A 72,089-nucleotide genomic window follows, 5' to 3' on the forward strand; every position below is an offset into this window, starting at 1 on the left:
AAGAGAGGGAGGAAGGGAAGGAAGGGTCCATTAGACTGATGTGGCTTTAATGTCCTGGTGGCCCACATAAGCAAATCAAAATCTAAGCCTGCAAACGACTCAAGGTTGTGAAATCAAAACTCAAAGGACAACCAATCACAAACAGCCAAGTAGGCTTTGAGCTCTAGCCAATCAAATAATTTTCTTTCTTTGCTTCCCACTTTCTCTACACGAGTGCTTCCCCTGGCTCCAGAGCACTTCTAACAACTTCTGGTTTGGTGCTGCCCAATTCCAAAAAATTTTTGCTCAAATAGACACTTAAAAATTTTAACATGCTTCAGTTTATCTTTTGAAGGAAGGAAGGAAAAAAAGAAGGAAGGGAGGAAGGGGGGAGGAAAGAAAGAAAACTTCATAGTGCATTGACTATACTTTAAAGTGTTTTCCATCCATGTTTATTTCCCTGATGATTTTCCTCCCTTTCCTATTTGTCTCATGTATTCCTAAAACTCTGAAACAATCTCCTCCAAAACAGTGGACCCTGCATCTCAGCATTTATAGTCTGATTAAGACACTTAGCCATGCCTACCATCCCTACAGACATTGATCTCCAGGAAAGGCAGTTAGCCCATGCCTGATGCAGGGTAGGCACCCAAAAAACTAAACAAATTAATGAAAGGATAAACAGATGAATATAGTTATGTTCTGAAGCAAATGCTCTCCAATAATACACAATGCACACTCTAGGTTTCTCAAACTTCAGAAATCTGCACAATAGCTCACTGACTTTACTAAAAAAGATTTCTTGGAAAGAAAGTTTCATATGACTACAGTAAATGCAAAACCAGTATCAGTTGACAGAAACAGGAAGCAACTATGAAAACAATAAATGTTCAATTTCTTGAATAAATGTTCAATTTTTTTACCTGGTAGGTGGCAACATGGGAATTTTTATCTTTTTTTTGGCAACAGCTTTATTGAGATATAATTCACATACCATAAAATTCACTCATTTGATATATATAAGCCAGTGGATTTTAATATATTCACAAATTTCTCCACCTTTCTCCAAATGGCTTCTCAATCCAGAACTGGGATTGATTTGCTGTGCAAATCCAGAAACCTTGCACAGGGCCTTTTCCTTTAAGAAGATGAAATTCAGATTATATTAACTGTCTGTAAATCAAATATTCTGTAGTGTGGGCATGCATCTTAATTGATTAAAACAGATTTTCTTTGGGTACTTGCAGTACTGGGTAGAGCGGAGGAAAGAGTCCTGCATTTTCTGCCCTTACAGCTATTAAATTCACATTGTGTGCATGTCCCTTACCCCATGCAGGATCACAGGTGACAGTTCCACAACACCACAGAAGCTTCCTGAACATCAGTCCTCAGTGGGACCCTGATGAGAGGATTTCTTTCCCTTCACTGGGTAAGGTTCAGGATTCCTTAGTGCAAGTATGTGCATCAAACACTAAGCAGCTAGAGCCCACCTGCCAAGGATCACAAGTCCTCTGATTAAAAAATAAAGCCCATTCATGGAACGGGGGGTTGCCTGCCAGCAGGCTCTTTGCCACAGCTATTTTGAAAACTGGCAAAGAAGTGGGTGGAAAAATCATTCTTCACGCTAACAGATGAGTCTTCCCTCACAAAATTGATGAATTTAGAACACCTCCTTAGTCAGATTCATAAAGGCAAAGATACAGAGGATTTTATGGAAAATGCTGACCTCCTAAGAATTAGTTTTTAAACTGAATTTTCCACTCTTGAGATGTTTGATAAACTCCTTGTCTCTCCTACTAAAGGTCATGCCAGAAAGTAACATACATGATTATTCACGCTAATCACCTACCTTAGCCATGCTTTACTCATGTCAAGTTTATACCCCAAATTCAACCTAATATTAAAATGTCTACTTATTATGAAATAACTTGCAAATTAGCATCTTCTAGCTTCAAATTCTAATTTGAATTTTTTTGAAATTTCAAGTAAAATATGCCCTAATATAAAAACAAAGAAAAAAATATGAATGCTGGGGAGAGGTCAGAGGATTTTAGTAGTTATTCAAGAGGACTGGGCATAGGAGATAGGTTTTCTTCCTGCTTCAAGTCCTTTCTTGGATTTCAAATATAGTGTAAGTGCTTGACATTAAGCTTTTGATTGCCAAGACATCATTTCAAAGACATCCATCTCAAATAAACACACTGCCAGCTGTATGACACAGCTACTAGCGAACTAGCTGGATAAAGAACCAGGAACCCTCACCCATGAAGTCCCCCTTTTAGAGAGCCCTGGAGAACTTAGGTAACTGATCACTTGAGTGACTCTGCTTCTTCATTCCTGCTCCCTAATTCCCACTCTTATGTCTTAAATTCACCAGTAGTGAACCCTCAAAACCCCAGGTATCCCAACCTCAATCCTAATGAAGGCAGAGTCCCAGGTCCAAGCTCCCTCCATCTCTCTCAATCTCCACCTCATTGTGTGTCTCTTCAGACCTGAAAGTAATAAGCCTTTCCCCCCCCACCCCCAGAGTTCCCTGATGGTTGTCGTTGAGGTGTGTCCTACAGTCATTATAAGAACCACAAAGGCCAATCCAGCCACAGCATAGGCTCTGGTGCAGGAAATGTCTGTGGGGCTCGCCACAAGTAATAAGGGCCCAGGTGAGTCCCTCAGTCATTTCTAGCAGATAGTGTCACTATCAATAGGCTGAGATGGACACATCAGGTCACTCTTCAACTTCTCTGAATTAGAATTTATTCTCCTGAAGTGAGAAAAAGAATGATTGCTAATAAGGAATTTAGCCTGGGATAGGTAATGGAATTGACATCAAAGTTGGTTTCTTTCCACTAAGTGTATTAATGAGTTTTGATAATACAACACATATCCAAGGTACTTTAAGTATGTTGCATTGTTTTATTTTATTACCCAGCCCAGTTGGGGTAAGGGATGGGGGAGGGCTATGTGTAATAAGAAAAGAATTCTTGTACTGACTATATTACATGATTCACATTCTTTTCACAATTTCAAACATATCTGAAATTGACTGCATCATAAAAACACAGTTGTCCAGTTGGGATTGTGATGTGTTGCCTGTGCATATGTGACTTTAGTTGTTATTACTGGAGACCTGTCAAGTTATGCCTATATTTGTTTATAAATTATTATATAGAAATTTACAATTGTGAAATCACATTTGACATTCGGGCAACACAAGTAAATAAGAGGTGTGATATATAATTGAAATATATTCCTGAGATGCAAAAACAATATAAACATGAATTTAATGTGACAAATTAAATGTGACAGATACATGTATGCATAACTAAGAACTGCAACTTGCCTTAATAAAATGTGTTTTGGGAGCCAATACTATTTCTATACTTTAAAGTATAATGACAAACTACTGACACAACTTCAGAGATAAAATAGTGAGATTTTTACCATCAGCTCACATGCATTTTAAGAAGAAACATGATGGTCATTAATGGGCATGTCTGTGTTCCTGAATGTCTCCTTTGTCCTATTTACCATCCAAGTAACCTAGACTTCAAATTTAGCATAATTTGTAGTTCAGTTTTAACTTCGTATTTCCAACACTTTTATACCTCAGCATTGCTGTTTTCTAATCATATTATCATAAATTCATAGTATACAATCTATTCATACAAATCAAACATCAGACAAAATTCCCCAATTTTTAAACCTATTTTAAATTCCCCCTTTAAAAATTAGTTTAAACGTGCCACACAACAGTAATACCAGCTAATGTCACAATGTGGCATTTAGTAGCTGTATTAGTAGCTTTGGTCATTGAATACAAGCTTACATACGTTGTTTAAAATTGTATCTTTTCACATGTATGCTAGCTGATGACGTAGAAAGCAGACACTAGCAAACCAAAATCTTGAAAGAGACTAGAGGAAGGAGCATATCAACTGGTACATTTTCATAATGTGAGCCCCACAAGTATTTTCAAAAACCCCAAACTCTGAGGATGACTATAACTCAGATTTCATTTTCAAGAAAGTGAAATATTGGGTGTATTCTGATCAGTTGCCTGTTTGGATAAATTTTTCAAGTAGGAGTGCATTTAAATTTCCAGCCAACACAGTCATATTTTTTCCTTTCACAAAAAACAAGATCGATAAATTACATCCTGGATTTCTATTCCTTGATCCCATCCTGGTCTCCAGCTTTTTGCCTTTTATGAGATGTACCCAACAGTACCCAGCACAACTCATCCATCTGACATGCCCACTCTTTGCCACTGTGGTTCAACATCTACAGCAATCTTTTGGGCAGGATGCCAATCGTGTTTCCTTAGAAATCTTGGTTTCTGGAAGGAGTAGCCCTCTGTCTTCCTCATGTCAATGTGGGGAGGATCCCTTCAGTAGTTTTAATGTATTTATACAAGAAGATTCTTTCAAAAGAAAAGTGTTGGCCCAGGATCAAAGCAAAGTCATAACTAAATAACCCACAGTCTTGAAGTTTTACAACAAGCCATGCTTAAGAAATCAAAAAGACTACCATGAGAGAGAAGTATTCATGAGAGAACACAGTATATTAGAAAGGGTCAAGGGGTGGACAGCTAGAGGAAGTAAAAGCAAAATGCATGGAGAGGGCCAGAAAGAAGCAGGAAGAACCTCTTGGTGACCAAGAGCCAGAGCCAGTTATGCAATTCTGGAGAAAGAACATCAACTGCCCTCACTGGCCTGGCTAGATTTTTGTATACTCAGGTGGAAATGTCAAGGGTAAGTGTCCAGCACTCTGTTCAGAGGAAATGCCTCTGATCTTACCTCACCTCAGCTTCTCTCAAGCAGACCAAAAATACAAGGCAGGCAGCGTTTGTCTTGAAGAATGAAGATAAAGGAAGGTACTTGCCAAGATGCAAAGTGGTTTGAAGTACAATGTTGTCCAACTGGCAAAAGCATGAAAAAGAAAATGCATTTTTCATGACTGGCACTGGAATTGGGTCATGAAGTTCTACCTACAATCTCAGCAGTTCTACCCAAGAGGAAGTGATTCTTTGCTTCTGTGCTATATGACCATGACCTTCTCAAGCACAGTTAGTTCACATGAGATACTGTAGCCAAAGTCTAAAATTTTTAATTAACTAAAACAACCTGTGGTATTATAGAAATCTTACAAATGAATCAACAGTGCTAATTACCAGTGAATTATATATATTAGCTGTTTTAATAGATACACCTTGCTCTTTATTAGCTCCATCCTTCTCTTGAAGAGTTAAGTCAGCCTGGATGGGCAACCATCCCTTAGAAGGCATGGAATTTCCTAACTACCATCTGTTCATCCACAGTTACTGCTACCTCTTAGGGTGGCACCCACCCAGTGGATGGTATAACTAGAGGGAAAATTAGGCTCTCAGGGAGACAGACAGGTAGTTTTCAACTTTTCATGAGGCTGATTGTAGGCAGGGCTGTAATAGGAAGAGGTGGGATGACAATCCTACAAACAAGCTGGAGAGAAAGAACCAAAAGCATGATCTGTGGCCACAAGAAGCCAAAGTCCTCTGTTAACCCAGAAATCAAAGAGGCCTTTGCTCCAAGGAATCCATAAGGCATCAGAGAAAGCCTTCCAAAAGGCCAACACCTGAACAAAGTGCAACCTATATCAGCCAAAAGACTGCAATTTGAGGCAAATGGGAAATACATAACATCAGGAAAATCAGCTTCCCTGGAAAGACAAGCTGAATACAGATTTGGGCATGTCTGGAATCTGTACTGAAGAAAGGTTTGCCAGCCTAACAAGAGAGGGGAATGTCTAGGGAAGGCTCAGTCGTTGATACAGAAGAAGCTCAAGGCCTGGAATATTAAGAAAGGGGTGCCAATCAAGAATGCCAAGAGAGGACACACATGCAACTCACTGGGAACAGAGAATAGAACCAAGTGTTCTGGGGTTCTAGAGACACAGCTACTATGTACATGGGACAACAATTTGATGTCAAAGACTGAAAAGAAGGATCTAGTTCCACCCCACCTACTCCATCACCCTCCTCTTCTGTTTGTTTATTCTCCAGTCTGCTTTTCTAACCTCACATTGGCATAGAGGCTGTCCCCCCATTCTTCCACTTATTTCTTCTGGCTCTTCTCTCCTTTCCTCTCATTTTATGCTTCCTCTCTTTTATTTTCTTCTCCCTCTTTCCACTTTAAGTTCTCACTGCTACAATTTCATAAATGTTGAATTGTGACAAATTTTCCTAATAGGGAGAGTAGGAGAGATACAGAAGTGACAAATTAAGGGTATTGAAGTGAGTATAAGTTGTGCTACTCCTGTATGATTTCAAAAAGCTAATAGACTTGAAACACACTTATAAGGCTATTTACATGACTTTTCCCCAGCTTACATTCATGACATGCTCATTACCTTTATTTAGTCCACCAGCAATGTCTCTGAGAATCATACCTTTCAAAGTTATAACAGCAGCAGCTCATCCAACAACTCAGAAACTAGAGACCATTCTCCCATAATTCCAAAACAGGTCAAATATTAGGCTAGCCAAAAAGTTAGTACTTTTTGGCCAACCCAATGTTAATGTAAAATAAAGCAATTTTTCTTGCATCATTTGTTCTATTGATTTTCTTTTATTTTTAATTGAAGTAGAGTTTGTTTATAATATTATATTAGTTTCAGGTGTACAACATAGTGATTCAAAATTTTATACATTATACTACATTTAAAGTTACTATAAAGTATTGCCTATATTCCGTGCCGCACAGTATATCCTTGAAGCTTATTTATATTATACAGAGTAGTTTGGATCTCTTAATTCCCTACCCCTGTCTTGCCCCTCCTCCTTCCCTCTCCCCACAGGTAACCACTAGTTTGTTATCTATTACCTATGAATCTGTTTCTGTTTTGTTATATTCATTTGTTTTATTTTTTAGATTCCACATACAAGTGGCAATATATAGTATTTGTCTTTCCCTGTCTGACTTATTTCACTAAACATAATACCTTCCATGTCCATCCATGTTGTTGCAAATGGCAAAATTTCATTTTTATGTCTGAGTAGTTTTCCACTCTGTGTGTGTGTGTGTGTGTGTGTATACACCACATCTTCTTTATCCACTCATCTGTTGATGGATACTTAGGTTGCTTCCATATCTTGGTATCTTTTTGAAATAGTGTTCTTGTTTTCTTTGGATGAATACCCAGGAGTGGAATTGCTGGATCATATACTACTTCTATTTTTAGTTTTTTTGAGGATTCTCCATACTGTTTTCCATAGTGACTGTACCAATGGGTTCCTTCTTCTCCACATCCTCACTAGCAAATACTTGTTATTTCTATTCTTTTTGATGGTAGCTCTTCTAACAGGTATGATGTGATATTTCATTGTGGTTTTGATTTGCATTTCATTGATGATAAATGATGTAGAGCATCTTTTCATGTGCCTGTTGCTCATCTGTATGTCTTCTTTGGAAAAATGTCTATTCAGGGCTTCTGTCAGTTTTTCAACTGGGGTGTTCGTTTTTTTGTTTTTTGGTGTTTTTTGGTGTTTTTTTTTTTTTTTTTTTTTTGCTATTGAGCTGTATGAGCTGTTTATATATTTTGGAGATTAACCCCTTTTCTGTCAAATGATTTGCAAATATTTTCTCCCATTCATTAGGTTTTTTTTCATTTTATCAATCGTTTCCTTAGCTGTGCAAAAGCTTTTAAGTTTACTTGGGTCCCCTTTGTTTATTTTTGCTTTTGTTTCCTTTGCCTTAGGAGACAGATCCAAGAAAATATTGCTACAACTTATGTCAAAGACTATTCTGCCAATGTTTTCTTGTGGGAGTTTTATGGTCTCAGGTCTTACATTTAGGTCTTTAGTCCATTTTGAGTTTATTTTTGTATATGGTGTGAGAAAATCTTAAAGTAGAATTATACTTGTTACAGGCTATCCTCCCACAGTTCCAAAATATTAATCCTTCCACAGGTCAAAAATATTAATGTAAAATAAAGCAATTTTTACATCATTTGTTCTATTGATTTTCATGCTTAGAAATCTGTCCCTTTAGTTTAATAGTGCAATGGACTGAATGTTCATGTCCCCCCAAAATTCATGTGCTGAAATCCTAACAACCAATGTGATGGTATTAGGAGATGGGGCCTCTAGGAAGTGATTAGGTCATGAGGATGGAGCACTCATGAATGGGATTAGTGCCCTTATAAAGAGACTCCAGAAAGCACCCTTCCTCCTTCCACCTTGTGAGGACACAGTGAGAAGGCAGCCACCTATTAACCAGGAAGCAAGCTCTCACCAGATACAGAATCTGCCAGTGCTTTGATCTTGGAGTTCTCAGCCTCCAGAACTGTGAGAAATAAATGTTTGTTGTTTAACCCACCCAGTCTATGGTATTTTTGCTATAGCATTTCAAAAAGAATAAGATGAATAGTGACCTGTATTTTCTTCTATGGGTTTTATATGTTCATATTTTACACTAAACTCTTTAACCTTTCTGGGATTTATTTTGATATATGAAGTGGGAGGGGAGGAGGCTAACTTTCACTGATTTCCCCAATATTGTTTTTGCACTAATCTATAGCTTTCCCATTGTTTTATAATATTCCATTATCATCTTTTAAGTTTTACTGGGGTCAGGATTTTAGGGAGTCTATGACCTGTCTCTGTGACCATGATTACATAAGTATTATAATATTATTTATCACTTATGTTTAGTAAAAATGCATAAAGGATAGTATCCCATGAGAAGTTTTAGTTGGTCTCAGACCTATCTGAAGTTCTGGGTTGCCACAAATGGAATATTTGTGAAGAGAGAAATAGAGAAATAGAGAGAAATAGAGATAGAGATTAGAGAACAAATCTAACCACTATCATTAGTTTCTGGATTTTTTATCCCTATGAAAAACTCAAGGGAATTCCCTGGTGGTCCAGTGGTTAGGACTCCACATTCTCACTGCCTAGGGCCTGGGTTCAATCCCTGGTTGGGGAACTAAGATTCCACAAGTCATGCAGTGTGGCCAAAAATTTTTTTAAATAAAAGTAAACTTTAAAAAAAATAAAAGGATGCCAAAACCTCAATAATCACATAAATAATATTTAACAAAAAAAAAAAAAAAAAAAGAAAAATTCAAAACCAGGTGGCTGAGATGATGTAAAGCAACTTCAGAGAGAATCCTTCTCACTCTGTAGCAATTGTGTTCTTTACAGGAGACGTACAATTGATACTCTTTGCTTAGGTTTTATTTGCATTTTTCTATGTCTCTGCAATCTACAGGACTTAAAGGAGACAAATGAAATTCTAAGTTGGGAGAAGTTATGCTCAGCTACAACATGGTACTAATTTCATTTAGACGGACAATAGTCATCTGTCAAGATCCTCCTACTGAGACCCTTGGCTGTCTGAAGCCAGGAAAATATAGCAGGATGTCTAAAGACCTGGAATATAAAACTATCCTCCCTGTCCCAGTTTCTTTAACAATCTGAGCAATTATGTTATTAAAGACAACAAAATGAACATCAAGAAGAAGAGGGAACTTCAGAATAGATGGTGATTAAATGAGTTTGCCCACATACTTTTTTGTTTTTAAAAGAAATATTGCTGGACTCTGGCAGAAAGACCAGTTATAAAAAATAGGCTTTGACTCCCTAATAAATTCCCCTAGGTAGATGAAATACAGGTTACCAAGCACAAAGTGATGGTACCCACTGTGCTAAAAGAATCTTAAATCATTATGATTTAAAAATAAAGTTCACATATTATTAAAAATTTCAAGCTAGCTATAACTGAAAGACAAAACAGTCCCCAGAGAAAACTCCTATCAAGATCTGCAAATTGTTTTGTAATTTACAACTTATACTCTTCAAAATTAATCAAGTTTCAGTCTCCTTCAGTACTCAGAATTAAACAGTCGCTCCTTTCCTTCCACTTCAACTGCAGTGTAATTTATACATATATTTGTGTCACAAGTCTGTTTGTGTGTGTGTGTGTTTGTGAGAGAGAGAAATAGAGAGATAGAGATAGAGATTGAGATTGATTAACTTATTAATTAGTTTTGATATTTAATTCAGGTTCATACTGTGAACTATTGCATCATTATCTGAAAATAACCCCAATGGTATAATAAGAACACAATCCCAATTTCTACACAACAGAATATTAACGCATATATGTGGACTCTAGAAAAATGGTACAGATGAACTTGTTTGCAAGGCAGAAATAGAGACACAGATGTAGAGAACAAATGTATGGACACCAAGGGAGGAAAGCAGTGGGCGGGAGGGAGGATGACCTGGGAGATTGGGATTGACATATACATACTAATATGTATAAAACAGATAACTAATAAGAACCTGCTATATTAAAAAAATAAAATAAAGAAGAGAAATACCAAAACCACACACACACACACACACACACACAAAACAATTTCTACACGACAGAATATCATCTGTAAATAAAAAAGAGAGACTCTCTTTAAACTCCAAACTCAAAGAACAATTTGTATTACTTGTATCCCAAAAAGAGAGTCTTTCTGGAAGTCTCACTGCTGGGTTCCTTTAAATAAAAATTTCCCTTGGAGCACTTAAAACATATTTACTTTTCCAAAAATTCAGTTGACAAATAACTTTTCACATAAGCAGCTGTTATACTAGGTAAAGCAAACTTTCACATATGTTTACCTTCAAACCATATCATTTAGATTTAAATGTACTAAAATTCTGAGACATCATTTTCTGAAAGGGATGGTTAATTTTGGAGAGAGTGTTGCTGGGAAGGTCACAGAAACATTTACGGCAGTGATGGAAAAGAGGAGGAAGGGAAAGGGTGTCACGAGGCAGAAGTGAAAAGAAGGGCGCAGGTGGAGAGAGTGACATGAAGACTCTCACTGTTGCTTCATACAGCTGCCAAAAAGCAAAGCTTTCCTCCCTCGCCCACTGAGGTTTATGTTGACAGTCTACGAGCTGACTATGCATAGCAAATTGGCCAAGGGACCGCAGAACAAGCACAGCAACAACCCATAAGTCTTGGCCACCTGAGCCATTGGTGGCTTGAGACCACAGACCATCACAGCTAGTGGAAGCAGGCACAATGAAAACAACATACTTCGTCTTAGGCAAACATGCTATCACTTGAGGAGGTCGTGGAAGTAGCATAATAGAAGTTGTAAGGACTGAATGTTTATGTCCCCCCTCCCTGGTTCATATGTTGAAGTCTAATCCTGAATGTGATGGTATGAGGAGGTGGGGCTTTTGGGAGGTGATTAGGTCATGAGAGTGCAGCTGAAGAGACCAGAGTTGTGCCTTTCTGCCACGTGAGCACACAGCAAAAAGAGAGCCATCTGTGAACCAGAAAGTAGGTGTTCACCAGACACCGAATCTGCCGCACATAGATGTTGGCCTTCCCAGTCTCCAGAATTAAACTGTGTGAAATAACTTTCTGTTGTTCATAAGTTGCCCAATCTATGGTAATTTGTTATCACAGCCTGAATAGATTAAGATAGGAGTACATCTTCAGTGATGGAACTGTAGACCCTAGTGATGCAGCAGAGTATCTGGTAACCTCATTAGCGTTCCTCAAATTATTCCAGGTAGGTAACCAGCAAATCTGGCCTAAGTGTAAGGCCACAGGTGAATGAAAGATTCAGGCGGGCACAGGCAAACCATATCAGAAGAAATATGTCTCCCTAGACTTAGCTTAGAATTTGGGGTGGAGAAAGTTTGAGTTGGGGCAGCAGTTCACATTACAACTCTTTCAGTACATAAGCATAAGACTAATCGTGAACAAATCATAATACTGAAACGTGGCATGTGTGGATCTCAGAACAATGCATGGAAGACATAATGGCTAAAGAGTCCAGCTCACAATAAAAGAAAATAGCACCAGCTCTTAAGAAAACGCTGGGCTTCCCTGGTGGTGCAGTGGTTGAGAGTCCACCTGCCGATGCAGGGGACACGGGTTCGTGCCCTGGTCCGGGAAGATCCCACATGCCGCGGAGCGGCTAAGCCCGTGAGCCATGGCCGCTGAGCCTGCACGTCCGAAGCCTGTGCTCCGCAACGGGAGAGGCCACAGTAGTGAGAGGCCCGTGTACCGCAAAAAAAAAAAAAAAAGAAAAGAAAAGAAATTGCTGTCTTTGGGGAACATATAAAAGTGAACAACTGGAACGCAATGAAAACCAATGTGCCTGGTGCTGTGGGTGACCAGAGGAAGACCTATATTCATACATGTAGCTTTTGGAAGCCCTAAATGTAATCAGCTAGACTTTATTTTTCAAACATAGCACCTATTTTTAAAGTTAAATCCATTGTTCATAAAGTGCACTGTTAGCACTTTGGATCTTTGGATGTCAAGCCCTTCCCAAGAGACAGATACCCTCTAGGCATCTAGGTGAAGACCCAGAGTCCTGCATATTTTCCTCAGACTTGGGAGACTGAGGATTCGTGGACTTAAAATTCAGAGACATTAAAGAAGCAACCTACCAGTTTGTTTTCTGTATCTATGAGTCTGTTTCTGTTTTGTTGTGTTTGTCTGTTTTGTTTTTTAGATTCCACATATAAGTGGAATCAGGTGGTTGCCAGAGGACAGGGGTTTAGTGGAGGGAGGCAGACAAAGAGATAAAGAGGACTGGGATACAAACTTCCAGTTATAAAATAAATAATTCGTGGGGAGGTAATGTACAACATAGGGAATGTAGTCAATGATATTGTAATAACTTTGTATGGTGACAATTGGTAACGACTTATCATGGTGACCACTTCAAAATGTATATAAATATTGACTCATACAATGTACACCTGAAACTAATATGATATTGTATGTTAATTATACTTCAATTTAAAAAAAGCGATGTACAGACTCAGGGTATAGAGTGTCATTTTTTTAAAGTCAATATCCAGTTTTACAACCAGTAATTCATGAAGAGAGAACAAACCAAGGAAAAACAAACAATTAACAGTGATTGAGATAATACAAGTTCCTAGATTTTTTTTAAAAATTCAGTTTTCAAAGACAAATTAAAGCTAAATTGAGAAAAAGTATAAAAATTGATATGGGAGCACACCCAAACAGCACTTTGGTTCTTTAACAATTAAAGTAAGTGTTTCAAGTAGTGGAAGAAGATGTGCCCAAATAATGTGAGTTCCCTGAGAGCAGGTACTTTGAGTCTTTCATGTTCACATACCAAGGAGCATCTACAAACTGAAGTTCACGTTGAAATTCAAAATAAATGCCTGTTGAATGAAACAATGTTGGTAAATTCTGTACTGTTCTTATTCAAGTTGGAAAGAATTAAGACACAGCAAACTAATTTTCTGTCCCTATCAGTATATATTGCAGAACTTAATAAAGCAATATCTGACAAGACAAAAAACTTAAATTCAAATATCTTACAGAAGACCTGAATTGGGGGAATATATCTTCATATCATATAGCATTTCTATGAAAAAAATAAGCAATCCAATAAGCTTAAAACAAGCTTTTTAAAAGAATAATCTAGGCTAGTGAACGTTTACTATTCTGGTATTTTTAGTCCCACGATGAAGCAGACTTTTACTAGACCTGTACTAGCCATTTCAACAAAGGGTAACCTGACAGGAGGAAAACTGTGCACACAGATCAATCAACAGAAGTTCTTCCAACCAACAGCCTTTACGCAAGAAACATTAGGGGGCTAAGTCAAGTTTCTGTAAAAATTAATTCAAATTTTACATGATATTACTATGCCTTCCCCTTGGTGAAAATTTCTTAGCTGGCTCAAAGCCTGTATCTACGTATTTTTTTAATCTAAATAAGCAATGAAAATTTTGTAACCTGAGCATGCGGTCTTACCATTCATTGAGAAAGGAGATCTGTATTTGTAGCAGTCACTGTTAGTTCTCCAATAGTTATTTCTCCCATCCTCCTGCCATCTCAGTTGTATCCTTCCACTTGCTCTCTGCTCTCAGCAAATCTGTTCCATCGATCATCCTCTCTCTCTTTCTCTACATTTAACCTTTCCTTCATTCCATTCATAAAATAAATTGCTAAAATTACTCCTATATTTTCAGTCTTTAAAAAATGTACTTTATCAAGTCTATGCACTTCCTTTAGCTTCCATCTTTATCTCTTTCCCCCCTATGCCAAGTCCCACTGCCCTGCCTGAGATATCTAGTCTACACATATTGTGTTCACTTGTACACCTCCCACTCAACTCTCATTCCATTATAATGTGATTGCCACCCTACACCATTCTACTGAAAGCACTCTTTCAAAAATTATATGGGCAATTCAGTACCTAAATCTAATGGGCCCTGTACTAGACATGCTGATCAATTCACCTGCCAAACTTCTCCTTCTGACTTAAAGTAGCCAGTCCACAGTCCTTCTGAATGAATCTGCTGTGCCATGGACCACAGGCTCTGTCAAGTAGGCCTGGATGTTCTCTCTACCATGAGATTCACCCCAAGCAACTCCAGAACTCTCACAACTGATTAACCAGAAGATATCTAATCTAAAGGCAGCCAACACATAGGATGGGCCAGAAATTAGCGATTTGTGTGTACAGGCTCAAAAAGAAAAGCTTGGCTAGGCTCTCTCTCTCCCAAATTTGAACAAAGATCAGAGGAAATTTAGCAGTGGGTGAGGAGGGAATGTAGGCCACTGTGGCCAGATATGAGAAACCACAGAGAAGGATGTTGGCTGAGAATAGATAGCAGCAGTTGCTCAGAAGTGGCCCCTGGGAAAGGGGTGGAGGGAATAGCTTTGGTTCCTGGTGGCTTTCCAGATTCCAGTGGCTGGTGCTTTTGTGGTCCAGTTGTGTTTTGTTTTTGTTCTCAGGTCTACCTGAAATTCCATAAGTATCCTTAAAATAAATCCCAATTGCTGTAGCTTGAGTAGGTTTCTTCCGAGCAAAAGATCCTTATTTTATTTTGCCTCCTTACAACATTTTTCACTACTGACCAGTTCCACTTTTCTGAAATTTTCTCCTCCTTGCTTCTCTGACTGAAGGCTCCTCTGCTTCGTCTCCTACCTCTCATTTCTTCTCAGTCTCCTTTGAGGGCTCCCCTTCCTCTGCCAATCCTTTAAATGTTTAGGATGTTGCAGTTCTTCTGTTGGCCTCAAATCCCTCTCCCCAGGAGCCCTTACTCACTTCATGTCCTCAACTCCACTCCAGCTGGAAACTCTTGGGATGTTTTTTATTCTGTCCAACTAACATGTCTTTTTGGAGAACTACATTTGCATTTATTAAAATTATCACTAAGTTATTCATCATATGGTTTTACATTTTTCATTTCAAAAGGTAGTTTGTAACATTATGGTGAATGACCATGAAGAAGTTCTCAACAAAGTAGTACATTAATGTGTAATGACAATTCTTCAACAGATATCTGATAAAGAGACTTCAGTAGAAGAATCTAGAACAAAAATAAAATCAAATAAAACTTGGATGAATCTTCTGTTTAAATTTGTTCAAAGGGTTTTGGTTATATGCAGGAATCTTGTAATTTCAATTTTTATAAAGGTTGTACATGAATGTAATGATTAGGACTAAAGTCAGCTATGACTTGGGAAAAAATCACTAAATATATGTAAGATCATTATGATAAGAAGGGTGTCAAGAATAGATTTAGTATCATAGAAGTTTAAAGAAATTTAAGGTCACAATATCCCATTGTCTCTTTTTACAGGTGAAATCATGGGGAATCAGAGAACACATGATTTGCCTGAAGTGACACAGCTACCTCATAGCAGAGTTGGACAGTCATTAAGATCACCTGACTCCTTGCCCAGAATCCTTGCCATACCATGATCAACCAAATGCTCTCAAACTTATCAAGAGCAAATTGGCAAGAAGACATTTGCAGATTGAAGAAGACCCAGCCAGGAGAGCATTTATCCTCTCAACAGAATCACCCTCTATTACACATTTTCTTCCCAGTAGCCTACTGCATACAGGAGACAGGAAGCAGATGTTCTGAAAATAGGGGTGTGAGAAAGGCAAACTAACACCTTCCCTTTGATGAGCTTGGAAGGACTCAAACTGCTCTCTCTAGAGTAGTTATGACAGCTGCTGAGATGCAGCAAAGCTTTGATCCAAGAGCTTGAGGTCCCAGAGCCATGAAATCACCCCAGGAAGAGAAATAGGGTGAGCTTTAAATCAAATTTGGTAATTCAAGTCTGGGTGTGAAATATATTAAAATTAGAAAAAGTGGTGACAGATAAAAAGTTAGTGAAAAATGTACCAAATTATTTCATTAGAAAATTGCTCCAGAGTACCGTATTTAAACATAGTGTTTCCCATGCTCAACTGGTTTTTCTAAGGCGAATATGTATGTGTGTGTATGTAAGAGTACATATATACCTCTATGTATTTATGTGTGCATATTTACATATATATGTATTTACCATTGAGAGAGAGAGAAGGAAAATTACTGCTGGAGCTTAAAAAGAGAACCTCATGTGAATTGAGAAAAAATAAAATCCTGTGGCTCAAACACTAGGCATCTACCACTTAGTGACAGCATTTCCAAATTGTAAATCTAGCTTTTTTAAAGAGTAAAATGAATCTTTTCAAAAGCACATAAAATGTTTCAAAGTTATAAAACACTATATATTTATACATATATACTTACATATAGTTATATATAGTTACATATATAAGTATATATATAACTATATGTATTTCTTGTCACTTTGTGTTACATATGTAGAGCTATACATAACTATGCATATATGTTATATATAGTTTTATATACCATATATAGCCATAACCATATATTCACATACGTCATAGTATATAGTCATATGCTATATATAACTATACACACACACACAAAGTGACAAGAAAAAAACATCTGCAGCTTCTGGTTAAACTTTTCATATATTATGCCAAGAGAAAACATGGCCTGACTTCTCAGTGAAGGACTAAATAACTGAAAGCCAAAGGAGCCACTGAACTGCAGCTGTAGTTGAATGGCTACTTTGAATTCAAAATTCCAGAAACATCTCAACTATCTACTCCATGCAATCAGCCTATGTCAGATGATTTATATCCTGAGATAACCACATCCAGGGTAAAGTCAACATCTCTCTTTAGAACAGCAGTGCCACAGCCATAGCATGGTATATGCTTTAGCAGCTAATTTTTTACCTGTCAGGCATAGATGAAAATGCCCTTTTATGGCAGTGTGCAGAGTCAGCCTGTAAACCTTAGAATCACCTAAATATTCTTTCTTAGTCTTCAAAATGAGCTCTCAGTTCCAAGTCAAAACTCCTTTCCCCAACTCCAAGGAGAAGGTCCACATTTCTAGCCTTCCTGGCCCCACGCAGCCCTTGAATATTCTCTCTGGCCTGGCCCAGCTCAGCTCTGGACATGTTAAATAGTGGCTTCCCAGCTCTCCCCTTTCCCAGCCCTCTGTTCTATCCTCCCTTTTCCTAAATGACCAGGAACCCTTAAACCTTGCCCTACATCCTCACGCTTTTTAATGATTCTCTCCTTTCTCTTAACACCTGATTGTCTACTCCGTAGGCCCCTCCCCTCAGAGCCACCTGCTAAAACCAACACTCCAAATCCAGCATATGTTTCTCAACAGAAGCTGTCAAGCCATCCTCACTCTGTACAGACAGTGACCTGTATTAAAGCCAACACACAATATAATCACTCACGCTATCAGACGAAAGTGTTCTCAATCTACACACATTTCAAGAAGTTTGCTGTAAAAGGAAAAATTTTCAAAGGCAAGCAGAAATGAATCTCTCTCCTTGGAGACTGTCACTAACACTCCAACTTCACCACAGTCCTTAGCATTAGGAAAGCAACAAATTGATTCTTCTTTTGTATTTTTAACGTCTTTACCTCTTGTCAATGCACTGCTCTGTTTATAAGCAGCAAAATGTTTGGGATCAAACATCTGCTCCTCAAATCTGCTGCTTTTGGCAGGGTTTTCAGTGATACCCAAGACCACTATTTTGGACAATTTTAGGAATTCTCTATGATCCTTACAAAGGGCCATTCTCTTAAAATGCACTGGATTGCACTCTCTCATTGGGTATATTTCCCTAACACAGAGAGATTTGCCTCTCTCTAGGTTTAATGCAGCCAGGAAATAAAGTATGTTGTACCTCTTTACTCTGAGACTCCTACTAAATCACTCTCTAGCATACCCCATTTAGTAATTTATTGTGTTTATTGTCTGTCCACCAGATAGAAAGTAAGCTCCAAGGAGGGCAGGGATTTGTCTTTGCTCTGTGATTAATCCCAATGGCCTATAACAGTGCCTGGCACAAAGTATAAGTTCAATTTATTTGTTGAATTTATCAAGTGAATTAATCTCCTGCTATGAAACTTTAACCTAAACACTTTGGCACTTGGGATGTTGAAATAAGATACACATTTTGAATGGAGAAATACCTGTGGGCTTTGAGTGAAAAGTAAAATGAAATCATGAACATTCCATCCTACACTAATGGTACAAATTACTCCAAGAGGGGTAAGAAACATAACATTTCTTGGTGTTCTACAATGAATCAATTCTGGCTCAATACCCCCACAGAATAAGTCTTTGAGAAATCCAACAAAAGTCATCTTCTTGGATTGCCTTCCCTTCCATTCTTTCAAACAAGAAATCTAGAGCCATGGGGTCCAGAAGAATGGGACAGGGGTTGCTATTCTATTTTGGTCACTGATACTCTCAATCTATGGTGAAGGAAATGACTGTTCCCATAGTCCTCTCTCCATCCCAAGCTCAGCGGCAATAGAGAACACTCACTGAAGCACCCAAGAATATAGCATCCAGCATCCAGTCTCCATGGGCACCACATGGCTATCTCCATGTGAGAGTCCTCCATCCACAAAGGCATTGCTTTTCAGTGAGATCAGATCTCCATTACTAACTGAAACTATAAACCCCAGTGCCTTTCCCAGTCCTCAAGTACCATACAATATTCCATAATGCCGATCATTTTCCTCTTAAGTCCTTTCCCTTCCCATCTCTCAAACAAACAAAAAAATTATTCATACCTATTTTGCTATCTCTCAGCGGTTTTTGATGGCTTGTCCTTATAGATGGATTGACCTCAGGCCCTAGAAACACAAAAATATCTGGTTTGCCTTTCTGAGGAGACAAATAAAATACAGGTTTGGGCTTCCCTGGTGGCGCAGTGGTTGAGAGTCCGCCTGCCGATGCAGGGGACACGGGTTCGTGCCCCGGTCCGGGAAGATCCCACATGCCGCGGAGAGGCTGTGTCCGTCAGCCATGGCCACTGAGCCTGTGCGTCCGGAGCCTGTTGCTCCGCAACGGGAGAGGCCACAACAGTGAGAGGCCCGCGTATCGCAAAAAAAAAAAAAAAAAAAAAAAAAAAAAAAAAAAAAAAAATCCAGGTTTTAGGATATTCCTGATGGTGGTATAGTGGGGGATTCAGCTAGGATTGGGTTCAGTTGCTTGTGAAACTAGAAAATAACAGTGGCCTATAAAAGACCAATTTTTAACTTATATCCCTTAAAAGAAGTTCTGACATAGCCCCTTGAGCTTGTATGGAGTCTTCTATCTTAATGCTCCACCAATTTTATTTTATTTTATTTTTTTAACATCTTTATTGGAGTATAATTACTTTACAATGGTGTATTAGTTTCTGCTTTATAACAAAGTGAATCAGTTATACATATACATATGTCCCCATTTCACTTTGCTCTTGCGTCTCCCTCCCTCCCACCCTCCCTATCCCACCCCTCTAGGTGGTCACAAGGAACCAAGCTGATCTCCCTGTGCTATGCGGCAGCTTCCCACTAGCTATCTATTTTATGTTTGGTAGTGTATATATGTCCATGCCACTCTCTCACTTTGTCCCACCTTACCATTCCCCTTCCCCATGTCCTGAAGTCCATTCTCTAGTAGGTCTGTGTCTTTATTCCCCTCTTGCCCCTACATTCTTCATGAGCATATTTTTTCTTTTTTTTTAGATTCCATACATATGTGCTAGCATATGGTATTTGTTTTTCTCTTTCAGACTTACTTCACTCTGTATGACAGACTCTAGGTCCGTCCACCTCACTACAAATAACTCAATTTCGTTTCTTTTTATGGCTGAGTAATATTCCATTGTATATATGTGCCACATCTTCTTTATCCATTCATCTGTCGATGGACACTTAGGTTGCTTCCATCTCCTGGCTATTGTAAACAGAGCTGCAGTGAACATTGTGGTACATGACTCTTTTTGAATTATGGTTTTCTCAGGGTATATGTCCAGTAGTGGGATTGCTGGGTCGTATGGTAGCTCTATTTTTAGTTTTTTAAGGAACCTCCATACTGTTCTCCATAGGGGCTGTATCAATTTGCATTCCCACCAACAGTGTAAGAGGGTTTCCTTTCCTCCACACCCTGTCCAGCATTTATTGTTTGTAGATTTTTTTGATGATGGCCATTCTGACTGGTGTAAGATACATAACTGTAGTTTTCATTTGCATTTCTCTAATGATTAGTGATGCTAAGCATCCTTTCATGTGTTTGTTGGCAATCTGGATATCTTCTTTGGAGAAATGTTTATTTAGGTCTGCTGCCCATTTTTTGATTGGATTTTTTGTTTTTTTGATACTGAATTGCATGAGCTGCTTGTAAATTTTGGAGGTTAATCCTTGGTCAGTTGCTTGATATGCAAATATTTTCTCCCATTCTGAGGGCTGTCTTTTTATCTTGTTTATGGCTTGCTTTGCTGTGCAAAAGCTTTTAAGTTTCATTACGTCCCATTTGTTTGTTTTTGTTTTTATTTCCATTTCTCTAGGAGGTGAGCCAAAAAGGATCTTGCTGTGATTTATGTCATAGAATGTTCTGCCTATGCTTTCCTCTAAGAGTTTTATAGTGTCTGGCCTTACATTTAGGTGTTAAATCCACTTTGAGTTTATGTTTGTGTATGATGGTAGGGAGTGTTCTAATTTCATTCTTTTACCTGTAGCTGTCCAGTTTTCCTAGCATGACTTACTGAAGAGGATGTTTTTCTCCATTGTATATTCTTGCCTCCTTTATCAAAGATAAGGTGATCATATGGGCGTGGGTTTACTTCTGGGCTTTCTATCCTGTTCCATTGATCTATATTTCTGCATTTGTGTCACTACCATACTGTCTTGATTACTGTAGCTTTGTAGTATAGTCTGAAGTCCAGGAGCCTGATTCCTCCAGCTCCATTCTTTCTCAAGATTGCTTTGGCTATTCAGGGTCTCTAGTGTTTCCATACAAACTGTGAAATTTTATGTTCTAGTTCTGTGAAAAATGTCATTGGTAGTTTGATACGGATTGCATTGAATCTATAGATTGCTTTGGGTAGTATAGTCATTTTCACAATGTTGATTCTTCCAATCCAAGAACATGGTATATCTCTCAATCTGTTCATATCATCTTTAATTTCCTTCATCAGTGGCTTATAGTTTTCTGCATACAGGCTTTTTGTCTCCCTAGGTAGGTTTATTCCTAGGTATTTTATTCTTTTTGTTGCAGTGGTAAATGGGAGTGTTTGCTTAATTTCTCTTTCAGATTTTTCATCAATAGTGTACAGGAATGCAAGAGATTTCTGTGCATTAATTTTGTATCCTGCTACTTTACCAAAATCATTGATTAGCTCTAGCAGTTTTCTGGTAGCATCTTTAGGATTCTCTATGTATAGAATCATTTCATCTGTAAACAGTGACAGCTTTACTTCTTCTTTTCTGATTTGTATTCATTTTATTTCTTTTTTGTCTCTGACTGCTGTGGCTACAACTTCCAAAACTATGTTGAATAATAATGGTTAGAGTGGACAACCTGGTCTTGTTCCTGATTGTAGTGAAAATGGATTCAGCTTTTCACCGTTGAGGACGATGTTGGCTGTGGGTTTGTCATATATGGCCTTTATTATGTTGAGGTAAGTTCCCTCTTTGCCTACTTTCAGGATGGTTTTTATCATAAATCGGTTCTGAATTCTATCAAAAGCTTTTTCTGCATCTATTGAGGTTATCATATGGTTTTTATCTTTCAGTTTGTTAATATGGTGTATCAGATTGATTGATTTGAGTATATAGAACAATCCTTGCATTCCTGGGAAAAACTCCACTTCATCATGGTGTATCATCCTTTTAATGTGCTGTTGGACTCTGTTTGGTAGTATTTTGTTGAGGATTTTTGCATCTATGTTCATCAGTGACATTGGCCTGTAGTTATCTTTCTTTGTGACGTCTTTGGTTTTGGTATCAGGGTGATGGTGGCCTCGCAGAATGAGTTTGGGAGTGTTCCTCCCTCTGCTATATTTTGGAGGAGTTTGAGAAGGATAGGTGTTAGCTCTTCTCTAAATGTTTGGTAGAATTTGCCCTTGAAGCCATCTGGTTCTGGGCTTTTGTTTGTCGGAACATTTTTCATCACAGTTTCAATTTCAGTGCTTGCGATTGGTCTGTTTATGTTTTCTATTTCTTCCCGGTTCAGTCTCAGAAGGTTGTGCTTTTCTAAGACTTTGTCCATTTCTTCCAGGTTGTCCATTTTATTGGCATATACTTGCTTGTGGTAATCTCTCATGATCTTTGTATTTCTGCAGTGGCAGATGTTACTTCTCCTTTTTCATTTCTAATTCTATTGATTTGAGTCTTCTCCCTTTTTTTTGATGAGTCTGGCTAATGGTTTATGAGTTTTGTTTATCGTCTCAAGAACCAGCTTTTAGTTTTATTGATCTTTGCTATCATTTCCTTCATTTATTTTTGATCTGATCTTTATGATTTCTTTCCGTCTGCTAACTTTGGGGGTTTTTTGTTCTTTCTCTGATTGCTTTAGGTGTAAGGTTAGGTTGTTTATTTGAGATGTTTCATGTTTCTTGAGGTAGGATTGTATTGCTATAAACTTCCTTCTTAGAATTGCTTTTGCTGCATCCCATAGGGTTGGGCCATCTTGTTTTCAATGTCATTTGTTTCTAGGTATTTTTTGATTTCCTCTTTGATTTCTTCAGTGATCACTTCGTTTTTAAGTAGTGTATTATTAAGCCACCATGTGTTTGTATTTTTTAAAGATTTTTTCCTGTAATTGATATCTAGTCTCATAGCATTGTGGTCAGAAAAGTTACTTGATATGATTTCAGTTTTCTTAAATTTACCAAAGTTTGATTTGTGACCCAAGATATGATCTATCCTGGAGAATGTTCCATGAGCACTTGAGGAGAAAGTGTATTCTGTTGTTTTTGGATGGAATATCCTATAAATATCAATTAAGTCCATCATGTTTAATGTATCATTTAAAGCTTGTGCTTCCTTATTTTCATTTTGGATGATCTGTCCACTGGTGAAAGTGGGGTGTTAAAGTCCCCTACTATGATTTTGTTACTGTCGATTTCCCCTTTTATGGTTGTTAGCATTTGCCTTATGTATTGAGGTGCTCCTATATTGGTTGCATAAATAATTACAATAGTTATATCTTCTTCTTGGATTGATCCCTTGATCATTATGCAGTGTCCTTCTTTGTCTCTTGTAATAGTCTTTTTTTTAAAGTCTATTTTGTCTGACATGAGAATTGCTATTCCAGCTTTCTTTTGATTTCCATTTGCATGGAATATCTTTTTCCATCCCCTCACTTTCAGTCTGTATGTATCCCTAGGTCTGAAGTGGGTCTCTTATAGAGAGCATATATACAGGTCTTGTTTTTGTATCCATTCAGCCAGTCTATGTCTTTTGGTTGAAGGATTTAATCCATTTACATTTAAGGTAATTATCAATATGTATGTTCCTATTACCATTTTCTTAATTTTGGGGGGTTTGTTTATTGTAGGTCTTTTTCTTCTCGTGTGCTTCCTGCCTAGAGAAATTCCTTTAGCATTTGTTCTAAAGCTGGTTTGGTGGTGCTGAATTCTCTCAGCTTTTGCTTGCCTGTAAAGGTTTTAATTTCTCTATCAAATCTGAATGAGATCCTTGCTGGGTAATCTTGGTAGTAGGCTTTTCCCTTTCATAACTTTAAATATGTCCTGCCACTCCCTTGTGGCTTGCAGAGCTTCTGCTGAAAGATCAGCTCTTAACCTCATGGGGATTCCCTTGTATGTTATTTGTTGTTTTTCCCTTGCTGCTTTTAATATTTTTTCTTTGTATTTAAGTTTTGATAGTTCGATTAATGTGTGTCTTGGCATGTTTCTCCTTGGATTTATCCTGTATGGGACTCTCTGTGCTTCCTGGACTTGATTAACTATTTCCTTTCCCATATTAGGGAAGTTGTCAACTATAATCTCTTCAAATATTTTCTCAGTCCCTTTCTTTTTCTCTTCTTCTGCGGCCCTGACAATTCGAATGTTGGTGCGTTTAATGTTGTCCCAGAGGTCTCTGAGACTGTCCTCAATTCTTTTCATTCTTTTTTCTTTATTCTGCTCTGTGGTAGTTATTTCCAGTATTTTATCTTCCAGCTTACTTATCCGTTCTTCTGCCTCAGTTATTTTGCTACTGATTCCTTCTAGAGGATTTTTAATTTCATTTATTGTGTTTTTCCTCATTGTTTGTTTGCTCTTTAGTTCTTCTAGATCCTTGTTAAAACTTGTATTTTTCCATTTTATTTCCAAGAGTTTTGGATCATCTTTACACCTATTACTCCGAATTCTTTTTCAGGTAGACTGCCTATTTGCTCTTCATTTGTTTGGTCTGGTGGGTTTTTACCTTGCTCCTTCATCTGCTGTGTGTTTCTCTGTCTTCTCATTTTGCTTAAATTACTGTGTTTGGAGTCTCCTTTTTGTAGGCTGCAGGTTCATAGTTCCCATTGTTTGGGTGTCTGCCCCCAGTAGCTAAGGTTGGTTCAGTGGGTTGTGTAGGCTTCCTGTTGGAGGGGACTAGTACCTGTGGTCTGGTGGATGAAGCTGGATCTTGTCTTTCTGTTGGGCAGGACCACGTCTGGTGGTGCATTTTGGCGTGTCTGTGAACTTATTATGATTTTAGGCTGCCTCTCTGCTAACGGATGGGGTTGTGTTCCTGTCTTGCTAGTTGTTTGGCATAGGGTGTTCAGCACTCTAGCTTGCTGGTCGTTGTGTGGAGCTGGGTCTTAATATTAAGATGGAGATCTCTGGGAGATCTTTCGCCATTTGGTATTACATGGAGATGGGAGGTCTCTGGTGGACCAATATCCTGAACTTGGCTCTCCCACCTCAGAAGCACAGGCCTGACACCCGGCAAGAGCACCAAGACCCTGTCAGCCATACGGCTCAGAAGAAAAGGGAGAAAAACAGAAAGAAAAAAAAAATAAAATAAAGTTATTAAATAAAAAATTTTAAATAATTATTAAAATTTTTAAAAATTGGGCTTCCCTGCTGGCGCAGTGGTTGAGAGTCCTCCTGCTGATGCAGGGGATGCGGGTTCATGCCCCAGTCCGGGAAGATCCCACATGCCACGGAGCAGCTGGGCCTGTGAGCCATGGCCGCTGAGCCTGCACGTCCGAAGCCTGTGCTCTGCAACAGGAGAGGCCACAACAGTGAAAAGCCTGCATACCACCAAAAAAAAAAAAAAAAAAAAAAAAGTACAGACACAACCCTTGGACAAATGGTAAAAGTAAAGCTATACAGACAAAATCTCACAAAGAAGCATACACATACACATCCACAAGAAGAGAAAAAGGAAAAATATATATTAAAAAAAAAAAGGAAGAGAGCATCCAAATCAATAAACAAATCTACCAGTGATAATAAGCTGTAAATACTAAACTAAGATAAACATAAAGCCAGGAACAAATTAGATGCAGAAAGCAAACACCAAGTCTACAGTTGCTCCCAAAGTCCACCACCTCAATTTTGGGATGATTTGTTGTCTATTCAGGTATTACACAGATGCAGAGTACATCGAGTTGAATGTGGGTATTTAATCCGCTGCTCCTGAGGCTGCTGGGAGAAATTTCCCTTCCTCTTCTTTGTTTGCACAGCTCCTGGGCTTCAGCTTTGGAGTTGGCCCCGCCTCTGCGTGTAGGTTGCCTGAGGGAGTCTATTCCCGCCTAGACAGGACGGAGTTAAAGGAGCAGCTGATTTGGGGGCTCTGGCTCACTCAGGCCAGTGGAGGGAGTGGTACAAATTTGGGACAAGCCTGCAGCAGCAGAGGCCAACATGACATTGCACCATCCTGAGGCACGTCGTGTGTTCTCCCAGGGAAGTTGTCCCTGGATCACGGGACCCTGGCAGTGGCGGGCTGCACAGGCTCCTGGGAGGGGAGGTGTGGATAGTGACCTGTGCTTGCACACAGGCTCCTTGGTGGAGGCAGCAGCAGCCTTAGCGTCTCTTGCCCGTCTCTGGGGTCCATGCTGATAGCCGCGCCTCGCGCCCATCTCTGGAGCTCCTTTAAGCAGAGCTCTTAATCCCCTCTCCTCGCACACTCCAAAACAATGGTCTCTTGCCTCTTAGGCAGGTCTAGACTTTTTCCCGGACTCCCTCCCGGCTAGCTGTGGTGCACTAGCCCCCTTCAGGCTGTGATCACGCAGCCAACCCCAGTCCTCTCCCTGGGATCTAGCCTCCGAGGCCAGAGCCTCAGCTCCCAGCCTACCCCCCCTCCCCCTGCCCTCCATCCCAGTGGGTAAGCAGACAAGCCTCTCCGGCTGGTAAGTGCTGGTTGGCAGCGATCCTCTGTGCGGGAATCTCTCCTCTTTGCTCTCTGCTCCACTGTTATTGCACTCTCGCCTGTGGCTCAGAAGCTTCCCTCCACCCCGTCCCCACCAGTGAAGGGGCTTCCTAATGTGTGGAAACCTTTCCTCCTTCACAGCTCTCTCTCACTGGTGCAGTCCCTGCCCCTATTCTTTTGTCTCTGGTTTTTTTGTTTTTTTTTTTCTTTTGCCCTACCCAGGTACGTGGAGAGTTTCTTGCCTTTTGGGAGGTCTGAGGTCTTCTGCCAGCGTTCAGTAGATGTTCTGTAGGAGTTGTTCCACGTGTGGATGTATTTCTGATGTATTTGTGGGGAGGAAGGTGATCTCCACATCTTAATCCTCTGCCATCTTGAAGGTCTCCCCACTCCACCAATTTTAGCATGCCATCCCGTGACCTAAGGTGACTGCTCATGCATTGACCACATGGAAGAGGGTAAAGGATGCATGCCAGATGTCTTATAAGATTTTCCAGCACTGTCATAATCTTTCACTACATCTCATTGGCCAGCACATAGTCACAAAATCAGACTAGTTATGAGGGAAGCTGGAAAGTAGTCTTTGTCCCATATGGCCAGATTGGATATTGGGGAAGGCAACGAGCAGTTTACACTTAGAAGGTGAACATTCATCCTGTTCTTTCATTAATTGGCAGCAGTGAAAAACAAAGCCCAGAGTTTTCTCAATAGGTATTCAAGCTGTGTTAAAATATTAATAAATAATTCTTTTATTTTTCCAAGTTTAAGACCCACCTCAAGTCTCAATTGCTACTTGTCCCTACTTTGAATCAAGGTTAGGGAAAGAGATGGTCATTTGTCATCAAGAATTTCTTCCCAGAAGTTGTTCTGTCATCTGACTTGGTCTCAGATGCATAGATATTCACAGATATATAATAATGAAAGAAAGGGATGTAAGAAATAAAAAATCTAAAATAAAGCCTAATTTCCAATCTATGAAGGTTGGAAAAGAGGCAATGAAATAATAGAGTAGGTGATATTATCCTGTCCCCACCTCATCTCCCACCAAATTATAAGCTTGAAGAATTTGCATTATTGTTTTATATTCTCTAGAATCTTCTATATATTCAGCACTCAATGTATCTTTGGTACATTGAGTTGAAAATGGATAACAATGCAAACGTAAGTAAGAACTTGAGTCATCAGGAAATAAACACTTTGACTTAAGAGGATATTGCAAGCTGTTCAAACACTGGCCACACACATCCTACTTGAAGGATCCATTACATGTCTTTTAGAATGTCACAATGTGGATGGAATTAAAACTCAGATGCTATCACCTAGGTAGGTAGAGAGCTATCTTCATATCCTCTAGAAGGATATTAAACTGTATCTCTGGGCTTTCAGAATATATAACAGGGGAAACTGATCAAGTCTGGGGGTCTAGGGAAGGTTCCCTAGAAGAAGGGGCATTTGATGTGCATCTGAAGGAATAAAATTATCAAGTGAAGAGGAAGAGGAAGAGATTCTACATGGGGGATACAGTATGTGCCAAAGCTCTGTGGTAGGAGAAATAGAACTCGCTCAAGGAACTAAAAAAAGGACAGTGTGAGTGAGCATAAAGATCAAAGGGGGGAACAGTGCAAGATAAAGTTGGAGAGTTACAGTATCCACTAGCATTCTTTGGTTGTGAGTCACAGAAGTGAACTCTGCCTCTTTCATCAAAATAAGGAGGAAGTTTTTTGGAAATAACTGAAGAACTCACAAAGTTAAAGGATGTTCATAAGATTTAGTGCCATCAAGGACACTGGTGATCTTACAAGTGCCATTTGGGTGGGTCCAGAGTGAAATGGCTTGAAGGATTATTAGTAAGTAGGGTGAAGGAGGCAGTGAGCACAGACTGGCAGTTGGGAAGTTTGGCTATAAATGGGGAGGTCAGAGAAAATGCGTTGGTCTTGGATATGGATGCAGGGTCAAAGAGGGCATTTTCTAAGATTAAGGAGTCTGGAGCATACTTCAATGCCAATGAAAGAGAGGTTAAGTATACAAGAGAGAAGGGATCATGTTTAGCACAGGTTTTCAAGAAAGAAAAGAATCTATATCATAAGCGAAAGAATTGTTCTTAGCAAGAAGGAACAGTTCCACGATTGCATGCCAAGAGAAGAGGAAAGAACTGCAGATGTATAGAGATTCCTTTGTGGTGGTAAACAGACTCAATTCCCAGTTTCCCGATAGCTTCCATTTTGTTTTTGAAGTAGGTCATCTTCTGAGACAGGGAAAGGTGAGAGGTGGGTAAAGACGATTAGGAAATCTGAAGAAAGTAGAGAAGGTTTAAAAAGTCATTGGGGAGAGTGGGAGAATAAGAAACATGAAATACAGCAGAGATGCCAAGTAGGGTTGAGGACCCAGTTGAGAGGCATGTTTCATATTCCTAAATACTGGTGCAAATGTGATATCATACCCTGAAATCCTTTAAGCCAAGAACCATCTTTGCATTCTCTGTAAACACAAGTGGGTGCTCAACATATTCTCATGGTTTGTCTATTTTCAGGCCTCAGTACCAAGAATAATTATGCCTCTCTCTTAACTTATTACTTTGTTTCTTATTTTAGGAACTCAATAACATTTAAATCAATTGCTTGAAATATTGGGCTTCCCTGGTGGCGCAGTGGTTGGGAGTCCGCCTGCCGATGCAGAGGACACGGGTTCATGCCCCGGTCTGGGAAGATCCCACATGCCGCGGAGTGGCTGGGCCCGTGAGCCATGGCCGCTGAGCCTGTGCATCCGGAGCCTGTGCTCCACAGCGGGAGGGGCCACAACGGTGAGAGGCCCGCGTACCGCAAAAAAAAAAAAAAGAAAAGTAAATTTATAAAATGGTAAATTTAGGGGAAATAAAATATATTTTTCCCTCTTAAAAATGGTTTATTGTTACTATTATAAAAGCTAGGGGAAATATTTAAAATCATAGTCTCAATATACTACAACCACTTTTAGGAAAACAAGTACTTTAAACTTAAGCTTCTTAATGGCAAGAGTTACTTTCAGTGTATTTCACACTAAATATCAGTGCTTTCTTTGAGTTTAAAATATCTAAAAGATAATCAAGCTGGCATAATGGTTAAGACTGTAGATTCAAATCTCCATTTGACTTTTCTCTGCCTGTGTGACCTCATAAAAGCACCTAATCACGCTTTACCTCCAGATTGTTATGAGGGTTAAACGAGTTGATATAAGAAATGCTTAGAATAGTGTCTGGCATGTAGTAAGCATTCAGTCAGCATTTTACAAGCATTTACTGCTTCTATTGTTGTTTGTCATTGTCTCCATCATCTAAAAGATGTAGAAACTGGTATTTCTCCCAAGCACCACCAGAAGCTTAACACACCACGGGTAACTAATTTAGTTTAAGTTATAATGACTGACATTGGTGATGCTGGTCCTTTGGTTTTAAGAACATCTTATTTGCATTATCATAATGAGATAAAGCATACCTTCCTTTGTATTCAGATGGCAGAACCAAAGAACTAAAGACCCCAAGTTTATGTGAAAGAGAGTCAGACTGGCCTAGGAGCAGGGTGCCCTTAAAAGCATCCAAGCAGGGTTGAGAGAATCCCATTCCCTAACCTGTTTCACACTCTCACCACCAGTGACACAAAAAGGCAAAACTTGGCTAGGCCTTCTTCACTTACAGCTCAGGTCTCTGTACGCTTAGGTGGTTTTCAGGAATCTTCACACCAACTTCTATATGCCGAAGTGTTCCCTCCAACGAAGTTCTTTTCAGTTCCTCAGAAATCATCCATCAGTCTTTGGTCCTCCTGGGCCTACTGGCAATTAAAAAGCAAACAACAAACAAAAATTGGCATCAGACAAACTGAAGTCCTCTGCTCCTCGGTTCTGCCATTCAGTAACCAATGAATTTTGCAAGTTCCTTACACTTTCTGAGCCCTAGTTTCTTTAACTGTAAAGTGGAGGTAATAATTAGAGAAGACTTGTTTATATCTGTCCAGTGATAAAGCACCTGTGTTACCTTGTTCTGATGGTCTCAAGCAGAAACCACTCACTTCACACTGTCTTCTACTACAGGATCCCATCCTAGAAATCCTGACTCAGTCACAGGTACCCATAAACAAACTCCTTGTATATCATACAGAATCATATATATCACAGCAGTACCCATTCCCTGTGTTAACTACCAATAGTCAAATGTTTCTGTTACTAATTCTTTTGCTATTCCTTCCAGGAGCCTGAATTCCTAAAATTCAGCTTATAGCAGAGAGCTTTATATGAATATAAGCAAGAAGGAGAGACATATGGGTGATAAGACTAAATGGTTCTGGTCAATTTATTATACTAACTACAACAAAAGCATGGAGGAGAGTGGAATCCTTTACTGAAGCAAACTACAAAATTAATTTTTAAGGATTTGATCAGTGATTACTCCAGGAATAAGAGTGTATTGTGAATAGTGAGAGCAATGATAAACTCCAGGGCCTTTTCATTTGTATGATAAACTGTATTATGATTGTTTATGATTTATAAAGCTCATGAAACCTACAAACACATCAATTTGTAGACAGGTATTTTTCCAGTCTCTGTTCTTGAACATGAGTAATTTTTGAACTTGAATGTACACCAGCATCGAAACACACACTAACACATTTTACTTACATGGTTGACCCTTGAACAACACAGGTTTGAACTGCACAGGTCCACTTACATGCAGATTTCTTTCACTAAATACTTACTACAGTATTACACAATCCATGGTTGGTTGAATCCATGGAGGCAGAACCATATGGAGGCATGACTGTAAAGTTATAAGTGAATTTTCAACTGTGCATGAGGGTCAGCACCCCAGCCCCTGCATTGTTCAAAGGTCAACTGTATACAGTTAACTTCAGAAAGCTAAACTCCTCTTTAAATTTGTCAGGGTTTATTTAAGAAGTTTGGTAAATTAATAAACTATCATAGTAGTTTGGGGTTAATATTTGGAGAATGCCAGACAAATCTACATTATCCTTTATTCTATAAGTTAAAAGATCCCATCTGTGTTATCTAATGACAATTTAGACAAGAAATGAGCATGTTCTCCTTACAGTCTTCCCCCTTCCACTGGCTTCATGCAAAGGACTTTGAGACCCTAGGAGATGGAAGAGCCACAAGATGGTAGGAGTCTGGGGCCCCAAATTACCACAAGGAGGAAAGTCATCTGCCCATGGACCAGGAAAACCCACTGTGCTATCCAACTGAAATGTTACAGCTTATTTGTTGCAGCAGCTGTTACTCCAACCAACACAAAAATTAAACGCCTCTTGTAAATACTCAGATATAATTACAAATCTTTCCCTAACATAGCTACAATTTAGAACAAGATATAAGGGAATGGTACTCAAGGGCAGATGTTAAGACATTCCTGAGCAAGCATCATATATGATTATCATTATCTGATGACTCCAAACAAAGGGATTTTTATAGACAAATGGTCTCTGCTTTTCCCCCACACATCTGAGAACTAATATAAACTCCCAGATATAATTGTGCATCTCAAAAAAGTGACCAACAGGGAATAATGGCTCCTCTTATGAGGAAGAGGAGAAATACAGCCTGCTCCTCGCAACACTGCAATTAAGACTCCTTTCCTAGGCCCAGCTATATTTTCCCTCATCTTTTCTAACATCCCAAAACACTTCCAGGAAATATATATCACAGTAGTACATCAGAGCAATTGTGTTTCAGCACACTCTAGACAGCTTTGGCCTGTATCTACCTGCTTAAATTTATCAGAAAGTGGTCATTTTTTTGGATATACCCGTATTCAGCAATCACAACATTCCTCCCTTTACTTGCCTGCTTTTCATCTTTTCTCTTTTCATTTCAGACTATTTATTTTAAGCTAAAACGATTAGAACCCTTTGACCATCTTCTTCCCATCAGAAAATTTCTTCAACATCTGGTCTTGCTAATTTGCTAGACTTCCCTCCAGCATCTGAACTTTAAGGAATCATATAAAAATATTTATTGAATTCTTGAAGTGACCCCTGTAAGTAGAGGACACTGATTAGACTGAGCCCTTCCTTTCCTAAACTTGTATTTTAGATACATCTGACCAAACAGTTTTCAAACAGATAAAAAGTGGTTTCCTCACATTAAGCAATAAAAAACTTTTGGTCAAGTGGAATTCTCGTTCATTTGAAAAAGGATTGGACCCATGGAAGAATTCAGGATGAGATGCAAGTACAAGCTTGGTTGTTAATTTTTCCTTGGGTTTTTTCTTTCTTTCATGAAAAGATTTAAGACACAGCTTTATACATTTAGGGGCATATTACTCAATTTACAGGAAATTCCTGGATGTTCTATAATTAAAAGCTAGCAGGACATCACAAAGGACTTAACAACTTATATATGAGATAATCTATTCACATTATTTCCTGGGAACAGAAAGGGTGGCATCAATAAGAAAACAAATATTACTAACTGTCCATAGACTTCCTTTCATTTCCGTGGGTACAGCTACAGCAACTTCCCTCTCTGTTTCCCTCTGCTGAATGTAAATGCAGTTTAGTAAGTGTATTGAGTGTCTACTATATGAAAAGCCGTGGAAATTCAAAAATGATTAAGTCATGTTCTCAGCCTCCAAGGGGCTTTTGATCCAGGGTAATAGATGCAATAAAAGGAATGAGATTTGGGATGATGAAAAAAAATCTGGAAATGGATAGTGGTGTGTCTTCACAACAGTATGAATATATTTCATGCCACTGAACTGTGCACTTAAAAATAGTTAAGACGGTGAATTTTATGTTATGTCTATTTTACCACAAAAAGAGAAGGAATAGAGACTCCCTCCTTCTTCTTCTGTCAGAGGAAGAACGAATCAAGATAAGCCAGCTGGTAACAGCACATTCTTTGAGCAAGAGAGGAGCAGGAAAAGCCAGCATGTAGGTCCTTCCCTTTAGGCTGCTCTCAGGCCCCGGGCGATGGCAAAGACTCACATGCACTGCAGCACCATGGCAGGTCACATATTGCTCCTGGAGGGCAAAGCCAGGGTCAGGCCAGCAGGGAAACGCTCTTTTATACAGATGTATATGACCATGCTATCTCTGAGGAAAATTAATTCATGGTTTTTAAAGTTGTGCTCCCTTCAGAGATAACCCAGTAAAGGCAGTAGCTGGGCCCCTGCTCTCACAGAGGGCAGGGCCCAGTCACAGGGCCACATACTCAGGAGGGCCCCTGTGTTTGGCTTAGTGCTCTGTTGTCACCATTTTTAAATTCTTAAGATTTTTTTTTGACAAAAGGTCCCATATTTTCATTTTATACTAGGCTCAGCAAATTAGGTCGGTCACCAGTCCTACAGAGGGGGGAGGACACAACCCCTTTTCCTCCAGAGCCTGTGTGAAGGGCAGAGAAGAAGGGCAAAGCTTGAGAGGACACACAGTCTGAGACGTTTCTCGCATTGTGAGAAGCCAAAAGGAACCCAGGGAGAGAGATCTCCTATGGAAAGGAGTAGAGTTGTCCTGTGAGACCAAGAGACCCAAAGATGGGGTTGCACAAGAACATGCATGCGTGTGCGTGTGTGTGTCTGTGTGTGCACTTGTTTGTGGTGTTTGTGTGTGCGTGCACACACAGAGTATGAAGCCAGTTAGAGGTGGACACAGGATACACAGGTCGTAAGTTTGAAATGCCTTCCCTTGGGGAGTACAAGGCAACTTCTGAGTTAACTAGAACTTATACCTCTATAAAGTCTTTCTTTGAATACTCAACCCTTCAGAAAAGAGCTTTATATACTGACATTAGAGCAGGTTACGTGGGTCTGGTGGAGGCTGATAGAAGGACTGGGATAGGCAAGGTAGCTTTGTCCCTTTCCTTCTGAGGGACACTGCACAACAGCATTGGCGCCAACCTGTCAGCTCACACCCCAGGCTTGCAGGAGGCTTTCTGAAATGACAGTCTCCCATAATATGGAAGGCACCCAAGAAGCTCCAAACTTCATGACACACATCTATAGTGAAGAATGGCCTTTAAGAAGAATGAAGGACCCAAAGACCTTCAATATTGGTTGAAAAATAGATTATGTCATTATTACATAATCATTATCTGTTTCTGTACTGTTTGAATTTTTTTTTTTTTTTTTTTTTTTTTTGCGGTACGCAGGCCTCTCACTGTTGTGGCCTCTCCCGTTACGGAGCACAGGCTCAGCGGCCATGGCTCACGGGCCCAGCCGCTCTGCGGCATGTGGGATCTTCCCGGACCGGGGCACGAACCCATGTCCCCTGCATCGGCAGGCGGACTCTCAACCACTGCGCCACCAGGGAAGCCCTGAAATTTTTATCATGGATATATATAACTAGCTTATTGAGGAATGTCTACTCATTGGGATGTAAACCTGTTTTTTTTTTTTTTTTTGCCAGTAACTATTCCTAGATGTCTTAAATAAGTAATGCCTTCCTTAATATCATCTTGATCCAAATTTTAAAAGTTTTCAGACATTCTGACTTATACAAACAGTATCCTTTCATTTCCTAAGACTTGGCCCTACTTATTTTAAAAGTTTCAGTGTTACATCTGATTCTAATCTCATCTCTCTTACCCATCCCAACCCTAGGCATAGGCCACAGCTCTGACTTGACTGGCCTGAAATGGACAGGTGGGCTGCATGGTCTGGTTTTCACATCATTCCTCTCTCCTTCCTCTACCTGCTGCTGCTTCCTTCCCTATGAGGGTGGGGCTGAGGTAGCAGGAGGAGAAATAAGAAGTGCCCTCCTGACTGGGCCAGGTCACAATCCTGCCTGAGGATGGTAGTAATTGCTGTTCTTGCTCACTGTATATGTTCTCTGGGTGGCTGGTGTGGACAGATGGTGGCTCCAACATGATGCCCTGGTAAAAGTTCACTCCCCTACCTCATTGTCCCTAATTCTCTGGCAAAGCAGACATCCAAAAAAGGGATAAAAATGACAGTCACGGGACTTCCCTGGTGGCGCAATGGTTGAGAGTCCGCCTGCCAATGCAGGGGACACGGGTTCGAGCCCTTGTCCGGGAAGATCCCACATGCCGCGGAGCAACTAAGCCCGTGCGCCACAACTACTAAGCCTGCGCTCTAGAGCCCTCGAGCCACAACTACTGAAGCCCGCAAGTCACAGCTACTGAAGCCCGCGTGCCTAGAGCCCGTGCTCTGCAACAAGAGAAGCCACCGCAATGAGAAACCCGCTCACCGCAACGAAGAGTAGCCCCCGCTTGCCGCAACTAAAGGAAGTCCGAGCGCAGCAACGAAGACCCAACAGCAGCCAAAAATAAATAAATAAATTTATTAAAAAGAAAAAATGACAGTCACCTGTTTCATAGGTTTCCTTTAAACAAACAAACAAACAAACAGGAATTCTTTGGGGACCTCCATCTGGCCTTAGGAAAAGGAGCATCTCCTCCACAGAAATGTGAGGGGAGGATAGCCTGTCTTCTCCTTGTGTGGAGGGAAGGTGGGTGGCGTTGAGCTAATTTCTGAATTTGTTTAGATCTTAACCCTGAGGGGAGGTAGCTGAGCCACCTGCTGGCTTTGCTCTGAACCAAGAATGTGAGATTTAGCCAGCATTCTGGGATAACCTGAGCCTGCTTGTTACATCTGTATTAACTTTATTAAAAATAAAATAAAATTATAGTAATATATGACCTGTGCAGTGACAGTAGAGGTATACCCAGAGAACAATTTCATAACAGAGTGGAGGGGTGCTGCACCAAGACGAAGAGAAGAAGGATCAAGAACAATTTGCTAGAGGAGAGGATGTCCTACGTTCATGATGGGAAAACAACTTATCCTGCTGGAAGTTGAGAAGGAGCAAGGTTTCTCAGCATTGGCACTACTGACATTTAGGCCAGATAATTCTTTGTAGTGGGAGGATGTTCATGCATCCCTAGCCCCTCCCCACTAGATGACAGTAGCATCCCTCCCCAAGTTATGACAACCCAAAATGTCTCCAAACATTGACAGCTCTCACCCAGCAGAGCAAAATTGCCTCTGGTTGAAAACCACTGGGATAGATTTTTACAGACAGATGGGAAATCATGACCAAAGGCTCAAGGCGTGACATAGCACGACATTTCTGAAAACTACACATAGTTCCATATTACTAAAGTGTTAAGGGCAATGCAAGGAGTGGTGGGAGGCAGGAGTGGAGAAACATGGGAGCCTGATAAGAGAGGGTCTGACAGAGCATGCAGAGGTGAAGGAATGGCATCCCTTTTGTGATAAGTCTCAGGAAAAGAAATGACATATAGGCTCTGAGTTCCAGACAGATGGTAAGAGGGCATGGGAAGAATAAGACTTTAGGCAGTTGGATCACTCAGGAGCTTGTCAGAAGTCAAGACACAAGATGATGAGGGCTTCCCTGGTGGCGCAGTGGTTGAGAGTCTGCCTGCCGATGCAGGGGACGCGGGTTCATGCCCCGGTCCGGGAAGATCCCACATGCCGCAGAGCGGCTGGGCCCATGAGCCATGGCCGCTGAGCCTGCACATCTGGAGCCTGTGCTCCGCAATGGAAGAGGCCACAACAGTGAGAGGCCCGCGTACTGCAAAAAAAAAAAAAAAAAAAAAAAAAAGACACAAGATGATGGAAAGCACCTGAACTGGAGGAGTGGCAGGAAGAACAAGAACAGGTTGATATATATAGGAGGCCTGGTGGATGGCCCTGAAGCTAATGACAAGAGCATACAGAAGGATGGGCGATCACATTCCATGGCTGGGAAGGAGGAAAACAAACGTGCATGTGTTGAGTTGTGGGTGCCTTCTTTCTCCTCTTGCTGGTAAATTTAAGATCTTAGCCTATGGAAATCTATTTCATCTTGACAGTTTTATGGATTTTCCAAGGATGAAATGTTCTGATTTCAAGCAACAAGGATGTTATATTTTGATTCTTACCACCTTAGGTAACTTGTTCAACACATGAAGCAACACAAACAACACAGTCGTGCTTTGACAATAGTTTAGAATCCTTCATTTTCAAATGCCATTGTGACATTACTCCAACATTGGCCAAATCATCAGCAAAAAGTTATCATGGTTTTGATATTATCTCTGGAAAACTTTAGAGAGGCAAATGTACTATAAGAAGAAGAAGAAAGGGCCTAACAAAGAATTTGATACAAATGACTTTGTCCCAGGTTGATACTTTGTTTTAGAAGAGAACATGGCTACAACTTAGCTTTGATGCATTATGAATTAACTCCAACGGAAACATTTCTGAAAAACTATGCAGCAACAGTACACAAATACAAAGCAATGTTTGTTGTAGAACTGATGAGCAAACATCATCAGCATTTTTTTTTTTTTTTTTGCGGTACGCAGGCCCCTCACTGCTGTGGCCTCTCCCGTTGCAGAGCACAGGCTCTGGACGCACAGGCTCAGCGGCCATGGCTCACGGGCCCAGCCGCTCCGCGGCATGTGGGATCTTCCCAGACCTGGCACAAACTCGTGTCCCCTGCATCGGCAGGCGGACTCTCAACCACTGCGCCACCAGGGAAGCCCCTCATCAGCATTTTTAATGTACTATATGGAGTGAATCTTTTAAAAGGAGATTCAGCTCCTAAATAAACTTTTCATGGTAAGCAACCCAGGAAGTTAGGCTTTATTATTCTCTTTTCCTGTTCTTCTCAGTGGCCCAGATCATTTAAACTGATAAACAGCAGCTGAACTACACAAAAAGCTCCTGATAAACAGCAGCTAAGGAAGGGCAAGAAAGTAGCAAAATTCAACTATGCTGACACGGACCTTGATGAAAATCCAAAGACTGGCATATGTGGTAGCAACAGTGCCGCAAATGACACAGAAAAGCATTTGCCCAATCCCTTGAGTATATTTTTTGAACATAAATGTTACAAGAATGTATAAAGGATTCCATTTCCTGCTTGATACATTTTTTCCCCAGTTTCTTGCAGGTCCAAATGAAGATCTGGAGACTCTTCATATAATCACATGAGAGGAAGAAGCAAACTAAGGAAGTGGGGTAGGGAGGGGAAAGGGAGATTAAGAGCAATTTGTTCTGGGTTAAAATATTATATATGGGGTAGGATAAGGGTGTCCACATTTCTTAGGCATCCCTTGATCAATGGCATTTGCATTTCATTCTTGGTTGCCAATGCAAATTGCTTCACTTCTCTAAGAAACATTGTCCTCATCAGTCAAACGGAATCAGCACCATTCTGTGAGTAGAGGCTATACTGGTGTCTAATTTGACTGCTTTAGAAATACCTCTAGAGCAGTGCCACTCTAAGAACAGTCCACGAAGCAGTAGCATCAATATATATCATCCAGAATTTGTTAGAAATTCTGAATGACAAGCTCTACCCTAGATTTACTGAATGTATCATTTTAACAAGATATTCAAGCGAAGTTGATGGTTGATGCACTGCCCTAGAACAAAGCCACTGCTCTGCAAGCCGCCTGTTCCTAGTCCACTACTAGGTAAGTACAAGAATTAGATGTAAGGATTTAAAGCTTTCATAGTCATGCGACATTGACACTGACGTGTGGCCACATCCAAGGAGCAGTGGACTCATGTCCTTCAAAAGGAATGAGCCAGTGTAGGGTTTCAGCATTTGTGTGGTGAGTTGCATGTGGCACAAGCTGCTACCAGTCATGGACAGAAGATGACAACATCATCATGATGAATTTTAAGAAAGAAAAACTAGTTCTTTGTCACAGAGTCTGAAAAAGGTTGGCAAACTTTTTCTATAGAGGGCCAGACAGTTAATATCTCAAGCTCTGTAGGTTATAAAGTCTCTGTAGCAACTACTTAACTGTCATTTTAAAGCAAAAGCAGCAATGGATGATGCGTAAGCAAATGAGCATGGCTGTGTTCCAATAAAACTTTATTTACCAAAACAGGTGGAAGGAAGATTGGGCCAACAGGCTATATCCTGTGCCAACTCCTATTCTAAAGGATGACTATTGGCCAAATATGATGCCACCAGAAGATTATGCTGAATCCACTTGACACAATACAACCCTCACTTTTAAAAACTGAGGAGGTGATGACACAAATGGCCACTGCCCATTACTTATAATAGTGATTTACCCTACTTGCAGTGGCCACAGAAACAGAACCTGCCCTTCCCCTTTTGTTCCTATAATAGTGGGAAATCCATGAAGACAAGGCCAAATACATCTGGACAATCCTCAGCTGCTACCCTAGCAAAACAAGAGGATCAAAAAGGAAACATCCGGGCTTCCCTGGTGGCACAGTGCTTGAGAGTCCGCCTGCCGATGCAGGGGACGCGGGTTCGTGCCCCGGTCCAGGAAGATCCCACATGCCGCGGAACAGCTGGGCCCGTGGGCCACGGCCGCTGAGCCTGTGCGTCCAGAGCCTGTGCTCCGCAACGGGAGAGGCCACAGCAGTGAGAGGCCCGCGTACCGCAAAAAAAAAAAAAAAAAAAAAAAAAAAAAGGAAACATCCACAGCAGAGAAGGAAAAGTTAAGTCTCCATTCCCCTGTTCAGGGGTCTACAAACTATAGCCATTGATGAATGCCATCTGCCAAATCCAGCTTGCCATCTGGTTTTTGTTTTTTCGTTTTTTTTATTTTGTCTGTGTTGGGTCTTTGTTGCTGCACACGGGCTTTCTCTAGTTGTGTCGAGCAGGGGTCATTCCTCATTGCAGTGCGCGGGCCTCTCATCGTGGTGGCTTCCTTTGTTGTGGAGCACGGGCTCTAGGTGCACGGGCCTCAGCAGTTGTGGCTCTCGGGCTCAGTAGCTGTGGCTCACGGGCTCCAAAGCTCAGGCTCAGCAGCCGTGGCACATGGGCTTAGTTGCTCCGCGGCATGCGGGATCCTCCCAGACCAGGGATTGAACCCATGTCCCCCACATTGGAAGGCGGACTCCCATCCACCTGTGCCACCAGGGAAGTCCCCTGCCATCTGTTTTAGTAAATAAAGTTTTATTGAAACAAAGCCATGCCCACTCAATTACATACTATCTGGGCTGCTTTTGAGCTACAGTGTCAAAGTAGAGCAGCAGCAACTGAGACCTAACGGCCCACAAAGCCTAAAATATTCACTATTTAGATCCTTACAGAAAAATTGGAATCTCTGCTGTAGTTCCTGTCATAACTGGCAGCTACTTGTTCCAGAATGCTCCGAGCAAATGGATAAGAGGATGGGTTTCTATGTTGCCATTATTAGGATGGCTGCCAATTACTTTCTCTGAAAAACCTTCCTTTGCTAAACAAAGTAGAATAGTCAGGGAGACTTCTTGCTGAGTTTCTCCCAACTTTCTTGGTGGCTTTCAAGTTCCTTTTAAGTAAGTTCTTTTCCTATTAAAAATATATAGACAAAGTTACTTATTCATGAGGCAGTCTATCAGTCATGTTAAAGGCAGCATTAACTTGGTGCCATTTTACATTAAACTCACACAAAGAATATTAAAAGCCTTGACAGCAAAAGGCTTGACAGGACAGACAATAACAACCTTGCAGCTAGACCTCTGGAACATTTCCAAAGTGGACGAACAGTTGCTAAACAAATGGGTTCTCTCATTTCCCAGAGAACTGGGGGCTGTTTTTGTCAAAGCTTCAAAGAATAGAAAGCATCATAAATACATAGAGCAAATTTCCACAAACAAAACCTTCCGGTCTTTGAATTCATTGTAAGTAACACTCCTAACACAGCAGGAAAGTAGGCTGCAACGGTTTGGGTAAAAGCAGAAACCCACCAAAAAAGCTCTGTGTAACATGGTGTTAACAAAACACAGTTCTGTCACTTTTAGCCAGTTGGAAGGAAGCAAGCGCTCCATCAGTTACCTCATGTTTCTCCAGTGGCAACCTTATAAAGTACTACTAGTGCCACCTTATGGTCATCTGGTATTATTGCATGCCCCTAGTCACATGTTGGCCTCATTTTTTCCCCAAGCCAGTGAATAATATGTATTGTACAATAGAATCATGGACTCCTGGACTCCTAGAAAAAGACCTGCAAAGATCTCTAGAGCTCTTCACAGGTTACAGAGATCCCAGACCAAGTTGCCTTTGAACTAACTTTTAATACTGCGAATGCTTCTTTGAGACCAGATTAGCCACACTGGAAAGACCAGGATTGCATCTAACTCCACTTTTTGGCTTCAAAAGCTTGAGACTTCTCTGTCAGCAAGAGAGAGATATGACTGTACTACTAATATCCCACTCACTTGCAGTTCTCCCCCAACCCCAAAGACAGTCAGGCAAAGGGCAGTCATTAGAGAACACAAGACGTACATTACTATCGGGAACCGCTTTCCCCTGTTAAAGAGGAAAGGAACTCAGGTTTGGGACAAGACTGCCGTGCTCCCCATGGCATTAGGAGTCAAATACTGGTTGGAAAAGTAGTTGTCCTTGTGTTTTGTAACTCTTGCTGCAGAAATTAGATTAAGTAAATAGAGGGAGTACCCAGAACCTGCTGGGAAAAAAGCCCACCTGCACAACCACAAGAATAGAACTGGTCTCGCTCTTCACACACAGGATGTCTCTGCCTTTCCTGCCTCCATCCTCAATCACACTCTGGATACACAACAGAGTAGGGCTTGGCCAAGAGGTCTCAAGAAGGAAGATCAGGAAGGGAAGGCTTAAAGCATGACAGGGAGATGAGGCCCAGTGGGAAATATATCAGGGCCTATGGGGAAAACGAGAGTTTCATTGGCTCTTTCTTGACAAAGATGTAGGCCTACCTGTGCTAAATCTTTTGCTTCTGATTTGAAAAACATTTGGCTTCCTGAAAAGTAAAAACGATTAGAGGACTTTTCTTAATCCATCTTGTACGTCCTCAGAATTGACATCAACAAGCCACAAAGGGAACTTCTACCAGTCCTCCCTGGGCAGAGTAATGATAGCAGTGATGCAGGGCCAGTGTGGCCCAGGATCCCCAAGGGGAGGGAGCGGAAGGATGTTCATAGGTATCCTGGGCTCTGTCAGGAAGAGGGAGAAATGCATCCCTCTGAGGGAAAAAAAAGGCATTTGTCTCAAAGAAAAATGGTTGCATTGGGGGGGAAATGTCATACTTAATGAAGCCAACCAATGGTAAAAGAAGCAAGCTGTAACCTCCTCGGAATGTTAGAAAAACAGTGTTTGTGCTGAGAAGATATTGTTATGATTTACATGTATAGCTGTCATTTATTGATGAACACTGTTTTTCTTTTATCCTACAGGCATCTATTACCCCTGTTGTACAGATGATGAAACTGAGGTTCAGGAAAGTTCGGTAACTTTTCCAGGGTCAATAGGGAGTCAGTAGGAATAAACCCAGTTCTGTCTCCAAGCCTATGCTCTGTCCACTCTGCCCCCTGCTTCCATGATGATAGAGGTTGGTTTGCTCTCGCAAATAAAGCCTGCACATGAGCACTCGTATTGAAATCCTCACATTTCTGAAACTGAATACCTGAAACACAGATTTCCACGTTGAGATCACAGACCTGCAGAAGCGCTCCTCTACAGCTCTCTCCCCACCCCCAAACTCCCAGCTGAGATGGACCAGGGGGCCCGAGGCTGACTTGAGCAACAGCTCGACCTGCAGCCTGAGCCATGGTAGCTATGCCAACTCTTGCCAAGTCAACAGCCTGAAATGCTGGGCTTCCCTGGTGGCGCAGTGGTTAAGAATCCGCCTGCCAATGCAGGGGACACGGGTTGGAGTCCTGGTCCGGGAAGATCCCACATACCATGGAACAACTAAACCTTTGCACCACAGCTACTGAGCCCGTGCACCACAGCTACTGAGGCCCGCGTGCCTAGAGCCCATGCTCCGCAACGAGAAGCCACTGCAATGAGAAGCCCACACACTGCAACAAAGAGTAGCCCCTGCTCACCGCAACTAGAGAAAACCCGCGCACAGCAACGAAGACCCAACGCAGCCAAAAATAGATAAATAAATTTAAAACAACAGCAAAAAAATATATCAGAAAAGTATTTTTTTAAAAAAAGGAAAAAAAAAGCCTGAAATGCATGGCCCATTCTTAACCCCACACAGTCATCATCTCACTGTCATCTTTTCTGTTTCCTGCACTTTTTACCTGGACTCTTCAGGGCGAGAAAATGGGCTACAACTTACAGCAGGTAGACATTTTACACTGAGCTTTGCCAAAGACTCCAGCAGCAGACGCCAGCAGGACCCTCAATGATCGAGAGATAAGGAACATCTCCACAATGACTGGAGAAGATCCCAAAGACAGCACAAAGACCCTGAAAAGGACTAACTACCCTACAATGGTTTCCTTGAGGCCCCCCTCACTGATACCCATATAGCACCCTAGGGAGCAGGAAGCAGAGGGGCAAATCTTTGAAAGGAGGGGAATATCCTTTTCTGGCAGAAGTTTGAATTCTGAATTTGAATAAATATTTATCCAAAAGACACTAAGCTCACCTAACAGACGATTTAAAAACAGAAGAAACTCAATTACCAAGTAAGTTTTAGATTTATTTTTCCTGCTCCCAAATGGAATATGGGATTGAGGACAAGGTGAGATCACTTATGGAAAATAAAGAATACTACTTTTTTTTGCACACTTAAGTTGTAATGTGTAAATGTTGTCCCACGTGTGCTTGTGTGTTTGTGTTATGTTTTTTTTTTTTTGTTTTTTTTTTTTTTTTTTTTTTTTTTTATGCGTTACGCGGGCCTCTCACTGTTGTGGCCTCTCCCGTTGCGGAGGACAGGCTCCGGACGCGCAGGCTCAGCGGCCATGGCTCACGGGCCCAGCCGCTCCGCGGCATGTGGGATCCTCCCAGACCGGGGCACGAACCCGTGTCCCCTGCATCGGCAGGCGGACTCTCAACCACTGCGCCACCAGGGAAGCCCTGTGTTATGTTTTATATCAAATAATCCAATTTCCTTTTTGACATGGTAAATCCATGCAAAGATTTCAGTAAGGCATTTTTATAAAGTCTCCTATGATATCTTTGTGAACAAGATGGAGAAGTGTGGGCTGGATGATAATACGCTTATGTGAACTCTCATGCTGCCTGCATTTGTTCCTTTTTGGACACCAAATTTTCGGTGAGACACTGACAAAGTGGATTTTCCTGTAAGAAAATGGTCAGAATGACGAAAAATCTGGTAATCCTATCCTAGGAGGGATGAAATGTTTTATCTTTGAAAAATGAAGACTCTGGGGGAAGCGGGAAGGGGTACGCATCTGTGATGGAGTGGAATGAGTATATTCTGCAAGGCAACCGAGGTTCAAATCATGAATCTTCCTTTACTACAAAATGCTTTGTGTAATCCACATGCACTTACCATGCTCTGTATTATAACTCCACCATTTGCAACAATGTCTGCAGGGCAGAGTGGGCAATGCAGGACAGTGGGAGACAGAGAGCCAGAGCTAGAGAGAAGGGGGTAAAAAAATAAGAAAACCTGGGAGAAGAATCCACAGCCCCAAGGAGATATTAATATTCACAAAGTAAGTTCATATTATAGATATGGCATCTCTGGAACAATTCCAGATGGAAGGCAACAGGGTTCTATCACAAAGCAGAGGGAATATGGCTTCAGAATGGTCAAGTGGGGTGGAAATGGTAGGAGGACCAAATCTGGAATAGGGCTGTATCCAAGGGAGGTCCTTCTAAGAATTGGTGGGAATGATTACAAATGGGCCAAACCTGGATGTACACCTGGTGGGAAAAGAGCTGGAAAGTAATCCCTTGCCACTCTGGCTATAAGGGAGGATTTCTCAAAAACTCTCCTGAACGAGAGAGATGTGAAGAAAGTCCAGGAAGAAGGGGATTTGTCTGTCCCAGAGGAGACAGAGAAAGCTGCCCCCTTTCTAGACCAACCGGACCATAGACTTGCCTGAAATTCCTCTTTAGGATGATCATTCCCTTGCCTTAAATGTAAATACGCCTTAAGAGTTTCTTATCAAAATGCCAGTAACCTTGGGAGAAATAATATATTAAGCATTACAGTGCATTAAGACCTTAATGAGGCTTAGTTCCAGTAGTGACACTCATCTCCAGTAGTGGCAGCAAACTGGGATCCAGACGGCAAGTTTAGGAATCTGCTTTGTCTAGTTTAGATAACTGGTTGGAAGACCAGATGAGGGCATGATGCGTTGCCCGGAGTTGGAGGGTCTTGGCAGGCAGAGCAGCCTGAGAGCCCTGCATATCTAGAAGCAAGGACAGTTGGAGAATGAGGTCCAGGAAACAGGAGAAGGACAACAGAGGGGATGTGTGAGGGTTCCTGAGTCAAACCTCACCCACATCATGGTCCAGCTAAAGGGCCATGCCTACCTATTGCTGCTTTATTTCACATCTTTTTGCCAACAGCAAAATGAACATGCACTCACTGAGTTTCTTCCATTATTTGAAAATATTATTATTAATAGAATAACTGAAATAAAACCATTTGTTCATTTATAAAGCATGAAGTCGCTAAGATTAGATGGTTTTATCGATGTCCTTCAAAGCAAAAATTAGACATTTGTCTTTTGCAAAATGCAAAGACTCAGTTTCTCCTTACCTTTTTTTTTCACTCCCAGAACCCAGAAAATACTAGAAGAGAGAGAAAGGAGACACCCAGGAAGCCAAACTAAATGCTCCAAAATAAGTGCATTAAAAGCATGCATTTTAATTACATGCTACATGTAAGCCATTTCAGTTCTCCTCATCTTAGAAAATAAGAGGAAAGCCCAGTGGTCTCCTAAAATCAGCTATATTGATAGTTCTCTGAAGAGACAGCTATCAGAAACAGAGAAACACCAAAACTAAGAAAGCTCAACAACCTGGAGTCATCTGCACAGAAAGAACTCTAGTTCTTTCCATGAGGACACTGGAATGTTAAAGTTTACGATTAAAGCAAGGTTATTAAGATAAGATAGAATAGGATTAAATTATTTTAGGAATACCTGCCTTCAGCTAAGCTTCACAACCTTTATTATCTGCATTCTATATTGGTGTCCTTCTAATAATTGAAATTATTTAATATCTTAAATGCATCCCTAGGCATAGAAGAGTTAATAAAGATCAAACAGCCACTGAATTCTCAAGTCTTGGACTGATGAGAGGCAAGTAATCACAGATATGGGGTTGTGGTCGGGGGAAAAAAATGTGGAAAGGGTTAATGTGTTACATAAGATGAGATGTGAATGGGACTCAAGTATCTTGCAACAAACACGAAGAAAGACAGAGATTTGTTGTAGAAATAACATGATACAAAAAGACTCCAGAGAGAACAGATTAGAGATTCACCAAGCCAACCTATCTGAGACGGCCCCTCACTTCTAACACCAAGGGGTGGAGTGTGAGAGCCTGGAGGCTCCTGAATAAATCAGGTGGCAGGGGCCACTGGATAGGGTCTTCTCATTCCAACTCACCTGCCTAGATCTGACCCTGACTTAGTTACATTCCCATAGGTATTACTCCTATAGAGAATAATCTATAGTCTATCTGAAAAGAGTTCACTCCACCCCACCCAGGGGGGTTGCATCAAAAATACACACTAGCTCATGGAGCGCAATTTGTGAGAGATTCACTGGTATTTCTAGGACTGAGATGCAGAGCACATAGGATATAAAGGATATAAATTCCTATTTAGTCCACACCTTCTCAATAAACATTTTTAGGAAAGACTATATGAGGAAGATATTAAATATGATTAGCCTCACACAAGTCAGCATAGAAATTCGAAAATCTACCAATTACTAAAAACAGGAAATTTTATTCACCAGGTAGCACTTTCACAAAATACTGTTTTTAAAAATAAACTATTTAACTAGACAAGAAAATTATATGTTTTTAAACAAGATACATTTTGTTAGATGTGATAGACACTTACCGTTGCCTTTCCAGCTTCCATTACACCTTCTTATGCCCTTAATTTTCAGAATTTACCCCTTCCTCTCTTTCAATCCACTGGACCGTTCAGGGCTCCTCAGGCCCCAGAGGAAGTCAGAGACCCAGGCCTAAGGCAACCAGTGCATAGTATTTCCCTACATTATATTGATGGTTGATGAGGGGGTGGGCATGTGATCTAAATCAGTTCAATCAGAGTGAATCCCAGAGGTTTTCCAGGATCACCTGGAAAAGAGGCAGAGGGTAGCGAAGCTCTGAGGCTGGAACAGGTGCAGCAATGCTGCTGCCCATGCAGGGAAGACAATCTGGAAGAAGCAGAAATGGAGAGATGGAGAGAAATGGAGTCCTGGTGATGTAATCTGAGCCCCTTCATCGAACAGTCCTTACTTAATACCTTTCACTTTTGACAGCCATTAAATTCCCCTTTTGCTTAAGCCCATTTGTGTTGGTTTTCTGTTAATAACCACTAAAATCACTGGCTGTAATGATTTCATATAAATGAGATGCTACCCTATGGAAATGTGTATTTATAGAGCCAATATGACTGTGTATCAGTTAATACTCTTCCCTCTTTCTCTAGATTCTGTTTTCCTCTTATGCTATACCTCAGGAATTACAAATTCTTCCAGATCATAGGCCTCTCAGCTTTTGCAGCTATAATCTAACACACAATGGAATATTTCTTCTCGCTTTCTTATAACCCCAAAATCAGAATTATTTATTTTCACCGAATTTTCCTTAACTTTTTTCTCACTAAAGTTTTCTTAATTTTTTCTTAAACTTTTCTTAACTTTTTTTCACTGAAATCTACTACAAAACATTTCCTCTAGAATAAAAGTTTTCCCTGAAAACTGCAATGACAGAGGACAATGGGTTTGAAATGGTAGATAATTCAAAAATTCCTCTTATGGATTATTCTCAAAGATAATTATTACATTTGGCCTATATAACATTAAGTTGTATGTAAAATATATAGAAACAGTTTAAAAGGGAAGTAGGGCCCCAATCTAAAACAAGCAAAAAAACAAAAACAAAAAAACCCTGCCTATGTGTAAAAGAGTCAAATGTATTTCAGACATGAGTCCAGCACAAAGGGTTACTCTAAACCGACCACATATTAGGTTGTCAGCTTCAAATCCAAGTCACCCCCCCATCAACCTCAGAGCCAGTTCTGGGATCCCTCAGCAAGGTTAGCCTAATTCCTCTTGGCTCAGCCTGAGCTGGCTCTCTCTCTGCACAGCAGTGTTCACATGCCCTGCGATGGAGAGAGCGAGCCTTCAAAGTGTTTCTTTTTGAACAGGCATAAAGTGCCTATTGAAGCCCAGAAAGCCGCCTCATTGTGGGGCTGACCTCGCCATGCTGCTCACATTCCCCAGAGGTATGGACAGTAGTTAGAGCTGAGGAAATGTCATTCAGCAGTTTTGTGCAAATGAAATTTGAGAAATTTGCACGATACATATGGAGCCCATTGTTCACATCTAAGCTTGTTAGCTGTTTTCCTCCTGGGAGCACAAAAGCGTTACTGAGAGTAAAAAAGAAATCCCACTGGATGAGGGGAAACCTGAGGGGCCCCCCGAAGGACCCTTCACTGCAGGCCTCATTTCATGCCAAACGACTTCAGCAGAGGCCCAAAGAAAGGAGGTCACAGGTATTTACCTTTCTTCCCCGTCTGTTTCAATCAGTTTTACAGAGAAGGAGCAAAAATGCCAATACTCTCCTCATTCTTGAGCCCTCAGTGCATTCATTTTGCAGATTTCTTATGGAAGAGTAGACTTTTAAAACAAGAAAATGTCATTGGAACAAACTTAAGCTTTATCTACAGATAGACTGATTTCTTACCTTAGCTACACTGGATTACCTCCACCAGTCCTATCATTTCTTACAAGTGATACTATATCAGAACAGAATAGTGATTGCATTTATGGTCTAACACACCCTTAAATATCACCCACCTCTAATAACACTGCAACAATGCTCACACAGAGAATTGTACAGGAGATAAGAAAAAGACAGAATAATAGTTTATAAGTACAGTTATTTATTAGGTTAACGTATGTAAAGAAAGGTATAAATAATTCAAAAGAGTGGATATTCCAAAATCTGTCTATATTTGCCCTTGTATATATGGTTAACTACGTCTGGTAATTAACCTCAATTAATATATTTGTTTTCTTAAATGTTAATTAAATACATACTTTATGCCAGGTACTGTGCTAAGTGCTAAAAAATGAAAAAGAAGTATCTGCTTTCAAAGGTTCTTCCCTGTGGTAAGAAAAACAAGAAAATGGACAAGATTCTATAAAGTTTAAGTAAATAATGTAGAGTATTAAGGGAAATGAACACACATTCAGGTGCAAGTGTTAACAGAACAGGCCACATGGCAAACTGCCAAGAAGCTTTTCAGGATGGACTTACCTTGCTAAATTTGCATGTACGTGGCCTGGCCTCCTCCCTGGAAAGCTCAGAAATCTGATTTTGTCAGCACACCAAGCATGAATCTGTCTCTGTAACATTAACTTATATTAACTGAGCTTAACAATACTAATGCATAACCCAGAATTCTAACTAACTAGTTTATAATGAAACTTGCACTGTCATGAGGATTAGGGACAGAGGGCTTGTGATGACACAGCATGTTCATTCTGCTTCTGAAGACAGATCTACCTACACATTCTCAACCTCACTTATATGCAGAAAAATATTTAGATAATTACAGAGTCAAAACTAGGGAAATTACTTGAATGCAACACACATTTGATGACTTCAGGCTATGACACCACGAAGGATCCAACTCCACACTAGTGAGACCTGCTGAGAATACCTGAACAGTCAAGATGACAGTCACCCTACCCCTGGCCAAGGCAACAGCATGCTTTCCCTGATGACCAACCTACTTCCTCATTAGCTCATATTTTTAATATACTTAATTTTAATGTATGTACATATTTTTATGACTATAGAAAAACTGAGAACAAAATTTAAATTACCTGTAATCACCTCCTAGATATTGGAATGCATTTCCCCCAATCTTTATTACATTTGCATAGATAGACAGATAGATGATGAATGTATGTATATATGCACATACATATACATATATATGTATATGTATCCCATGGTAAGCTGGGGGCTCTGGAATGTTTCATGTCAGCATGGTGACATACCCAAAGATATTTCAGTTCAGCATCTAAAATAATTGAAGAGTAACTTAAGTATTTGCAAAAGTCCCTCACAAAATAAAAGAAAAAGCAGGAATATATCTAGCAGAAATTCTTAAAAACCCTTTTACCTCATTTGATTTATTCTCTCTCAATTCTCTCCCACCCCAAAAATATATTTAACCCCTTCAAAATTCACTCAGTCTTTTCAAACCAACAAGCTTTCTTGCTTCCTCCTTTTTCTTCTTGGTCTTTCCATTTCCAGTGTAAATATGGCTATTACCCCATCAGCATCAACGCCATTCAGCAACTATTTTCCCCACTAATCCGTAAGCAGAGTAAGGGAAGTGAACGTGTCTTTCTTCTTTCCAGATAAGCCCTAGTGCCAAACAGAGTGTGTTAATACGTTTGTGATCACTGACAATACACACACACACACCCATACAAACTCACACACACAGGTTTTTAAGAATTGAATTAATCCTCTATATACCTTTGAATCACTTACATTTTACATTGTGAGCAATTTCCAAAGTCATAACAATTTCTTCCTATAGACTTCTTATCAGGTGCATAATATTCCATTACATAACGGTTCCATAATGTCACCATTTCCCAATGTGGATTTTTTTCCCTTTTCTCTGTATAAATAATGCCTCACTAAACATCTTTGCACAAAACTGTCTCTGATTATTCCCTTAGAATGATTTTCTAGAAGTGGAATCACTGGACTTGACTCAATATGAACTTCTTAAGGTCTCAATACAGACTGCCAAACGGTTTTACAGAACAACTGCAATTCCAATCCCACAGTACATAAGAGTGCCCTTCTCCCTGAACCCTTATCAGCAGAGTACTAGGGTTTTTTGCCTTTATCTTTTCAAAACTGAAATTTGGAAATCAATATATTTCTTTTAGATATATTGACACCTTCAGTAAAGACTGACTTGAACTTGGAGTCAATATGTATTAAATCTTACATATTACACAGTTAAAGTTTCCAAGGTGACCCTACGTCCTCTATTTCCGAGTTGCTGCCTTAAATTTTTCTGGAACAAGGTGAAGTATCGATGAATAACATTCTCTAAGTTCTGGTTGAGCACCTCACTGCTGCTCCCAGGCAAGATAACTGAGGACTATGAGCAATAGAAACATGTAAGACAAGCTTTAGGGGGTCATTGAAGGCTTTTTAGAGGAGAAAAATGATCAAAGAGAGTTCTGAACAAAAGCTCTTTAACAGCTAGACCATGGAGGTAAGTGCACATCCTGAATTGTTACATTAGTGGCCCCCAGTGAACCATGTGTCCTGGCATCCAGGTCCTTGTAGAGTCCTTTCCCACACTGACTCTGAACTCAGCCACATGACCTGCTTTGGTCAAGGGAATATCAGCAAATATGACACCATGGAGGCTTTATAAGCACCCATTCACTAGGACTAGCCCACCATCATGTGAAGAAGCCCAGATGAAAGAACACAAAGAGAGAGAGGATCAGTCATCCCAACTATTCCAACTGAGGCACCAGACACATGAGGAAGGCCATATGAGATCCTCTTATCCCCAGTCAAGCTGCCAGCCAACTGCAGCCACATGAGTGAGCTCAGGTGAGGCCAAAGAAAAATTGTGCAGACAAATAAGAGTTGCTTTCATCCATAAATCTAGGGATTTATGCAGCAATTGACAACTGATCCAACACATTCTAGGCATAATAAATAGCATTCATTCAACATGTATTGAGCACTTGGAGTGCAGAGTCCTAAAAGAGAGACTTGCATGTTAATAAAATAACTACACAGTGTGACAAAGGCTGTAATACTTGATAGGTATTACAAAGGATAATAAAGGAAGGAGTTCTCTACCCTACTTTGGTTAGTCAGCAGTTTCACAGGAAAAAAGAAAAATACATCAACTTTGTCTTGAAAAATGACCATGTAGACTCAGAAGAAAAAGATAATCATGGGTAGGGGAAATGACAGTGTAGAGATGAAAAATAAAACAGGATGTTCAGGAACCTGCACATTACTTCATCTACTAAGAGTACAGGTACGTGTTGGAGAGAAGAAAAAGATGAAGGTCTTCAGGCTCAGATGAGAACTAAATAAATTCTTAGTAGCTCCATTTTACAAATATTACGTGGGACAGTCAAAATAGGAGTAAGTTTGTACTCTTAAGCCTACACTAACCTGCCTTTCTAGCATGTCCAGCTTGTTTGGATCTAAATGCATCACTCTTTATAAATGTCACATTTTAGTTTGAGCTTAGGTGATAAGGTATCAAGTTGGGGAGAAGTATTCCGCAGTGATGGATCATATCCCACTCTGGATAGCTCATTCAGCAATAAGGTTATTCCAGTGAATTCCTCATTCTATGTCCAATATCTAACATATAATTCAGCTTGATTTTAGAAATTTTGTCTTAAAATTATAGAAATCTGATAAGACTTCACCCAACAAACAAATTTTAGACAATTTAGGGAATGGATATAGAGACCCAAATGATATCCAACAAATAACATGAAACCAGCAGCATTAGACTTTGAGTATACTAATTGTCTATATTAATTAAAGAATTAGGTCAAGTTTGTTGTTTTAAACAAGCCACTAAACTTTTTGATACAAAGAAGCTGAGAGTAAAATGAAATAGCATGAGCTAATCCTTAGCTGGGAAGAATTAATTTATTGAGTCTCTAAACTCCATTTCCACGTAAAGGCAGGATTTTATATTAGTAAGAATATAACATAAGAACCAAAAGACAAAGTCAAATTCTAATTTGTAAATATCTATACTGGGGTTGGTTGTCCAATAACTGTTTTATGTGTAAAAGAGAGAGCTATAACTCGCAACCTGGTCTAAGAAAATGTGTTAGGTACAAGCTCAAGAACGGCCCTCCACACAGACACACACTATGAAGATCCATCCCAGAATAGATAGTGCCCCCCTAACCTCATCAGTTGTTGATATGTACAGAGGAGCCTCCTTCTCACTCCAGATAAGGCATGACAGACCAGGCAACAAAATTAGTGAGGGTCAATATAATAAGAGTCAGCAGTTAATCGATTGCAGAAGGAAAGCTTCACTGAAAGGAGCCAGACCTCTGTTTTCTCAGGATAATCAAATGCCTGACTCATGCAGACTCATAAAATTGACTTGTTTTTTTCTCGGTCTAATTGACTGATGCCTGGGTATTACATAAACCTTAGGTGTCCTCAAGATAAGACTTAATACTATACTACTAAAGCCAGACATCTAATTACTTTCATTCCACATGAAAGATAGCCCAGTGAAATGGATGGATGTTTTTCCCACCAAGACAAGACCTTTCTTTCAAAGTGTCAGGGAGCTGTGCATAAGCCCTACTGAGGAACATCTTCTGTAAGTCATGCCAATCAGATAAATCTTTAGCTATAAATAGTAAAGATGAAGTTATAACTACGAAACACATTATACGCGTAACTATTACTCTGCATTCTGTTTTGCTTATTCAAAACTGACCCTAATATAGTATTTTACCACTTTAAATCTGATTTTTATAAATCATAGAATATTAGACTTAGGAGGAACTTTAGAACTTTTCTAGCCTAATAAATCACCAAAAAGCAAAACCTCATGTACAATATCTCTGGAAAGCTATACAACTGAACTTTATTCTGTTTTTCTCTTGCAAAATTTTTAGTATTTCTGATTTAAGAAATCCTCAGATCAACTCCTATCTTTATATTCAAATATTTTTCAAAAATTTAACTATATATCTTTAAAATAAGTAGTTTCTAAATGTGGTTCTTATCCAATATCTCCAGCAGTTAATATTTTGAGCACATTTTCAAATATACATGTATAAATTACATACATGTGTTTCTTTACTATTAAATCAGTAAAATACATACATCAATATGAATTTTTAATTAAATCATTTAGAAAAATAAAGAGTTCTGTATGACCCATTAAACATAGATTATACATGCACATTTATCACTACTTTGTCCCAACCCCACAAAAGTGACAGTAAAAGATTTAGAGATGACAGAAACCTGAAATCTTGTAAGTAATGGGGGCAGGGGTGGGGGCCTGAGAGAAGTAAAGTGACTAGAAAGTTCAATTCACAATACAGATTTCTTCTAGAAGCGCTTAGAAACTAGAGGCACTGTGTAGAAGTTTTGGTTGGAACATGAGGACTGGTTGGAAGATCCCATCTCCACTTTACATAGCTAAATGACTCCCCTCACACCTCACTGCAACCTACACATTCCAGCAAAAGACAGTAAGTTTACTTTCTAGAAAGCTTTGCATGGTTGAGTGAGGCACTGTACTGAGAATGATTAAGTTAAATTCCACACACAGAAAGATGAGACCTCCAGTCCCCTTCCTTTATTCAGCTACCAGAATGCTAGAAGTCAAGTTTATTCTATCCATGCATGAAACTAGAGATTCCGCTGAGGAAATGGAACTGGTAAACGAACAGCTACACTATTTGGCCATTCCAAAGTGAAAAAACCTGCTCATTGCCTTTCTACCCTATTATGAAGCTCCCCAATAGATAAGTCTCAATTGTACATACAGAAATTTCATTCAGCTTTTGAGTGTCTCATTCATTAATATGAACAAAGAGCCAAAGATCACCAGAAATTTGAGAAAGGTCTCTAGCATGAAAAATAGAGATCAAAACTAATAGAGAAAAATAGGCACTCAGAAGAAATAGAGCACAGGTTAAAACAACAAACTATAGTCAGAGCTCTAAGAGAAGCTATCATAACTCTGAAAAAGAATAATGTGTTATAGTCAAAGAATAAACATAGAAAAAGAAAGACCTCTTGGAAATAAAAATGTTAGCCAAAAAATAGTTCAATATAAGGATTGGGAGATAAGAATGACAAAATATACCAGAAAGTAGGACCAAAAAACAGATGGAAAACAGGAAAGAAATAAGAAAATTAAAATCAACATAGAAGTTCCCATATCTAATTAATAGGAGCTCTAAAAAGAGAAAAAGGAAGTAACTAAAACAAAAATAATACAAGAAAAAGTTTTCAGAACTAAAGGATATGAGTGTCTAGATTGAAAGGAACCAAGTACACTGCACAATAAATGAAGAAATATCTACAATAAGACATATAATTGTGAAATTTCAGATCACTGGATGAGAAAGGAACTTTTATAAAAGTTCCCAGAGAAAAACAAAGCATCAGAAATCAACATGACATTGAATTTCTTGATAGCAACTTTGGAACTTGGAAGTAGAGGAAATAATGCCTTACGAAGAAAAAAAAATATTTTTAAACTACAACACTATCTTCATCAAAACTATCAATCAAGGCACTTCAGACATGCAAATTCTTGAAAAGTTTATCTCCCACATGCCTTCTACCAGGAAGTCACTGGAGAATGGGATCCACCAAAATCAGGGAGAAAAGCAACAAAAAGGAAAACATGAGACAAAACAAACTAAGAAATCAACAAAGAAAAGAGGCAAAGGAATTCCAAAATAGTGAAGAAAAGTCAAAGGACAATAGCTATGTAGTAGATCTAGAAAGCAATCAATCCATTGTAATAATAATGTAAATACTGAATGTTAAAGAAAAATTTTACATAATCATACAGAGACAATGGCAGTAAGGCAAGAGTATGAGTAAGCAGAATATAGGAGAACAAAATCCTCATCTTTCACAACAGAAGTCAACAGGTAATGTCTACAATAGAAAAATCAAGAAATAGTTGTATGGGCGTACTATTTAGAAACATAAAGGTAAGTGGCAAAGGAAAGAGCCTCTGGGGAAAAGGAATGAGGGTAGCAATGGGTGTAACTGGGAAACACTATTTTTCTGTTATAAACTTTTTAATGTTTAAGCTTTGTACATGTATTTCATTCACAAAAAATTAAGTTACAAACGAAAATTAATATATTCTTCCTGAAAGTGAGAGGATTACAGACTCTGAGTATGCATATTCCACTTTGGAGACCATCATTTCATACAATAAAACAAATAAGACCTTATTTCAATATAGCAAGTCTTCCTAGGAGCTCTGCAAATGACAAGAGATCACAGAAAAATATAAAATTCAGAGAGAATGCTCTAGCCTATCTCAAATAATCTATAAACAACATTTCATGTAAAACCAGGTAGCCTATCTAGACTAAGTCAGTTCTAGACATCCAGAAGCCCAGTTCCCTTTCCCTGTACAAAGAAATGATTCTGGTTCCATATTGATGGAAAAACCACCTGGAGGAACACTAGTTTAAAATGCAAACTCCACAGTCTACATGGCTCCATGGGTTTTTATTTAGTAGAAAGTATAGCACTGGGACCCAGGAATCTGAATTTTTACAATTGCCACAGGTGATTTTATGTCACTGATGCCCAGATCTTAAGAAAGAACATCAAGGTGTTCTTCCTAAATTCCGTATTTTAAGGGTAGGGATTGGCAAACTTCTGTAAGGGACCAGAGAGTTCATATTTTAGGCTTAACCAACCATACAGTTCTACTGCAAGTACTCATCTCCACTGCTGTAGTGTGACAGCAGCCATAGACGATATGTAAACAAATGAATGTGGCTATGTGCCAATAACAATGTAGTTGTGGACACCAAAATTTGGATTTTATACAATTTTGACCTGTTACTAAATATTATTCTTCCTCTGTTTTTTCTCAACCATTTAAAAATGTAAAAGCCATTCTCAATTCCAGGGCCTTACAAAAACAAGTGGAAGACCTGATTTGGCCCTCAAACAGTAGCTCCCTGACCCCAGCTTCAGGGCACTCCACAACCACTAAATGAGCAGTAACACCAAGAGGAGTCCATGTGAGGAAGGAAGCTCCAGAAACCAGAGTCAGAAAAGATCTGTTATTTGACATAAATCAACCATAAAACCTCTAATACAAACAAAGCAAACAGCAAAATTGGTGCTTCCTCCCCTCCACATGTATCCTATTAGGGAGAATAATTTATGACTTCCTCCCACTCCCTGCAGTCTTACCCCATTCTTCCAGAAGCTTTCTTTGATGATTATATTAATCTGATTTCACCCAAATAAAAAATACTAGGTGGGAAAGGTGAGCACACAGAGTGATTTCCTCAAAGTCCTTTCTTCTATGATTAGGACTCCCTTCAAGAATCAGGCTTTCAGAGGGATTTTACACTGTCTTCTTAGTTTAACCATATGAATTTTTAGGTTATCTAAGCAAATCAGAGTTTTGGGCATCCAATAATACGCTTAAATTTTAAAGTTCTCTGAATAACCAGCTACCATAATACTGAACAAGAATCTTAGCATCTAAATAAATCATTCATCTTGTCATTAACTTAATATTTATTGTGTGACAATATAGGATGCACAAGTTAATAAAATTATATCATTAAACTAGGAGGTGGCTTACAGAAATTGGTCCCTAAAATTCATTATGGGTTTATAACCCTGATAAATTCTACATCAGTTTATAGGGTTTCAGAAGCATTTTTTTGACCAGAACATTAAATGATTCTTCTCTCAGGTTTCAGGCTTCCACTAAGATGATCTGGCACCTGTGAGGCTTTCTCTGTCTCACATCTTTTTCCTTTCAAGCACCCACATTTAAATTAACAACAATTTCAATTAAAGACTAGCTTGGAAACATCTGATTTAAGGTTCCCGCCCTTAATGTTTAGTATAAAAATACACAGACCATGCTGACATATATAGCATTACACTGTTTATCATTAATGTATTGTTATTTTAGATTTTTTTGACTGACTAAATAAGCTTATTAGTATATGTTTATATCTTCAAGTTATAAATCAGAGTGTTTTGCAGGAATATAATCATTTAAATTTTTCATAAATAAAATTTGCATATTAAGATCTCAAATTACAACTTTGATTTCATCATGAGAGGCAACTGATGATTCCAAAACGTAGTGCAATTTTTGTTTGGTTTGTTATAAGTTGAAAATAAAAAGGAAATGGATACTTCTGTGCAGTGTTTGCAGGCCTTGGTCAATACTGAAATAATTGCATGGCCTTGGAAATGAACTGTCTACAATCTGCTAGCAGCTCTGCCCCATTTGCCTCTTAGATGCCACTTCACATTCAGATCAAGAGTTTTCTAAAAGTCAATGAAACTGTGATTTGCCCCATCTTTTGAGTAATTCTTACTGATTTGATCAATTACTCCACCTTAAAATTCCTTAAGACTCGAAAAATGCTAATGTCAGTACCAGCCAGGAGAGCAGATGTGTAGAAAAGTAAGCAAGAGAAGGCACTGGCATTTCAACTCTATATTCAGTTGCATCTCAGAGGTGCCCAGAATTGTTTCCAATTCAGTGTAAATTCTTCCCTGAAATCCTACAGTCCTACATATTACATACACACATGGGCATTCTCTCCCCTTCTTTCTCTTTCCCTCCCTCCCCCTCCCCATTTTCTCTCTTCTTCATTTACTGCTCTACACCCACCCTACTCTTGATGCTCTCCAGAAAAGCTAGCCACTTCAACAGTTTTACATTCACCTAACAAAATTAAAATACTTCCTCAGGTGCACATTCTATAACATATGCTTTTAACACCTTGTCTCAACTTAGGAGTAAAAATTAAAATAAAGCAGAGCATCAAGATCTTACATAAAAACTCTTTAGACTGACATGAAAGCAACAGAAACATAACCACGTTTGCTTTAGTCTCTGGTATGCATCTTCAATATGCCCTACTCCCCCCGCCTGCCGCCAGATATAAACATTCTAGGAAGGTGTAGAGAACAGTGGAAGGTGAGCAGCCTCTGAATCTGTGATCAGTTAGATCCAGTGCTTTGTAGGGCTCCATTAACCCACTGTCTCGTGCTTGTCACTTATGTTCAAGACAGACACTATTCCTTCAAAGCAATTTGTTCATTATTCCTATACAATGAAATTTTTACTCAAGTACTCTAGGTGGAATCAAAATTGTGTAAAATGTTTCAAGTGCAGACAGAAGCAGCAGAATATGTCCTCACTAACCCTGCCTCCACCCCAAGGAACAAAGATTTTGAACAAGCAACTCAGTTCATATAGAAATATGATTGTTTTCCACCAAAAGCTTACACTAACGCTTCTGGCAAATTTCCATGTCCACAGTAAAAACTGAAAAATCTTAGAAACAGCAGAAGATTTATTATTAAATAAATCTTATTTAATAAATAAAATTATTTAATAAATAAAATTATTTTATTTAATAAAATTATTTATTTAATAAATAAATAAAATATAAAATAAACAAATAAAATTATTTAATTAATAAATTTATTTAATAAATAAATTTATTTAATAAATAAATCTTATTTATTATTACTAAATAATAATTATTTATTATTCTTGTCACTGTTAATCTGTTCCATTTTTGTACCTTTAGATTAGACAGACATGATGGGAGCAATATATCAGCAGCTATACCTACAGTGGGATTCAAAAACAAAAGGTAGAGGCTCAAATGACCACAGGAGCCAGGCAAGTAACATATGTGACTGTGCTGGGTCAGGGAAAAGTGGAAACTGAAGAATACCTGTCCAAAGGTATGGAGGTCAGGCAACACTGACCACCCATCTGACTGTTGCCATGGAGGAATATAAGCTCAAGGAGGCAAAATCTTTTAATTTTTTGAAAGAAAACAGAAATCTGAATTCTTGAGATTTCCAATATGAAATGCCAGCAACTATTTTTTTTTAATTAAACAATGTGCTGGCTGTAGAAACATTCTATTTCACAGGTGACCAGTCTGTCATATCTATATATCTAAAACAAATTGTTCATCATAACATCCCCAACTCTACCATCAGGGAGCAACTCTCTTGAATGTCTGTGACAAACCTGAGGCAAGAATACCACAGAATGATGTCCCACTCACCATCTTCCTTAGGACTAGTGACTGGATGCTTTGGTAAGAGGAACACAGGGTCATGATTAGAAGTGGACTAAGGCAACGTTTGCTCTCTTCTATCAATGGCCACCTTAGTGTGTGAGATAAAGTTGAACTAGGTTGAGAATACAGGGAAGCTCCACAGAATGGTGGCTAGCCTTCTATAGAAAGATGATTTAGCAAATACTGAGGGGACAGAACAAGTCCATATTCTACTGTGTTACACAACTGTAACCCTAAGGCTTGGATCCCAGCTCCTGACGATGCCAGGGGAAGGGCTGATACATCCTCCAATAATTCATCTTCAAGATCCTACATTCCAAGGGCTGGGGCCCTTGCCCAGAGCCTTTTTTCAGCACTGTCACATTTTTGTGCTGTGCTCCAGAAGGTGAAGGTCAATGAGGAACTGAATTCTCCTATTGCTCCTCCCCTCTCTAGGTTTTCTTCAATAGATGCTGTTACAGGCTGGAGTGTACTGTCCAGTCACCCACGCTTTCGAGGCCTTTAAATGGACCTAGATGAGGTTTTAGGGAGAAAGCAAGGTCTAGACTGTAGGTGAGAAAGATGAAAAGAAAGTCTTTGAGGTTTAAATATGATCAAGCCCAACTCCCTGGGGTTGAAAGTAAAACGGGGGTTTAGGCAGGACAGAAATCTTGCCACAAATGCAATTAATAATAATTCCCCTTCATCAGAACTCTTCAGTAATCAGTAACAGAACAGGGTCCAGTGAAAGCAAGCAAGCTGGGATTCACAACCAACAATGGGAAGTTAATTATTGTTGTTATAGAAAAGAAGACTGATTAAAGCAGAAAATACTGTAACATTACAACTTGCAGCTACATCTTCGATATCAGCCAAGATCAGCTAGTAAAGTCTTGATATTGCTCTTGTACATTCCTGCTGTTTCAGGTCAGCATAAAAGTGACTGGTTATAATACTGATCAAAAAATAAGTTTTTGTTGAAAGATATTTTGACCTGTTAAAAGTTTATACAGATGAAGTTATGTTAAGGTAGAAAGGTTTGGGCTCCCCAAAAGTTTTAAAGTAAAAGAAGATATCCACAATTCTATATGAAGAAATGTTACCTAATTACCTGTAAGATCCACGAAAATTTCAAATGAAAATGTTGAAAAGGTAAGATTTAGTTCATTAAGGTAGATTGGATTATTGGAAGTCAAATTTAGATGAAAGAAAGATGACTGTAAAATAAAATTAACATGAAAAAACGTCAGCAATTATTTTGTCATAGCCTTTGAGTAAAAAATTAAGATGATTTTTGGGGGGCCAAAAAATTTAATATTACAGAAAATATTAATCAGTAATTAAAGAAATCAGAAGAGATCCCCAACACTCTGAAGCCTTACAATGTCCAAGTGTCCGATGCAAAAGTAATATAAATGTTGACTTTCTTTCAAATCAATGGACACCTTCATGAAGGATTTATTCTACAAGAGCAATTAGGCTTGATGTACAAAAATGGTGAAGTGCTTGTGTTTTCTTTTTAACTCAAAAGGAACAAACTACAATTTCTTCACCATATTTTCACAGTAAAACTAGGTCGATTTCCACTTTCATATTCTGCACTGAAGTATTTGAATAATAAATAAACAACCAAGAGATAATTTTCTTACCTTTAAGAATATGAAAAAAATTGATTCATGTTCTGGATGCAATTCCAGATAGATTCCTAAAATATTGTGGAATATATGTATAACATCCTAACCCAATTATTCTGATGGGGATAGTACTCCTTGGGATATATATATGCAGGTATATTTTTAAAGAAATAACTTCAATAATTTTATAAAAATTTTCTACTGTATTTCATAAAGGAATCTTTGTGACCAGGGGAGGGACTTACTGTTCTCAAGACTGATGGCTACACAAGCTTCTTAGATAGCCTCATCCACCAGAGGGCAGACAGCAGAAGAAAGAAGAACTACAATTCTGCAGGCTGTGGAACAAAAACCACATTCACAGAAAGAGAGACAAGATGAAAAGGCAGAGGGCTATGTATCAGATGAAGGAACAAGATAAAACCCCAGAAAAACAACTAAATGAAGTGGAGATAGGCAACCTTCCAGAAAGAGAATTCAGAATAATGATAGTGAAGATGATCCAGGACCGCAGAAAAAGAATGGAGGCAATGAAGGAGAAGATGCAAGCAATGTTTAACAAACATCTAGAAGAATTAAATAACAAACAGATGAACAACACAATAACTGATATGAAAAATGCACTAGAAGGAATCAATAGCAAAATAACTGAGGCAGAAGAACAGATAAGTGACCTGGAAAACAGAATGGTGGAATTCACAGCTGCAGAACAGAATAAAGAAAAAAGAATGAAAAGAAATGAAGACAGCCTAAGAGACCTCTGGGACAACATTAAACACAACAACATTTGCATTATAGGGGTCGCAGAACAAGAAGAGAGAGAGAAAGGACCCAAGAAAATATTTGAAGAGATTATAGTAGAAAAATTCCCTAATATGGGAAAGGAAATAGCCACCGAAGTTCAGGAAGCACAGAGAGTCCCATACAGGATAAACCCAAGGAGAAACACGCCAAGACACACAGTAATCAAATTGGCAAAAATTAAAGACAAAGAAAAATTATTGAAATCAGCAAGGAAAAAACAACAAATAACATACAAGGGAACTCCCATAAGGTTAACAGCTGATTTCTCAGCAGAAACTCTACAAGTCAGAAGGGAGTGGCATGATATACTTAAAGTAATGAAAGGGAAGAACCTACAACCAAGATTACTCTACCCGGCAAGGATCTAATTCAGATTCGATGAAGAAATCAAAAGCTTTACAGACCAGCAAAAGCTAAGAGAATTCAGCACCACCAAACCCGCTCTACAACAAATGCTAAAGGAACTTCTCTAAGTGGGAAACACAAGGGAAGAAAAGGACCTAAAAAAAAACAAACCCAAAACAATTAAGAAAATGGTCATAGGAACATACATATCGATAATTACCTTAAACGTGAATGCATTAAATGCTCCAAGCAAAAGACACAGGCTTGCTGAATGGATAAAAACACAAGACCCATATATAAACTGTCTACAAGAGACCCACTTCAGACCTAGGGACACACACAGACTGAAAGTGAGGGAATGGAAAAAGATATTCCATGCAAATGGAAATCAAAAGAAGGCTGCAGTAGCATTATTCGTATCAGATAAAATAGATTTTAAAATAAAGAATGTTACAAGAGACAAGGAAGGACACTACATAATGATCAAGGGATCAATCCAAGAAGAAGATATAACAATTATAAATATATATGCACCCAACATAGGAGGACCTCAATATATAAGGCAACTGCTAACAGCTGTAAGAGAGGAAACTGACAGTAACACAATAATAGTGGGGGATTTTAACATGCCACTTACGCTAATGGACAGATCATCCAAACAGAAAATTAATAAGGAAACACAAGCTTTAAATGACACAACTGACCAGATATATTTACTTCATATTTACAGGACATTCCATCCCAAAACAGCAGATTACACTTTCTTCTCAAGTGTGTATGGAACATTCTCCAGGATAGATCACATCTTGGTTCACAAATCAATCCTCAGTAAATTTAAGAAATTGAAATAATATCAAGCATCTTTTCTGACCACAACACTATGAGATTAGAAATCAAGTAACAGGGGAAAAAATGTAAGAAACACAAATACATGGAGGCTAAACAATACGTTACTAAATAACCAAGAGATCACTGAAGAAATCAAAGAGGAAATCAAAAAATACCTAGAGAAGAATGATGATGAAAACACGACAATCCAAAACCTATGGAATGCAGCAAAAGCAGTTCTAAGAGGGAAGTTTATAGCTATACAAGCCTACCTCAAGAAACAAGAAAAATCTCAAATAAACAATCTAACCTTACACCTAAAGGAACTAGAGAAAGAAGAACAAACAAAACCCAAAGTTAGCAGAAGGAAAGAAATCATAAAGACCAGAGCAGAAATAAATGAAATAGAAACAAAGAAAACAATAGCAAAGATCAATGAAATTAAAACGTGGTTCTTTGAGACGATAAACAAAATTGATAAACCATTAAGCAGACGCATCAAGAAAAAGAGGGAGAGGACTCAAATCAATAAAATTAGAAATGAAAAAGGAGAAGTTACAACAGACACCGCAGAAATACAAGGGATCCTAAGAGACTACTACAAGCAACTCTATGCCAATAAAATGGACAACCGGGAAGAAATGGACAAATTCTCAGAAAGGTATAACCTTCCAAGAATGAACCAGGAAGACATACAAAATATGAACAGATCAATCACAAGTAATGAAATTGAAATTGTGATTTAAAATTTCCAACAAACAAAAGTCCAGGACCAGATTGCTTTACAGGTGAATGCTACCAAACATTTAAAGAGCTAACACCCATCCTTCTCAAACTCCTCCAAAAATTGCAGAGGAAGGAACACTCCATAATTCATTCTATGAGGCCACCATCACCCTGCTACCAAAGCCAGACAAAGATACTACAAAAAAAGAAAATTACAAAACAATATCACTAATGAATATAGATGCAAAAATCCTCAACAAAATACGAGGAAACAGAATCTAACAACATATTAAATGGATTATACATCACGATCAAGTGGGACTTATCCCAGGGATGCAAGGATTCTTCAATATATGCAAATCAATAAATGTGATACACCATATGAACAAATTGAAGACTAAAAACCGTATGATCATCTCAACAGACACCAAAAATGCTTTTGACAAAATTCAATACCATTTATGATAAAAACTCTCCAGAAAGTGGGCACAGAGGGAACTTTCCTCAACATAATAAAGGCCATATATGACAAACCCACAGCAAACATCATTCTCAATGGTGAAAAACTGAAAGCATTTCCTCTAAGATCAGGAACAAGACAAGGATGTCCACTCTCATCACTATTATTCAACATACTTGTGGAAGTCCTAGCCATGGCAATCAGAGACAATAAAGAAATAAAAGGAACCCAAATCAGAAAAGAAGAAGTAAAGCTGTCACTGTTCGCAGATGACTTGATACAATACATTGAGAATCCTAAAGATGCCACTAGAAAACTACTAGAGCCAATCAATGAATCTGGTAAAGTTGCAGGATACAAACTTAATGCACAGAAATCTCTTGCATTCCTATACACTAATGATGAAAAATCTGAAAGAGAAATTAAGGAAACACTTGCATTTACAATTGCCAAAAAAAGAATAAAATACCTAGGAAAAAACCTACCTAGGGAGACAAAAGACCTGAATGCAGAAGAGTATAAGACACTGTTAAAAGAAATTAAATACGATACCAACAGATGGAGAGATATACCATTTCTCAGATGGAAAGAATCAGTATCGTGAAAATGACTCTACTACCAAAAGCAATCTACAGATTCAGTGCAATCCCTATCATATTACAGAATGAGAAGAAAAAATCTTAAAATATGTATGGAGACACAAAAGACCCTGAATAGCCAAAGCAGTCTTGAGGGAAGAAAACGGAGCTGGAGGAATCAGACACCCTGACTTCAGCCTATACTACAAAGCTACAGTAATCAAGACAATATGGTACTGGCACAAAAACAGAAATACAGATCAATGGAACTGGGTAGAAAGCCCAGAGATAAACCCATGCACCTATGGTCAACTAACCTATGACAAAGGAGGCAAGGATATACAATGGAGAAAAGGCAGTGTCTTAAATAAGTGGTGCTGGGCAAACAGGACAGCTACATGTAAAAGAATGAAATTAGAACACTCCCTAACACCATATACAAAAATAAACTCAAAATGGATTAGAGACCTAAATGTAAGACCAAACACTATAAAAGTCTTAGAGGAAAACATAGGAAGAACACTCTTTGACATAAATCACAGCAAGGTATTTTTTGATCCACCTCCTAGAGTAATGGAAATAAAAACAAACAAATAGGACCTAATGAAACTTACAAGCTTTTACAAAGCCAAGGAAACTACAAACAAGACCAAAATACAACCCTCAGAATGGGAGAAAATATTTGCAAATGAATCAACAGACAAAGGATTAATCTCCAAAATATATAAAGAGCCCATGCTGCTCAATACTAAGAAAACAAACAACCCAATCCAAAAATAGGCAGAAGACCTAAATAGACACTTCTCCAAAGAGGACGGACAGATGGCCAAGAAGCACATGAAAAGCTGCTCAACATCACTAATTATTAGAGAAATGTAAATCAAAACTACAATGAGGTATCATCTCACACCAGTCAGAATGGCCATTATCACAAAATCTACAAACAACAAATGCTGGAAAGGGTGTGGAGAAAAGGGAACCATCTTGCACTGTTGGTGGGAATGTAAATTGATACAGCTACCATGGAGAACAGTATGGAGGTTCCTTAAAAAACTAAAAATAGAATTACCACATGACCCAGCAATCCCACCACTGGGCTTATACCCAGAGAAAACCATAATTCAAAAAGACACATGTGGGCTTCCCTGGTGGCGCAGTGGTTGAGCGTCTACCTGCCGATGCAGGGGACACAGGTTCGTGCCCCGGTCCGGGAAGATCCCACATGCCGTGGAGCAGCTGGGCCCATGAGCCATGGCTGCTGAGTCTGCGCGTCCGGAGCCTGTGTTCCGCAACGGGAGAGGCCATAACCGTGAGAGGCCCACGAACCTCAAAAAAAAAAAAAAAAAAGTCACATGCTAGGCAAGCTTCAAGATGGCGGAAGAGCAAGGCATGGAGATCACCTTTCTCCTCACAGATACATCAGAAATACATCTACATGTGGAACAACGCCTACAGAAAACCTACTGAAGGCTGGCAGAAGACCTCAGACCTCCCAAAAGGCAAGAAACTCCCCACGTACCTGGGTAGGCCAAAAGAAAATAGAAAAAACAGATAAAAGAATAGGAAAGGGACTAGCACCAGTGGGAGGGAGCTGCAAAGGAGGAAAGGTTTCCACACACTAGGAAGCCCCTTCGCGGGCGGAGACTGCAGGTGGCGGAGGGTGGGAAGCTTCGGAGGCACGGAGGAGAGCACAGCAACAGGGGTGCAGAGGGCACAGCAGAGAGATTCCTGCACAGAGGATCCATACCCACCAGCACTCACCAGCCAGAGGGGCTTGTCTGCTCACCCGCAGGGACGTGTGGGGGATGGGAGCTGAGGCTCCGGCTTCCTAGAACGGATAGCAGGGAGAGGACTGGGGTTGGCTGCGTGAACACAGCCTGAAGGGGGCTAGTGCACCACAGCTAGTTGGGAGGAAGTCCAGGAAAAAGTCCGGAGCCGCCGAAAAGGCAAGAGACTTCTTCTTGTCTCTTTCTTTCCTGGTGCGCGAGGAGAGGGATTAAGAGCACTGCTTAATGGAGCTCCAGACACGGGCGCTAGCTGCGGCTATCAGCGCAGACTCCAGAGACAGGCATGAGATGCTAAGGCTGCTCCTGCACCCACCAAGAAGCCTGTGTATGAGCACAGGTCACTATCCACACCTCCCCTCCTGGGAGCCTGTGCGGCCCGCCACTGCCAGGGTCCCGTGATCCAGGGACAACGCCCCCGGGAAAACGAATAGCGCGCCTCAGGCTCGTGCAACGTCATGCCAGGCTCTGCCACAGCAGGATCGCTCCGCACTCCGTACCATTTCCTCCCCCAAGCCTGAGTGAGCCAGAGCCCCATAATCAGCTGCTTTTTAACCCTGTCCTGTCTGAGCAGGAACAGATGCCCTCAGGCAACCTACATGCAAAGGCGGGGCCAAATCCAAAGCTGAACCACAGGAGATATGCGAACAAAGAAGAGAAAGGGAAATCTGTCCCAGCAGCCTCAGGAGCAGCGGATTAAATCTCCACAGTCAACTTGATGTACCCTGCATCTGTGGAATACCTGAAAAGACAACGAATCATCCCAAATTCAGGAGGTGGACATTGGGAGCAACGATATATATATATTTTTTTCCCTTTTTCTCTTTTTGTGAGACTGTATGTGTATGCTTCTGTGTGTGATTTTCTGTGTATCGCTTTGCTCTTACCATTTGACCTAGGGTTCGGGCTGTCCATGTTTTATTTTTTCTTAGTATAGTTTTTAGCTCTTGTTATCATCGGTGGATTTGTTTTTTGGTTTGGTTGCTCTCTGCTCTCCTTTCCTTTCTTTCTTTCTTTCTTCCTTTCTTTTTTACTTAAAAATTTTTTGATAATTATTTTAATAACTTTTTATTTTATTTTCCTCTTTCTTTCTTTCTTTCTTTCTTCTTTTTCTCCCTTTTATTCTGAGCCGTGTGGATGGCAGGCTCTTGGGGCTCCAGCCAGGCATCAGGGCTGTGCCTCTGAGCTGGGAGACCCAAGTTCAGGACACCGGTACACAACAGACCTCCCAACTCCACGTAATATCAAACGGAGAAAATCTCCCAGAGATCCCCCTCTCAAAGCCAATACCCAGTTCCACTCAACGACCAGCAAGCTACAGTGCAGGACACCCTATGCCAAACAACTAGCAAGAGAGGAACAAAATCCCACCCATTAGCACAGAGGCTGCCTAAAATCATAGGAAGGCCACAGACAGAACAAAACACACCACCAGACATAGACCTGCCCACCAGAAAGACAAGATCCAGCCTCATCTACCAGAACACAGGCACTAGTCCCTTCCACCAGGAAGCCTACACAACCCACTGAACCAACCTAAGCCACTGGGGACAGATACCAAAAATAACGGAAACTACGAACCTGCAGCCTACAAAAAGGAGACCCCAAACACAGTAAGTTAAGCAAAATGAGAAGACAGAGAAACACACAGCAGATGAAGGAGCAAGATAAAAACCCACCAGACTTAGCAAATGAGGAGGAAATAGGCAGTCTACCTGAAAAAGAATTCAGAATAATGACAGTAAAGATGATATAAAATCTTGGAAATAGAATGGAGAAAATACAAGAAACATTTAACAAGGACCTAGAAGAACTAAAGAGCAAACAAAGGGATGAACAACATAATAAATGAAATTAAAAATTCTCTAGAAGGGATCAATAGCAGAATAACTGAGGCAGAAGAACGGATAAGTGACCTGGAAGATAAAAGAGTGGAAATAACTACTGCAGTGCAGAATAAAGAAAAAAGAATGAAAAGAATTGAGGACTGCCTCAGAGACCTCTGGGACAACACTAAATGCACCAACATTTGAATTATAGGGGTCGCAGGAGAAGAAGAGAAAAAGAAAGGGACTGAGAAAATATTTGAAGAGAGTATACTTGAAAACTTCCCTAATATGGGAAAGCAAATAGTTAATCAAGTCCAGGAAGCACAGTCCCATACAGGATAAATCCAAGGAGACACACGCCAAGACACATATTTATCAAACTATCAAAACTTAAATACAAAGAAAAAGTATTAAAAGCAGCAAGGAAAAAAGAACAAATAACACACAATGGAATCCCCATAAGGTTAACAGCTGATCTTTCAGCAGAAATTCGGCAAGCCAGAAGAGAGGGGCAGGACATATTTAAAGTGAGGAAGGGGAAAAACCTACAACCAAGATTACTCTACCCAGCAAGGATCTCATTCAGATTTGATGGAGAAATTAAAACCTTTGCAGGCAAGCAAAAGCTGAGAGAATTCAGCACCACCAAACCAGCCTTAAAACAAATGCTAAAGGAACTTCTGTAGGCAGGAAAAACAAGAGAAGGAAAAGACCTACAATAACAAACCCAAAACAATTGAGAAAATGGTAATAGGAACATATGTATGGATAATTACCTTAAACTTAAATGGATTAAATGCTCCAACCAAAAGACATAGACTGGCTGAATGGATACAAAAACAAGACCCGTATATATGATGTCTACAAGAGACCCATTTCAGACCTAGGGACACATACAGACTGAAAGTGAGGGGATGGAAAAAGATATTCCATGCAAATAGAAATCAGAAGAAAGCTGGAGTAGCAATTCTCATATCAGACAAAATAGACTTTAAAATAAAGACTATTACAAGGAACAAAGAAGGACAGTACATAATGATCAAGGGATCAACCCAAGAAGATATAACAATTGTAAATATTTATGCACCCAACATAGGAGCACCTCAATACATAAGGCAAATATTAACAGCCATAAATGGGGAAATCAACAGTAACATAATCAGAGTAGGGGATTTTAACACCCCACTTTCACCAATGGACAGATCACACAACATGATAATAAATAAGGAAACATAAGCTTTAAAAGATACATTAAACATGATGGACATAATTGATATTTATAGGACATTCCATTAAAAAATAACAGAATACACGTTCTTCTCAAGTGCTCATGGAAAAATCTCCATGATAGATCATACCTTGGGTCACAAATCAAGCCTTGGTAAATTTAAGAAAATTGAAATTGTATCAAGTATCTTTTCCAACCACAACGCTATGAGACTAAATATCAATTACAGGAAAAAAATCTGTAAAAAATATCAACACATAGAGGCTAAACAATACACTACTTAATAACCAAGAAATCACTGAGGAAATCAAAAATTACCTAGAAACAAATGACAATGAAAACACAACGACCGAAAACCTATAGGGTGCAGCAAAAGCAGTTCTAAGAGGGAAATTTACAGCAACACAATCCGACCTTAAGAAACAACCAACAGGGGCTTCCCTGGTGGCGCAGTGGTTGAGAGTCTGCCTGCCGATGCAGGGGACACAGGTTCATGCTCCGGTCCGGGAAGATCCCACGTGCCGCGGAGCGGCTAGGCCGTGAGCCATGGCTGCTGAGCCTGCGTGTCCAGAGCCTGTGCTCTGCAATGGGAGAGGCCACAACAGTGAGAGGCCCGCATACCGCAAAAAAAAAAAAAAAGAAACAAGAAACATCTGAAATAAACAACCTAACCTTACACATAAAGCAATGAGAGAAAGAAGAACAAAAAAAACCCCAAAGTTAGCAGAAGGAAAGAAATCATAAAAATCTGATCAGAAATAAAAGAAAAATAAATGAAGGAAACAATAGCAAAGATCAATAAAACTAAAAGCTAGTTCTTTGAGAAGATAAACAAAATTGATAAACCATTAGCCAGACTCATCAAGAAAAAAGGAAGACTGAAATCAACAGAATTAGAAATGAAAAAGGAGAAGTAACAACTGACACTGCAGAAATACAAAGGATTATGAGAGATTACTACAAGCAACTCTATGCCAATAAAATGGACAACCTGGAAGAAATGGACAAATTCTTAGAAATTCACAACCTTTCGAGACTGAAGCAGGAAGGAATATAAAATATAAGCAGACCAATCACAAGCACTGAAATTGAAACTGTGATTAAAAATCTTCCAACAAACAAAAGCCCAGGAACACATGGCTTCACAGGCGAATTCTATCAAACATTTAGAGAGGAGCTAACACCTATCCTTCTCAAACTCTTCCAAAATATAGCAGAGGGAGGAACCCTCCCAAACTCATTCTACAAGGCCACCATCACCCTGATACCAAAATGAGACAAGGATGTCACAAAGAAAGGAAACTACAGGCCAATATCACTGATGAACATAGATGCAAAAATCCTCAACAAAATACTAGCAAACAGAACCCAACAGCATATTAAAAGGATCACACACCATGATCAAGTGGGGCTTACCCCAGGAATGCAAGGATTCTTCAATATATGCAAATCAATCAATGTGATACACCATATTAACAAATTGAAGGAGAAAAACCATATGATCATCTCAATAGATGCAGAGAAAGCTTCTGACAAAATTCAACACCTATTTATGATAAGAATGCTTCAGAAAGTAGGCATACAGGGAACTTACCTCAACATAATGAAGGCCATATATGACAA

This window comes from Phocoena phocoena, chromosome 3 (assembly GCF_963924675.1).
Source record: "Phocoena phocoena chromosome 3, mPhoPho1.1, whole genome shotgun sequence".
Lineage (NCBI taxonomy): Eukaryota > Metazoa > Chordata > Mammalia > Artiodactyla > Phocoenidae > Phocoena > Phocoena phocoena.